The sequence below is a fragment of the Jaculus jaculus genome, chromosome 5 (genome assembly GCF_020740685.1).
Source record: "Jaculus jaculus isolate mJacJac1 chromosome 5, mJacJac1.mat.Y.cur, whole genome shotgun sequence".
In the NCBI taxonomy this organism is placed as follows: Eukaryota; Metazoa; Chordata; class Mammalia; order Rodentia; family Dipodidae; genus Jaculus; species Jaculus jaculus.
Window position 1 is genome coordinate 138,503,016 of NC_059106.1, and position 61,979 is coordinate 138,564,994.

The 61,979-nt window shown below is 47.5% G+C and overlaps 1 protein-coding gene across 5 annotated transcripts; it reads right to left on the minus strand.

Moving 5' to 3' along the window:
* Window positions 1-10,080: 10,080 nt before the first annotated feature.
* Window positions 10,081-52,902, minus strand: Tmem44 (transmembrane protein 44). 5 transcript variants are annotated; one of them, XM_045151179.1, is made up of 11 exons: window positions 52,643-52,902; window positions 49,763-49,889; window positions 46,677-46,770; window positions 44,603-44,769; window positions 44,263-44,349; window positions 41,397-41,567; window positions 37,746-37,892; window positions 35,513-35,617; window positions 23,604-23,762; window positions 14,105-14,137; window positions 10,081-10,486 (listed from the first exon to the last, which is right to left on the minus strand). In XM_045151179.1, exons 1-11 carry the CDS (start codon window positions 52,684-52,686, stop codon window positions 10,376-10,378), a joined length of 1,245 nt encoding a protein of 414 aa, XP_045007114.1. In that variant the 5' UTR covers window positions 52,687-52,902; the 3' UTR covers window positions 10,081-10,375. The 5 variants fall into 5 exon arrangements, with proteins under 5 accessions (XP_045007114.1, XP_045007112.1, XP_045007115.1 ...); XM_045151177.1 differs by lacking the exon at window positions 52,643-52,902 and adding an exon at window positions 52,191-52,331; XM_045151180.1 differs by lacking the exons at window positions 23,604-23,762; window positions 52,643-52,902 and adding an exon at window positions 52,191-52,331.
* Between the last annotated feature and the right edge of the window lie 9,077 nt (window positions 52,903-61,979).

Sequence of the window (61,979 nt, forward strand, 5' to 3'; positions counted from 1 at the left end):
GATAATTTCCTTTCTTTCTTTCCTTTTTTTTTTTTTTGAGGTATGGATTCATTCATTCTCACGTAGGCTAAAATGCTGGGGGTTAAGGGTGTACACACCATGCCTGTCCCAGCGCTCTTTATTTTTCTTGTAGTATTTCAGAAGTAGGGTCTCACTATAGGCCAGGCTAACCTGGAATTCATTATGTCAATCCTTTTAGGCCTTGGCCTGCCTCTTGAGTGCTGAGGTCAAAGGAATATGCCACCATGCCCAGCTTTCCTTTTTAAAAAATATTTTTATTTATGTATTTGAGACAGAACGAGGTATTGTTAGAGGTCGAGGTGGGGGAGAGGAGAGAGATGAAGAGAATGAGTATGTCAAGGCCTCTAGCGGCTTCAAATTAATTCCAGACACATCCACCACCTTGTACTTCTGGTTTATGTGAGTCCTGGGGAATCAAAATGAGATTCTTTGGCTTGCAGGCAAATGCTAAACCTTCTTTTTATATGTGTGTGTGTGTGTGTGTGTGTGTGTGTTTGCTTGCTTGCTTTTTCACTGGGTTTATTTTTTTAACTTTTGGGGGCTCATTTTTTAATTATTTATTTGAGAACGACAGAGCAAGAAAGGCAGGGAGAGAGAGAGAGAGAGAGAGAGAGAGAGAGAGAGAGAGAATGGGCATGCCAGGACCTCCAGCCATTGCAGACAAACTACAGACGCGGGCACCCCCTTGTGCATCTGGCTAACGTGGGTCCTGGGGAATCGAGCCTCGAACCAGTGTCCTTCGGCTTCACAGGCAAGCGCTCAACCGCTAAGCCATCTCTCCAGCCCTTGCTTGCTTTTTGAGGTAGAGCCTCACTCTCTAGCTCATCACTCTGTAGTCCCAGGCTGGCTTCAAACTCACAGTGATCCAGCGAACTCTAAGGCCTTTACTGTCACCTCTACCTCCTTTATGATGTTGTTTTTATGTCCAGATAATGATGTCATCTTCAATGCTAGGCTTAGGTAAGGCATCTCTAATGGTGAACACTAATCTTTGTCAGCTATATATATGTTTTCTTTTTTCTTTTTTAAATACAAGATCTCATGTATTCATGTGGAGATGCCATCACCTCTACAGTGAAGGCATTGCCAAACTTTAGACCCTGGCTATGATATCTCTAATGATGAGAGCCAGGCATTATCACTTAGTATTTTTCTTCTCCCTTTTATTTTGGCACAGTGTCTCATGTAATCTAGCTGATGGCATTTCCAAATGTTATACTCAGGCTGTAGTTTTGCTGATGGCAGGGGTAGGTGGTGGTTTATCAAACATGTTCAGGTGATGGCATGTTTCATGGTGGGTCCTGGTGAGGACATTTTCAATGGCTAGAACCAGTCTATGACATCACCTCAATCTGTGTCACTTTCACTTATTTACTCCTCCCCCCCCCCATGTAGGTTCTTGCTCTAGCCCAGGCTGACCTGGAATTAACTATGTAGTCTCAGGCTGTCCTCGAATTCATGGAGACCCTACCTCAGTCCCCAAGTGCTGTGATTAAAGGTGTGTGCCACCAAGCCTGGAAAGATTTTTTTGTTTGTTTTTGTTGTTTTGTTTTTCCAGAAATTCCTGAAATTCACTATGTAGTCTCAGGCAGGCCTTGAACTCAAGGTGATCATCCTAGGATTAAAGGTGTGTGTCACTAGACCAGGCTTCTCTTTTTTTTAATGTCATCTTTTCCTCCTATTATGATTGCCTTCTGTTGGTAGGACCAGGCACTATGAGATCATGGATACCCAGGCCATTTTGTGTCTGGGGGAGCACACTATAAGTAGTCCAACCCTTCCTTTGGCTCTTACATTCTTTCTGCTACCTCTTCCACAATGTAGTATGAGCTTTTGGAGTTATGATAGAGCTGTTTCAGTGTTGACCACCCCTCTGTCACTTCTGCTCAGAGCTATGGTCCTTTTTCAGTCATTCAACACGGCATCTTTTGTTGTGTGAGGTGAAGGCATCTTGCATGGTTAGGCCCAGTCATAGCTATAATGGTAGGAGACATGTAATGGCATCTCTAATGGTGGGTAGCTCTTACATTCTTTCCGACTTGGAGCTGCTTTTGTCAGGAAAATTCCTTCAAGAGCAGCTGGGTCCCTCTGCAGCCCTGGCTCACTTTGTCCCTTAGCTGCCGGCTTGTGCAGGCAGTGGGGCAGGGCACCAGGCTACCCCTGTGCTGACGCGGGCTTGAGGCACTTCTGGGCGGCTTGGCTTGTTGTTCCCAGCTGTCTCCTCCGGGAAGCTCCTCACAGGGGTCAAGCGGGGTCCCACTTGAACACCCTTCGGCACCATTTTTCTCCCCCAGCTCTCCAGTGAGTCCCTGTGGCCTGTGAATGGGATCGGTGGCATTTTGGACCCGGGATGGGAGCAGGTGAAAGAGGAGTTGAAAAGATGAAAGCTGGGCTGGAGAGATGGCTTAGCGGTTAAGCGCTTGCCTGTGAAGCCTAAGGACCCCAGTTCGAGGCTCGGTTCCCCAGGTCCCACGTTAGCCAGATGCACAAGGGGGAGCACGCGTCTGGAGTTCGTTTGCAGAGGCTGGAAGCCCTGGCGCGCCCATTCTCTCTCTCTCCCTCTATCTGTCCTTCTCTCTGTGTCTGTCACTCTCAAATAAATAAATAAAAATTTGAAGAAAAAAAAAGATGAAAGCTTGAAGGAACAGTGGGAAGCAACCAGAGGCTAGGTCTTTTATTTATTTATTTATTTTTAAAAAGCAATTTTTCGCTCACATTGGTTATGGAGTGCATCTCATATTTGCACATTTACAAGAAATACATCATGTGGTGTAACACAATTTTAATGTAGATTCAGAGATTTCCAAAGCAGTGTATTTAAAAGTGTTGGAGGAAGAATTAAAAAGTCGGTGTGAATCAAAACATGACAATTCAGCAAATTACCTGGGACCTAGTGGATGATTATCCTGAAAGCAAACTCATACTTTCCTTGGACATCATTTGTAGGCAGCTTTCAAACCACAGGGAGACTTGAAATGTTCACTACACTTTAAATTCTCCTTGCTGGGCTGGAGAGATGGCGTAGCAGTAAAACGCTTGCCTGTGAAGCCTAGGGAGCCCGGTTCGAGGCTCGGTTCCCCAGGTCCCACGTTAGCCAGATGCACAAGGGGGCGCACGCGTCTGGAGTTCATTTGCAGTGGCTGGAAGCCCTGGCGCGCCCATTCTCCCTCTGTATGTCTCTTTATCTGCCTTTCTCTCTCTCTCTGTCACTCTCAAATAAAAATGAACAAAAATATTTTTTAAAATATTTAAAAATTCTCCTTGCTTATGGCCAGGGGTGCCAATGGAATGGGAAAGTGCTTGGTTTCAATTTTTTTTTAAAGTAAACTCTCTTCCTGCCTCTTTTCTTCATCTGCCCTTTGACAGGTCTTTTGTTATTTAGCACCAGTCACGGAGTGGGTGTGTGAGTCTTTGAGGACTCTGTTTTACTTCAGGTGTGGGAAACCACCCTGTGAATGGCTGCCTTAGAATTCTTGCTTTTCCTGATAGTTTCTAGTTCAGGAAGGATGTTCTCCTTCCCCTTTACTCCCTAATGCCTGCGTGCTAGGGAGTTGGCCCACAGAAAGGGGTGTATGTTTAATTCTGAGATTTGAGGTTACATCTTTGCAAAATGAATTCTGTGAAAGTAACTTGTCCTTAAATTTCTGCAAGCATGAAGGAGTTTGTAGAATATTGTGTATGACCTATTTTTTCTACAATAATAAAAAATATTTTAAACATCATGTATATATATATATATTTTTCATTTGAGATCGACAGGCAGAGACAGAGGCAGAGAGAGAGAGAAAATGGGTGCATCTTAGGGCCTCCAGCCACTGCAAATGAAGTCTAGATGCATGCACTACCTTGTGCATCTGGTTTATGTGGGTCTTGGGGAATCAAGCCTCGAACCAGTGTTCTTAGGCTTCACAGGCAAGCGCTTAACCACAAAGCCATCACTCCAGACCTGTTTTTTGTTGTTTGTTTGTTTGGTAGGTGGCCCAGGCAAATAGTGTTTTCCATTAGCCTTTGTCGTTATGGTGGCGGGATTGACTGCTGCTAGGGTTGGGCTTGCCAGTCCTAGGGACAGTGTCAACGTGAGCATCAGGCCTGGGAACCACAGTGTTCTGGAAGGTGGATCTTTCCATCATGGGTCATGACTTCATGCAGCATATTCAAGGCCTTGTCCTCACTGAACGAGATTTAGCTGTGTTGACCAGACATAAGTTGTCTGATATAATCCCCCAACTCCTCATTACGCCCCTTTCCAAGCAACCACTGTGTTTAAGTGCCACATTTGTCAGTCACACACAGCTGTCCAACTGAGTCTTTGTTGCTACTGCCTCTTACTCCAGAGTTTCATCAGGCTGAGGCTCTCTCCTGTCTTTGCTTGAGGCTCTGAGATGGGTGTAAGAGAATGAGTCTACACGATATTTACACTAAATAAAAGTGTAACATTAGAGTACTTGTAAAATAAGTGGCCTGTTTGTAAATCTTTCCTTTTTCTTTTTTGTTTATTTTTATTTTATTTATTTGATAGTGACAGACAGAGAGAGAAAGAGGCAGAGAGTGAGAGAGAGAGAGAGAGAATGGGCATGGCAGGGCTTCCAGCCACTGCAAATGAACTCCAGACACGTGCGCCCCCTTGTGTATCTGGCTAATGTGGGTCCTGGGGAACCGAGCCTCGAACCCAGGTCCTTAGGTTTCACAGGCAAGTGCTTAATCGCTAAGCCATCTCTCCAGCCCTCCTTTTTCTTTTTTGAGGAGAAGTTGTAGTGCCAGCGCTCTACATGGGTCAACCTGTATAATCAGAGAAACCCTCTGGAAAAACATCATATGTAAGTTCTTTAATTAATGAAAGTCATGTAGTAAGTACCCAATCACGCTACTGATTTTGATTTTTCCATGATCAAAAAAGGTGATCTTAATGGCAGAATTGATAGCCATATCAGAAATGTATGAGGCATTTAAGAAATTTGTTCCCAAATTTTACCCTGTATCTGTATCTTAAAATTGTATCCCCCACTTTCCCAAGAAAGCATGCATCCCAAGTGATCAGAAGAAGCTCTGAGGCGTTATGGGTAGAGAACAGCACCTGATGGGAACTGAGCTGGGTGTTACTCCGGAGATCTGCTCTAGCACTGATAAGGAAGCAGCTTAGCCAATAAAAAATGAAATATTAAAAGATAATATTAGCACCCATTCCCTCTATGTGCCTCTCTCTCTCAAATCAATAAGTTAAAATATTTAAAACAAAATAAAATGACAAGAAAACTGATGAGTGTATCTTAATGTCATTAGGCAGAGGTAGGAGGATCACTGTGAGTTCCAGGCCACCTGAGACTATGTAGTGAATTCCAGGTCAGCCTGGGGTAGAGTTAACCTATCTTGAAAAACCAAAAAAAGAAGAAGAAGAAGTAGAAGGGCTGGACAGATGGCATAACAGTTAAGGCACTTGCCTGTAAAGCTAAAGGACTCAGGTTCGTTTCTTCAGTACCCATGGAAAGCCAGATGCATAAGGTGTCACATGTGTCTGGAATTTATTTGCAGTGGTTGGAGGCCTTGGCACACCCATTCTCTCTCCCTCTCTCAAATAAATAAATATTCTTAATCAAACAGGGGCTGGAGAGATGGCTCCATAGCTAAGGCGCTTGCCTGCAAAACCTAATGACGTGGATTCCTTTCCCCAGGTCCCATGTAAGCCAGATACATAAGGTGGCACATGCATCTGCAGTTTTTTTTTTTTTCCCCAGTGGCTAGAGGCTCTGGTGCACCCATAACCCATACTCACTCACTTTCTCTCTTTCTCTATCTATGTATATCTGCTTGCAAATAAATAAATATTTTAAAAATAAAAGCAAGCTGGAGGGATGGCTTAGCAGTTAAGGTGCTTGCCTGGAAAGCCAAAGGACCCAGGTTTGATTCCCCAGGACCAATGTAAGACAGATGCACAGGTGGTGCATGCATCTGGAATTCATTTGCAGCGCCATTCTCTCTCTCTCTCTCAAGTAAATACATAAATAAAAATAAAAACAGATGAGGAGGGCTGGAGAGATGGCGTAGCGGTTAAGCGCTTGCCTGTGAAGCCTAAGGACCCCGGTTCGAGGCTCGGTTCCCCAGGTCCCACGTTAGCCAGATGCACAAGGGGGCGCACGCGTCTGGAGTTCGTTTGCAGAGGCTGGAAGCCCTGGCGCGCCCATTCTCTCTCTCTCCCTCTATCTGTCTTTCTCTCTGTGTCTGTCGCTCTCAAATAAATAAATAAATAAATTTAAAAAAAAAAAAAAACAGATGAGGAAAACTAGGCCTAAAACTTACCAAACACACCAGACCAATGAAGAGTAACACACTCTCACCTGTAGCCCATAAAGAGGAAGACACCTAACAGGACGGTGATGGCCCCACTGACCTGCCATCTGATCCATCCGTGTTTGCTAGGACACACCAGTGGAGAGCTCCCTGCTGTCCCTGGTGCTTCAGCTCAGCTTAGTCCTCACTGCTTGAACTGCTGGCTGGCTGTCCATCTGGTCATCTGTCCAGGCTGGGTCCTCCATCTTGCCACTACAATCCTAAGGCTCTGCAGAGTGGCTAGATCCTGTGAGCCTGGGTTTTGGCTCAGTGGTTCCAGCAGCTCTCCAACTGTGTCCATTAAAGGAAGTCTACCCCTCTCTGCATCTGTATCTGCTTCTGCCTCCAAGGAAGGCCTCTCCTCCTTTGAACTTTTTAGCTCCGTGGGCCCTTATGTAGCCATTCTGTACTCTACGTAAGTACAGATGTAATAGATCAATGGTGGATAAAATTACCATGTGATGTGTAATGTGTGATTAGAGTTAATACTAGTACTTAAGATGGGGGGAAAAAAGAACCAGTTTTGCCAGATGTGGTGGGAGGCAGAGGTAGGAGGATGGCTGTGAGTTCAAAGCCAGTCTTGAACTACAGAGTGAATTCCAGGTCAGTCTACCTCTGAAAAATATACACAAGAAGAATTTGTATTTACTAATTGCATACTATCAAGGGAAATTGCATGCTTTCTCGGTCTACTTGAAAAATTGCAATGAAATCAATGTAACGTGTGGATTTATCCTTATTCAATCTAAACTGTGGAATCCAGACATAAACAGGTCTGTTTTTCTCATAGCAGGATTACAAAGCAAGGCCCCGTATTTCATGCCCCACACTCAGCCCTTTAAAACCAAAGAAATTAACCTAATGAAAGCCAGAAGTAGGACCTTTGGGACAGTGGGGCAAACAACTGTTGTTTTTCTTCATAAACTTTGATACAACCTGATTTTCTTTTTTATTATTCTAGCTTTTCAAGGTAGGGGTCTCTAGCCTAGGCTAACCTGATATTCACTATATAGTCTCATGCTGGCTTTGAACTCATGGTGATCCTCCTACCTCTGCCCCCCAAGTGCTGGGATTAAAGATATGTGCCACTACACCCTGCTCTGATTTTCTTTTGCCTAAACTGTGCACCTGAAATACCTTTTAAATTAAATTATATTCATTTCTTTATTTGAGAGAGAGAGGTAACGGGTGTGTCAAGGCTCCTAGCCAATGTGGATTCATGCACCACTTTTGGCATGTGGCTTTACGTGGGTGCCAGACAACTGAATGTGCAAGCAGGCTTTGCAAGTGAGTGCCCTTAACTGCTGAGCTCTCTCTCCAGCCACTGCCATACTTGAAATGCTTAGATAAAAAATAGTGGTTCCCTAAATAAGGATGTTGGTTTTAAAAACATACTCTAGAAACAATAAAATAGCCTTGTAATCATCTCTTTAAAACTCAGTGCAGGGATGGAGAGACGGCTTAGAGGTTTAAGGCATTTGCTTGCAAAGCCAAATGGCCCAGGTTCGATTCTCTAGGACCCACATAAGCCAAAAGGGCAAGGTGGCTCATGCATCTGGAGTTCATTTGCCATGGTTGGAGTCCCTGGTGAGCACATTCTGTATTGGTCTTTCTCCCAAATAAATAAAACAGAAATAATAATTATTATGATTGAGGGGGAGCAGATATGTATGATGGAGAGCGGAGCTTCAAAGGGGAAAGTGGGGGAAGGGCAGGAATTACCATGGGACATTGTTTATAATTATGGAAGTTGTCAATAAAAAATAACTAATAATTTTAAAAAACAGTGCAGAGACACTTGCGATCCTGTCCCAGAGGTCTCCCAGGGCTCGAGGCAGCAGCCAGCCCCCCCCCAGAGCCCCAGCTAGCTGAGTGCCCATGTGACTGTCCCTCCCTCCCACATTTTATTTCGGGGAAGTGGAGCTGTCTGCAGGCCTGGGGAGGGGGGGAACTGGATAGGGGCCCAGCGCCTGGGGTCTTAGCCCCTCTGCTGCCCACCCTGACACCTAGGAAGCCAGGCCAGGAGCCTCTGCCAACACCCACAACTGCTGGAGGTTTCTGATGAATAGAGAGCCCAGGAGAAGCTCGGGCTGTTTGCATCTGCCCAGCTCCAAGCAACCTGGATGCCCTACGTTTGTAGTCAAAAAAGAACACAGGCGCCGGGCATGGTGGCGCTAGCCTTTAATCCCAGCACTCAGGAGACAGAGGTAGTTGGATCACTGTGAGTTCGAGACTAGCCTGGGTTTTCAGAATGAATTCCAGGTCAGTTTGGACTAGAGTGAGACCCTATCTCGAAAAATCGAAAAACAACAATAAAACACACACACACACACCCGACTCAGGAGATGGGACCCTTTAAGCAAGCTCCACCACTGGGCTGTATCATCAGCCCATCTTTTAAAACTTCTGGGGGAGTTGGAGGGGAGGTAACATTATCAGAACCTTTTGAAATGTTCCATCAATTCTGGCCACATCAGATTTCATCTTGACAGAGCCCCCCCCTTCCCTGCTTCCAGCCCTCGACCAATTTACCTGCTGGAATACTCTTTTTGTATTTATTTATCTTTTTAGAATATTCTTTTCAAAAACTGAGTTATTTACTTTTCTGCACGTGCTGTGCGCGTGTGTGCGTCCACGTTTGCATGTATGTGGGTTCCCGCTATGTGCACGCATGTGGAGGACAGGGTGAGGCCAGGTGCCTGCGTCTGTTACTCTCCACTTCATCTACTGAAGCGGGGTCTGTCTCGAACCTAGAGCTCTCCCCATCCCAGTGCTGGGATTACAGGCAAGCCGCCAAGCTCCTCCTCAGGTGTGTGCAACAATGCCTTATCCTAGGGAGTCACCTGCCTAGGCTCCTGGAATGTTCTTTGCCTCTTCAGCTTTAGTCCTCCATTCAAATGTTCCTCGTCCATCAAAGTAGTACACTTTCAGTGGTTGAGACCACAGAGTGAAGCTGGCTTCAGCAAGTGTTCCCTTACAAGATAAACCAAGGACCCAAAGCGGATAAAGGGGCTTCAGACTGGCTCCGATTCAGAGTCGCCCCGGGGATAGGATCTCTGCAGGAGTCTCAGGTGCTGCAGCTGGCGCTTGCTCCGCCCCTTAGGCTGGGCACTTGTGACCAGCTGTAGCAGAGCCGTTCCTTGGCGTTTCTCCTCCTAGCAGACAGCTGTGAGTGCCTGGATTCAGACTTACCCTATTCCATAGCGAGATATTTTATAGTTCAGTCAATCAAAATTTATTCACTCCAGTGTTTTCTCCCAGCTCGCTCCCTTCACTCATGGTCACAGTAGCAAAATGACCCCCAAAACGGCACTGCTTAACACCACGCTGTTATCCTCTGCGGGCTTTCAGCCACTTCCTGAGCCGGGGGGTACACTGTGCCAGGCCAGCGGGTGTCGCATTACCTACAGGGGCTGGCTTTCCTTGTCCCTGCAATGGCTGCCACCTCACAAAACATTTCGTCAACCAGACAGGCCTGGACAGACCATGTGGCAGTTAAGTGAGTGACTGGAGGCGGAGACCAGGTCTGGAAAGGTCCTGCATATGTGCTCTGGTCCCCAACTCACAGACCCCCCCACTTTTTCACCCGGACTTAGCCAAGTCTTGCGGAGTGACTTCTGCTGAGATCCAAACCCAGCTATTAGCGAGTTCAGGCCTGGCATTCAGCAGATGCTGTTTCTGGTTGAACCACACAGGAGTAGACAGAAAGGGAAGATGGGAAAAGAGGGTCCAAGGTCCTTTGGAAGAAGGTTTATTGTGGCAAAGCAGGGTCCACCTGTGAATTCCTCATCGTCAGAATCAACTGAGCATGTGAGGATATGCCCACAGGCCCCAGAGCCTGCGCTCCATTCTGAACGCTGGTGTAGACCAGCCAAGCTCAGTGACAGCTCCAGGCTCCTCACTTCCCTGGGCAGCTTCGGCAGCAGCTCAAATTCCTGCTCCGTGTCACTGTAGGGTGATCCCCATTTGGTCAGTGATAAATGAATGCCTGACCTTGGGTTCTGAGCTGATGGACTAGTTCCTGAAGATGTTAATCATCAGAGGTCAATTTCACTGGGTCCAAGGAGGCCCTGTGCACCTGTGATCTAAACAGCTCGGTGTTGTCTTTGTTCCTTTCAAGATTCACATCTTCAGGATCCCACTGCGGAGAAAAGACAGGACAGCTTGGTGGAATAGATCCCTTCCCTCTATTGCAGCCCAGCCCACCCCCAAACAACAGCTGAATCCTGGATCTTATGACCCAAGGCAAACTGGCAAGGACAAGTTAGCCAGCCTTAAGAGAGTATAGCTTTCTCTCTTTTTCTTTCTTTCTCTTTATTTATTTATTTATTTTGGTTTTTCGAGGTAGGGTCTCACCCTAGCCCAGGCTGACCTGGAATTCACTATGGAGTCTCAGGGTGGCCTCAAATTCACGGTGATCCTCCTACCTCTGCCTTCCGAGTGCTGGGTCAAAGGCATGCGCCACCACGCCCGGCCTTTCTCTCTCTCTTTTTTTTTTTTTTTTGAGGCAGGGTCTCAGTCTAGCCCAGGCTGACCTGAAGCTCACTCTGTTGCTCAGGCTAGTCTTGAACTCATGGCGATCCTCCTCCCCAGTGCTGGCAACAAAGGAGGGGAGCACCACACCTGGCTTTACTTAGTGTTCTCAGTGGGGCTGTAGATCAAACCCAGGACTTTGAGCATGCTAGGCAGGTGTCTGCCACCAAGAGCCCCAGGGAATTCATCAAATCAGAGAATTAACTAGCAGCCACCCTGAACAGCGTAGCTCCATTTCCCTTCCCACTCCTTTCCCCACTATTCCCTGCCATTAGCAAATCCTTGGATGTCTTGTCTTCATGGAAGTTGTAAGCCCTGGAAGAGTTGGATCCACGTTTATCCTCACGTGGTCCTTCCTTCAGTGGGCTTGTCTAGAGCAAACACTTCCAAGCCAATTCTGAGCCAGGTGAGGTGGCACACGCCTTTCATTTGAGCACTTGGGAAGCTGAGATAGGGCGATCAACATGAATTTGAGGCCAGCCTGGGCTACAGAGTGAGTTCCAGGCCAGCCTGGGCATCAAACCGATTCTGAATGGTAGACACTGCCATCACTGACTCAAATAAGTATGGAAAGTTTAAAAGAGAAAGTAGGCCTATATGCATGGATAGAGCTGTTTGCAAAGTCTCTTGGTTCTAAGAAGACACAGCACAGAGAGAATTTTACACAGGGTTCAGGATCAAGCACCCTGCACCTAACTGGGTGTGGTGCTCCACGCCTGTAACCCCAGCTACTCAGGAGGCTGACACAGGATGAGCAGAGGATCAAACATTCTTGGCCTGCCGGCATGGTGGCTGCCATCTTTAATCACAGCACTCAGGAGGGTTGCCATGAGTTTAAAGCCAACTTGGGCTACAAAGTGAGTTCTAGGACAGCCTGGAAGAGAGTGCAATCCTGCCCCCCCCCCAAAAAAAAAACAGGGCTGGAGAGATTGCTCAGTGGTTAAGGGCACGTGTTTGCAAAGCCTGATGACCTGAGTTTGATTTCCCACATAAAACCAGATGCATAAAGTGGTACATGCATCTGGCATTCCTTTGCAATGGCAAGAGGACCTGGTGTACCCATTCTCATTCTGTTATTCTCTCTCTCAAATAAATAAATATATATATATTTTAAAAGATCCTGCCTCAAAAAAAATTTTTTTTTTCTTGGACTGGCTGCACAGCGAGACCTTGTCTCCAAAAACCAAACACAGCTCAACATCCTTCGGGCCATTTTAAAGTTCCAGAGGGGAGTGGAGATCGGGCCCAGCCCTGCTGCCGTTCCCTTGTTTTCTCTTTGTCTATCTGAGCATGGTTTTACCAGGCAAGCTGTGTTTCAAATCAGCAACTAGGCTCTTCCATTTCTGAGATTTTATACCTTATAATGTTGTCATGAGGTCACACTGGACAATATCAGGACTCCTAGAAACAGCCATGACAAAGGAGGCTGCGCCAGCCAGGCTGCCTGGCTGATCTATTTGGGCAACATCACAGACCCAGGCATGGGCACGTTACCAGCTGAATCAGACAGCCCAGTCCCGAGAGGAACCAGATAAAGTCTCCGAGGCTCTCAGACAATTAACATCTACGCTGCACGTTCTCCAAGACTGCGGGCTTGTCAGAACCAGTCAGTGATCCACTGAGTTCTTCTAGGAGGTGACTAGAGACCTCACCCTGCATCTCGGTGACCCGAGGACCACACCACTCAGGTTCACACCACTCAGCCCTGTCCCTGTTTGTGTGAACTCCTCCTTGACTCACAGATGCAGACTTGGCAGCCTTTTCTGACATTAGGAAAGATCCTTAGTAAAGGAGCTCACTGGCCCCTCAGCCTCTGACGCAGCGTCCGGAGCAGAGGTAGGAGACAATTCTTTTCACTTAGGATGGACAATGCTCATTACAAACACCATCATCAAGTGAGACCAGACTCCTACATCAGAGACCTCGGAATGGGCTCAGAACCAAACCTCTTCCGAAGTTCCCAGGTGGGTACTAGGGGCTGGTGCTGGGGTCGGCTGCGGCCCCTAGCTGTGCGTTTGGCCTATTGACATGCTCCTGCCACACGTAGATGCTCTGTTGTTGGAGAGCCACTGCTAAACACTTCAGAAGAGTTCTCGCTAATCCTCACCAACTGAGCCGCCGCAAACACAAGCTGGTAATCAGAGCATGTGGACGCTTTAAAGTCTTGGAAAATGTTCAAACTCTGTCTTCTGAGCCAGCGGAATAATGTATCTTAATGCTTCATTTTACATAATAAAAACGTGCTGGAAACCAGGCATAAGCCTGAGAGAGTGATGACGTATTCTCACGTCAGAAACATTTCTGGGAGATGACAGGCACAGGTGGTGGACACAAAGCATGGGCTGTTACTGGGAGCTGAGGGTGGCAAGGAGACACCACCAGCTGCCCAGGTCTCAGAGGGACAACAGACCTCCAGTGGGACTGTTTATCACAACAGCGGCAGCCACGCCCACCAGCACTGAGGCTGGGGCCTGCAGCGGCCTTCCTTCACAGGTCACACATCTCTGAGTCCCCACTAGGCTGGGCTTATCTGACTACTCAAAATAGAAAAGGTCTAGAACTAAGAGATCCCTGAAAATCCCACAGATCCTCAGACTTGCTCCTGTTTAACATTTTATTTATTTACTTGAGAGAGGGAGTATGGGCATGCCAGGGCCTCCTGCCACTGCAAAAACGAGCTCCAGATGCATGCACCTCTTTATGAGTCTGCCTTTATGTGAGTACTGGAGAATTGAACCTGGGTCTTTTGACTTTGCAGGCAAGTGCCTTAACCACTAACCCATCTCTCTAGCCCTGTTTTATGTTCTTTTTTTGTTGCTATTGTTCAGTGCTAAAATCAAACCCAAGGCCTTGTGTAACTAGGAAAGTGCTCCACCATTGAGTATACACATAGCCTGCATTGCTTTAAAAAATTATTTATTTGAGAGAGAGAGAAAAAAAAAAATAATGGGTATGCCAGGGCCTCTAGCCACTGCAAACAAACTCCAGACACATGCACCAACCTTGTGCATCTGCCTTTATGTGAGTACTGGGGAATCAAACCTGAGCTATTGGCTTTGCAAACAAGTGCCTTAACAGCTGAGCCATCTCTCCAGACTGTAAATTTTTTTTTTTTTTAACTAAAATAACCATGACTTTGTCATGGGCCCACTATCCAAGGGGGTCTAACAAAAGCCAACAGAAAATCAAGCCATGGAAGTCCTTCTAGGAAGAGGATTGTCCATACCTGCTCCAAGTTTAGGGCCTCCCAATACTTCTGCTGTGGGATAAAAAGAGACAGAGAAAGTGTTGGACAGATGCTGCCACCAGAGTGGAGCAGAGCTCAGTGCCAGCCCATCTGCTCAGTGCGCCAGGGGACAGACCCTCTGATGGTTGGGGCAAAAGGACAGCCGGTTACAGCAAGCAGCAAGGTAGCAGTTATTAGCAGTGTAATTTAGTTAAACAATAAAAAAAAAAAATCACACCTGAAAGGCTGAAGGTTCTGGGGAACGACATATAGAGATTTAAAAATTACTATTATTAGAAATGATTAGGGGTGGTAGTAGTTACAATAATAAGAAATCTCCCATTTATTAACAACATGGCTGAAATGATTCAGTGCAAAGCTTTAAAACTAAGAAAAAGCAATGCAAATAGAGTGTCCACCTTTGAAATATGGGGGTGTTTGCCAATAGCTAAGATTCGTTTCTACTCGGCATTTATTGCATGGTTGGTTTCACGCCAAGCCTCCAGCGAGCCTGACTCAAGTTCTTGGGGGCGATGCCGCCGTCCGCTCTAGTGCCTCCAGCCCTGCTGCAGAGCCTGGGAGACGGGACGGAGACCAGGAGTCTGCAGAGGCGCGCTCCCTGCCTGCAGATGTCTGCTGCACCGCCTGGCCGCCAGGATGAGCCACTCCAGGATATGAGATTACAGTCACGTGAGATAAAGCCTCCACTGTTCAGACTCCTCATTTATTTTGGGGTTTGGGGTTTTTTCTTTTGTTGTTTGTTTGCTGACTTTTGTTTTGTTTTCAAAGTAGGGTCTCATTCTAACCCAGGCTGACCTGGCATTCATTATGTAGTCTCAGGCTGGCCTTAAACTCAAAGTGGACCTCCTACCTTGCCTTCTGGGTGCTGGGATTAAAGGCGTGTGCCACCATGCCCAGCTATTTTTGTTATTGGTTTCTTTTTTAAGGTAGGGTCTCACTCTAGCCAAGGCTGACCTGAGGTTCACTATGTAGTCTGAGGTTGGCCCCGAACTCACAATGATCCTCCTACCTCTGCCTCCTGAGTGCTGGAATTAAAGGCTTGTGCTACCACGCCCAGCAAAGTATAGGATTTGTAATCATACACAAAATAATGAACACATCCTGCTTTGCCATGCATAGAGTTTGGTAAATTTTCTTAAGGTAAATCATTTCATTTGTAAACATTTCAGAATGTATCTTGTAGAGAAGGTCATTTCTTTAAGTCCAACACATAATGCCATGATTATACCTAACAATGTCGGTGTGAATTCCTTAAAATTCATCCTGGTTTTGGTGTGTGTGTGAGGGTGCAGTGTTCAGGACAAAATCAGGGCCTCACACATGCGAAGCATGAGGTTTTATTGAAGGGTTGGAGAAGGTGATGAGATCTCATAGAATAGCTCAGACTGGCCTTGAACTTGTGACAATCATCCTGTGTCAGCCTCCCAAGGGGCGGGATTTTAGGCATGAGCCACCACACCCCATGTAAGCATGAGTTGTACCACCAAGCTATGCCCCTACATAGCGTTCATCTTGTTTTGTTTTGTTTTGTTGAGACAGAGTCTCACTATGTAGCAGATCCTGCAGTCTTGGCCTCCTAAGAGCTGGGATTACAGGCACTTACCACCATGCCTACCTACCATCCTTTTTTTTTAAGTTAGCATATGTGGTAGTTTGAATAGATGGCCCCCAATATATCCAGTGTTTTATTAGTTTGTAGTTTGGATCTGTAGTCACCTGGCTGGAGGAGGTGTCACTGGGTGGATCTTGGGATACAACCATAAGGTGTGGTGTGGGGGAGCTACAAGTCCAGTCTAAAGATATGCAAAGTGGCTGGAGTTCCTGAAGTGTATGTTTTTTAAAAGTATTTTTATTTCTTTATTTTTAAATACTTAATTTTTCTTTTTTTAAGGTTTATTTCATTTTTTAAAAATTTATTTATTTGAGAGTAACAGACAGAGAAAGAGGGAGAGAGAGAGAGAGAATGGGCGCACCAGGGCCTCGAGCAACTGCAAACAAACTCCAGATACATGCAACACCTTGTACATCTGCTCATGTGGGTCCTGGGTAATCAAGCCTCGAACCAGAGTCTGTAGGCTTCACAGCAAGCGCTTAACCGCTAAGCCATCTCTCCAGCCCTATTTTATTTTTCCTTATTTGAGAGAAATAGGCAGGGGGGAGAGATTGAGAGAGAATGGATGTGCCAGAGCCTCCAGCCATGGCAATTGAACTCCAGATGTGTGTACCCCTTGTGCATTTGGCTTATGTGGGTTCTGGGGGATCAAACCTGGGTCCTTTGGCCTTGCAGGCAGGTGCCTTAACCACTGAGCCATTTCTCCAGCCCTAATACTTTATTTTTATTTATTTATTGAGAAAGCAAGAGAATGGCTGCACCAGGGCATGCACATGCTGGCACATGCATCTCAAGTTTGTTTGCAGCGGCTAGAGGCCCTGGCACACCCATTCTCACTGTCTCCCCCTCTCTCTTTCTTAAATGAATGAATGAATGAATGAATGAATAAATAAAATTTTTAAAAGTTTAATAACTTCTAAATATGATGGAACTAAAAGAAATTAAATCTAAAATCACTAACCTTTCCTTAGAAAATATATTGAGCTGGAGAGATGGCTTAGCTGTTAAGGTGCTTGCCTGCAAAGCCAAAGGAACCAGGTTCAATTCCCCAGCACCCACGTAAGTGAGATGCACAAGGTGGTGCATGCATCTGGAATTTATTTGCAGTGGCTAGAGTCCTGGTGTGCCAATTCTCTCTTTATCTATGTTCCTCTTTCTTTCTCTCTCTCTCAAATAAATAAAAATAAACTTTAAAAGAGAATAGAAAATATAGATATGTATGTAAAATGTAAATGGAAAATCATTACAACTAGCATGTATTTCTCTTTCTGGTAGAATTGTTTGAGTCCTGGTCAGTAACTGCAGTGCAGTCTGCACCCTGTATTTGTTGCTTCAAGAAACATTACTAAGTGCAGCGTGGTAGCCTGGATTGTAACCCGGAACAGAGGAAGAACATTAACAGAAGAGCTGGCGAACTCCAAATAGAGTCTACAGTTGAGTTGATAGCAATGGAACAGTGCTTATTTCTGAGTTTTTTAAATGTGGCATGGTTATGTAAGATGAGCATAGAAAATTGGGCAAAGGGCAGGCAGGAACCTTGCACTAATTTTGAAAATTTTTGTGCATCTAAAATTATTCCAAATGAAAAGTTTATTTAAAGCCAAGCCAACAAACAAACTGGAGCCTTCCAGCTGGGTAAAACTGAAAGCCTGCAACTTCTAAGTTTACGAGTGCCCCCTAGTGGAGGGAGAACATAAGTCATGTATGTATCTATGTATAGGTATTGCCCAGGCTGCTTCAAACTGACAATTCCTCTGCCTGTGTTTCTCAAGTGCTGGGACTACAGGCTGCCCACAACACCTGGCTCTTAAATTACTGTCTTAAACCAATGATAATGACCTAAGGAGCCCAGTTAGTTCAAATTTTTGTAGCTGAAGTGCCACCCCAAGTATGGAGGGGGGAACAAAAATGAATAAATATTTTAGAGCTGGAGAGGGTGCTCCGAAATTTAAGGTGTTTGCTTGCAAAGCCTTCAGGTCCAGATTCAGTTCCCAGTACCATGTAAAGATGCACAAAGTGGTGCATGTATCTGGAGTTTGTTGATAGCAGCAAGAGTCCCTGGCATGCTCATTCTCACTTTCTCTCTCTCTCTTGCAAATAAATAAAAATATTGAAAAAATAAAATGTTTTAGTCCTTTCCCAGTTTCAAGAGAAAAAAATTGTTCATCATAGATATCTTTCATCATAGAATTTTTGTTTGTTTGTTTGGTTTGGTTTGTCGACATAGGGTCTCACTCTAGCTCAGGATGACCTGGAATTCACTATGTAGTCCCATGATGGTTTCAAATTCATGACAATCCTCTGATCTCTGCCACCCAAGTGCTGGAATTAAAGGCATGTGCCACCACCCCTGGCAGCATTTTCTCTTTCTTAATATGTATATTTATAAGGAGAGAGAGAAAATAAATGGGTGTGCCAAGGTCTCCTGCCACTGCAAACAAACTCCCGACACATGCACCACATTGGGTATATGGCTTTATATGGAGTACTAGGGAACTGAACCCAGGTTGTCAGGCTTTGCAAGCAAGTGCCTTTAACCACTGAGCCATCTCTCCAGCCCAGGAAGTAGGAATTTTCAACAGTTGGTACATGACTGAGGAACAGCATCTTAGAGTTGTTAGGAAAATAAAGGGCTGTGGAGGTAGACATCACAATACTGGACAGTGGGGATCAGGAAGCAGACACCCTGGTGGTCACAAATAGGTTCAGGAGCACAGGTGTCGTAGAAGCCTGCCAAGAAAAGCCTGGGACACAGGGGCAGGGGAAGCCCAAAGGCGGGGAGAGATGCCATGGTGCTTGAGTTGAATGCCATGAGCTATGTGAATGATGCCATCTTGAGAGGTTAAAGAGCACAGAGTGTGATCCCTGATACCTGAAACCAGATGCTGACTCCCATCCTGGGTTTTTTTGGCTGACCTGGAATTCACTCTGTAGTCTCAGGCTGGCCTCGAACTCACAGCGATCCTCCTACCTCTGCCTCCTGAGTGCTGCGATTAAAGGCATGTGCCACCACGCCTTGCTTGACTCCTGTTCTTTTATCTTTTAGGAGGGTGCTCTGAAGGCATGTGGCAGAAAATCTGACTCACTGTGGTCAATATGCACTGCACCTGTGGCCTGTGGACAGGTTTGGGCCTTAGGCATTTTTCCTTCAAATTCCCATCCTCAGAAAATGTTTGCTGGAAGACTGACAAGATGGCCAGATGAAGTGTACTGGTAGACCAATCTACTAAAAGACAATTTCTGGTTCCTATTCTGCTGCAAATAAACCAAGATGTTTAAGAAACATAGCTTTGAGCTGGATGTGGTGGCGCACACTTTTAATCCCAGCACTTAGGAAGCCGAAGTTGGAAGACTGTCATGAGTTTGAAGCCAGCCTGGGATACAAAGTGAGTTCCAGGTCATCCTGGACTAGAATAAGATCCTGCTTTAAAAACAAACCAACAGGGCTGAAGGGATAGCTTAGCAGTTAAGGTGCTTGCCTGCAAAGTCTAAGGACCCAGGTTGGATTCTCCAGATCCCACATAAGCCAGATGCATCTGGAATTCCTTCGCAGTGGCTAGAGGCCCTGGTGCACCCATTCTCAATCTCTCTCCTTCTCTTTCTCCCTCTCTCTGTCTCTAAGAAATAAGTAAAAAATAAAATATAAACAAACAAACAAAAAAAATCAACCAGCCAGGTAAGATGTACCCAACAGTGTAGTAGTGACACATAAATTATGCAGATAATCAACTCCTCTGTGATTGGAAAAGCACAGATGGAGAGAATTCATGCCTGGTATTGAAAATAAAAACAAAACCTATGGCTTGGAAGTCATAGACCTCAGCTCTCTGTACACATGATGCCCATCAAATAGTCTTCTAAGTGTGTATGTTTAAGCCCTTTGATTAACGCTGTTCTCACTCTTGGTTAGAGAACCTTATTGCAGATGTGGCAAATACCAGAGGGGGGCTGGAGAGATGGCTTAGCGGTTAAGCGCTTGCCTGTGAAGCCTAAGGACCCCGGTTCGAGGCTCGGTTCCCCAGGTCCCACGTTAGCCAGATGCACAAGGGGGCGCACGCGTCTGGAGTTCGTTTGCAGAGGCTGGAAGCCCTGGCGCGCCCATTCTCTCTCTCTCCCTCTATCTGTCTTTCTCGCTGTGTCTGTCGCTCTCAAATAAATAAATTAAAAAAAAAAAATACCAGAGGGACCAAGACTCAGCGGCATGCCGAGGAGAGACGGCGCAGGGCTTAGGACTGGATGAGTCACCTCTATCACACACACCAAGGCTCAGGGAACCTTGCAGAGGTAGTCCCAGAAAGGGTATGCCTGTTGCTCTCACTGCCGGCCAGAGAATTGTCCTTACGGAGCTGGTGGCAGACACAGAAAAGGTATGTCTGTTGCTCTCACTGCCGGCCGGACAAGGACAACTGTCCCTACAGAGATGGTGGCAGCATGGAAAGGACTCAAAACCCATCAAAGTAGAAAATAAGAGGTTGTTGGATGCTCAGCACTCAAGGAGGTTCCTACCAGCCCCTCCCTAGGCTCAGGTGGGGAAGAATGTGAGAGCCTTGGGTTGTGAGGCTGTACTTTGAGGTGCTGTTCCTTTGTCACGCTGAAGTGGTTAAAATACTCCCACAAGACCAGCATGGTTCTGAGCCTATCCGCATCTTGACATGGAGGACTAAGGAGGACAAAAGGAAGGAGGGAACAACACAGAGGAAGGACAACCTTGAAAGAGGAGGGTCTATAGGACATGGAGGCCAGCAGGGTGGGAAGATCATCAAATTACAGTATGTTCATATATTAAAGCTCGTAAAAATAAATATATATATATTACTATTTTATTTATTTATTTGTGTGTGTGTGAGAGAGAAAGAAGTAGATAGAGAGAATGGATGTGCCAGGGCCTCCAAGTGTGGGCAAATGAACCCCAGACACATGTGCCACCTTGTGCATCTGGCTTTAAATTGGGTACTGGGGAATCAAACTCAGGTTGTTAGGCTTTACAAGCAAGTGTCTTAACCACTAAACCACCTCTACAGCCCATAAAGAACAGATTTTTCTTCTCTCCTTTTTTATTATGGGTTTTCAGGTAAGGTCTCCCTCTAGCCTACGCTGACCTGGAATTCACTATTTAATCTCAGGCTGGCCTCAAACTCATAGCAATCCTCTTACCTCTGTTTCCTCTGTGCTGGGATTAAAGGCATATGCCACCATATCTGGAAACCAGAAAAAAAAACCAGAAAAAATATATGCACAAGGTGGCACATGTGTCTGGAGTTTACTTGCAGCAACTGAGGTGCTGATGTGCCCATCCTCCCTCTTCTCTCTCTCAAATACATAAATAAATAATAAATTATTAATGAATAGATTTCTAAGAACAAAACATAGGGTAGGGGATGAATAAGGGCTTCAAATCAGAAATGGTACAAACCAACTACAAGGGCAGATTTCTTAATTTTTTTCTTTTCTTCTCCCCCCCACCAAGGTAAAGTCTCACTTTAGCCCCAGGCTACCTGGAACTTACTCTGTAGTCCCAGCTGGCCTTGAACTCACAGTGGTCCTCCTACCTCTGCCTCCTAAGTGCTGGGATTAAGGGCATGTGCCATCACGCCCAGCTAGGTTTCATAATCAAAACCTTAGTTGGAGAAGGGATAGCAAGTGAGGTGTACTGGTTTTCACAGAGTAGACAGATATTCCAACACCCTCTTCCAAGCCCTCTCGTCCCTGCTCCTCACTGAGCTCACTCTAAAGTGAAGCTCTTTCCCCTTTAGCCACAGACCTTGGCCAAGCCTGTTGTCTCTGGGCTTCCTAGTGTCCTGTACATACTAAGACTCCATCAGAGAAATACCTGAAGAACGACACAAAACTACAGGCTGACAGGTGCACAGTTCCTAAGTCCACGCCAGCTCCCCACCACCATCTGGGCTTCAGGATTGAGGGACACAGGAAGATCAGGGTGATGCACCTCTCATGCTCACCAGACCATGGCCAACTGTGGAGGGTAAGCCAGAGAGGGCTAGGAACAACAGAGGGAGGGAGCTGCTGAATGTGGAGGGGTTGAATTCACACAGGGGCCTTCTGGGTAGAATTGTGACCCATGGAAAGGTGGCTCCAGGGGACTCTCAGAGGAAGAGCCCAGAGGCCTGAGGACAGTTCAGGGAAGAGTGTTAAGTAAGGGCAGGAGATAGCATGAAGCTGTTCAGGCAGGGAAAGGTCTAGAACATCACACTAAGGAATCTGGGCTTTATCCTGCTGTCAGAAGGTTAAGTTTTAGATTTCAGGGTCCAGCACAAGTCTGACAAATTTGGGGACTAAGGAAGGACAACTGATTATTTTACCAAATAAGACTATTAAGAACCAAACCAAGCTGGGAATATTGGTGCACACCTTTAAACCCAGCACTCAGGAGACAGAGATAGGAGGACCGCTGTGCGTCCAATGCCACCCTGAGAATACATCGTGAATTACAGGTCAGCCTGGGCTAGAGTGAGAACTGACCTCGAGAAACCACACACACACACACACACACACACACACGCTCTAAACCCAAATCCGAAACACCACTTACCACTTCTTCTTAGCACTACTTCACGAATGGAATTAAAAGCTAAAAGCTTGGAAGAGCACAAGACTCAGGAAGACAGTCCTTCCCTCACAAAAGAGACGGATGGCCGCCACGTTGTCTTGTTCTTGCCAACCCTCAGGGGAATGGAGACTCTCGTGCTGAATGAAGCTGGGACCTCAGCTCTGGGACCCACAGTAACAGGACCAACCTGAGAGTTAGGCCTGTCCCTCCATCCAAACTGTCACTGCACTCTGTTCAGATGCCAGCCCAGCTGGGCAGCTCACAGCCAGCACCACAGGATGGAGCTGGTGTTCTGTTCCTTGGAGCAAAGAAACTCTTCCATGTCAAATGGGTTGGGGAACACTGAAACATTTTTTCTGGTTTTATTTCTTTTTTCTCTTTCTTTCTTTCTTTTTTTCTTTTTTCTTTTTCTTTTTCTTTTTTTTTTTTTTTTTTGAGGTAGGGTCTCACTCTAGCTCAGGCTGACCTGAAATTCACTATATAGTCTCAGGGTGGCCTCGAACTCACGGTGATCCTCTTACCTCTGCTTCCCGAGTGCTGGGATTAAAGGCGTGTGCCACCATGCCCAGCCTATAATTTTTTTTTTTTTTTGTTTAGGAAGGGACTCACTCTAGCCCAGGCTAACCTGGAATTCAGTATGTAATTCAGGCTGACTTGAACTCACAGGGATCCTCCTACCTCTGTCTCCAGAGTGCTGGGATTAAAGACGTGTACAATAATGCCCAGACTTTTCTGTTTTTTTTTTTTTTAAACATTTTATTTATTTGAGAGAGAAAAAGGTAGGGGGGAGAGAGAGAGAGAGAATGGGTGCACCAGGGCCTCTAACCACTAGAAGTGAACTCCAGATGCATGTGCCACCTTGTGCATCTGGCTTATGCAGGTACTGGGGAATTGAACCTAGGTCCTTAGGCTTTGCAGGCAAGAGCTTTTAACCACTAACCCATCTCTCCAGTTCCCTTTTTCTGTTCTTTAAACAAGTTCTCACTATGTAGCCCAGATTCCCTTGAACTCATGATTCTCCTGCCTCAGCCTTTAGGGTGCTGGGATGGTAGCCTGAGCATGCATCCTGGCTATAACACTGAGACTCTTAAATGTATCATTTATGTGTTCATTTCTGTAGGGCTTGAGTGTGGAAGAGATCCATGATGAGAACCCCCAGCCTTCTCATCATGGGAGGCTCCTTGGAGGATGGCGGCAGCCATGCTGAGCATCATGCAGGTTAGCAAGTGTGAGGTCAGCGAGGCAGGGGAGTGCTAGAGAGACACCTCTGGACACCCGCCCACCAGCCAGGCCTGTACCTCCAGATCAGAGTCAATGGAAGACACCTCGGAGGAGCTGCTTGAAGACACTCGGGCCCGGATGACCTGAACAGGAGGGTATGAGGGGGGCTCCTGCAGGGAGACATCGCCTGTGTTCATCTGTCCATCCCCAGGCAGCCTACTGGCACTGCAGCCTGTCTGCAAGGTGCATGGGAAAGGTCAGGCCAGGAAACCCGGTTGACTTCATGTTTGAACATTCCAAGAATTCACACGTTTATTATTCCAAGGTCACAAAGGGCTGTGTAGAGCAGCATCCACCTGCTCCTCACCCCTCAGCACCCAGAGGATCGTCCACACGCTCCTCAGAGATCACTGTCCACTCGCTCCTCATCCCTCAGTGCCCAGAGGGTCAGCGTCCACCTGCTCCTCATCCCTCAGCACCCAGAGGATCAGCGTCCACCCGCTCCTCACCCCTCAGCGCCCAGAGGGTCAGCGTCCACCCGCTCCTCACCCCTCAGTGCCCAGGGGATCAGCATCCACCCGCTCCTCACCCCTCAGTGCCCAGAGGGTCAGCGTCCACCCGCTCCTCACCCCTCAGCGCCCAGAGGATCAGCGTCCACCTGCTCCTCACCCCTCAGCACCCAGAGGGTCAGCGTCCACCCGCTCCTCACCCCTCAGTGCCCAGAGGATCAGCATCCACCCACTCCTCACCCCTCAACACCCAGAGGATCAACGTCTACCCGCTCCTCACCCCTCAGTGCCCAGAGGATCAGTGTCCACAAGCTCCTCATCCCTCAGCGCCCAGAGGATCAGCGTCCACCTGCTCCTCACCCCTCAGTGCCCAGAGGATCAGTGTCCACAAGCTCCTCATCCCTCAGCGCCCAGAGGATCAGTGTCCACCCGCTCCTCATCCCTCAGCGCCCAGAGGATCAGCGTCCACCTGCTCCTCACCCCTCAGCACCCACAGCCAGCCAGCACTCAGGTTCAATGCTCTCTTCCAGATATTCTATGCAAATGCACTAATGCACATCTATTTCCTTTCCCATACATCCACAAATGGTAGCACATTCTTAGACATTTTATTTTACCCAGCAACATGACTTAGAGGAAGATCCATATCAGAAGTGTGGAGGGCCTTTGAGAATAGCATAGATCTTGAAATCCTTTAACTGGCCATCTACTGAGGACTTTTCTAATCTCTTGCTTTTCTCATCATTGCTGAGTAGAGCAAGTTACACTGAACATCCAAGACTTCAGGGATCTTACAGGATCAAACAGAACTTCTGGATGGTACAGGATGTCCATTTGTAAGCTGGACAGCTATTGCTAAAGACAGTCCAGTGAGGTTTTACCAACTCATGCCACAGCAATGTTTGAAAGAGCAGAGGACGAGTCCAGACGTACAGGAGGAAGATGCTGCTCTATTTACCTGCCTCCCTAAGCTGTCTGTTCTCCAGCAGCAGTGCGGTGCGGTGGGGAACTTCCGTAGAGATCAGTGAAGTCTTACCAGCCGGATTTCCAGAGTCATGCAAGGTTCTGCCACTACAAAACACTTCCAGACACACATGCCACTTTGTGCATTTGGCTTTACATGGATACTGGGGAGCTGAACCCACGATGTCAGGTTTTGCAAGCAGAGGCCTTTAATCTCTGAGCCACCTCTTCAGCCCAACTTCTGGGCTTTTACTAGGTTTTGTGGTCCATACTTGCAACATATGGGAGGTGTAGGCAAGAGGATTAAGAGTTCAAGGTCAGGCTGGAGAGATGGCTTGCCTATGAAGCCTAAGGACTCTGGTTCGAGGCTCAGTTCCCCAGGACCCATGTTAGCTAGATGAACAAGGGGGCGCACACATTTGGAGTTCGTTTGCAGTGGCTGGAGGCCCTGGCGCGCCCATTCTCTCCCACCCCCTTTCTCTGTCGCTCTCAAATAAATAAAAATAAACACAAAATTAAAATAAAAAATATATTTAAAAGAGTTCAAGGTCATCCTCAGCTACATAATGTATTCCAGATCTGGGCTAGATGAGGCCCTGTCTTTAAAAAAAAAGTGGGGAAGGGGCTGGAGAAATGGCTTAATGGTTAAGCCACTTGTCTGTGAAGCCTAAGGACTCAGGTTTGTTACCCCAGGTCCCATGTAAGTCAGATTCACAAGATGGCACATGTATCTGTGGTGGCTGGAGAACCTGGCATGCCCACTCTCTCTCTCTCTCAATCTCTCTCTCTCTCTCTCTGTGTGTATGTGTATGTGTGTTTCTCTCATTCCCTCTCTCTCTGTCTCAAATAATTTTTTTTTTTAAAGTGGGGAGGTGGTGCTGGAGAGATGCTCAGTGGTTAAACATACTTGTTAAACAAGCCTGACAGCAGAGTTTTGTTCCTTGAACCAGCATAAAACCAGATGAAGTAGTTCACACCTCGGCAATCCCAAATGCCCCTATGGCAATGGGTGGTGGGATCAGGAGACTCCCGAAGCTCAGAGTCTGGCCAGCGCAGTAGAAAACAACAAAACAGAACATGGTGGTGCACACCTTTAATCCCAGAACCTGGGAGGCAGATGTAGCTCGATTGCCATGAGTTCAAGACCATGCTGAGACTACATAGTAATTCCAGGTTAGCTGGAGCTAGAGCAAAACCCTACCTCAAAACAACAACAACAAAAAAAAAAAAAAAAAAAAAAAACAAGAAGAAAAGAAACACAGGTGGAAGGTGAAGACCAACACCCTGATGTGTTCTGTCCCCCACACATGCACACACACACCAAAAACAAAACTAAAGACAAAGACGAAGAAAGAGCTGGCGACAAGGGTAGATACTTTCCAAATGCAAATGAAGCGCTGGGTTCAGTCCCTAGCACCACAGAAATGGGGTGTGGTGGCACATCCCTGTAATCTCAGTACTTGGGAGGTGGGAGCAGGAAGATCAGAAGTTCAAGGCTAAGGAGAGAGTCAGTCCCCAGACAGTCAGCGTGTCTAGTGCCAGAAGGTGCTACATAGGCGACTGGGGGAAATGACCAATATCTGTCCAAGCAACTCATGGTCGAACCTACTTAGCAGCAAATAACCTGTTGATGCCCACACAAGTGCAATAGTGGCACACAGCCATGGTGGGGAACCAACTGCTCTTGATTTGGCTAACTGATCCCCTCAGTGGTATGGGACCCATAGCTGGAGCTGGGACACAAGTCAGAACCATATCCAAACATAAGCCCACTCTCCAATATCAAGCTACCATCAATCATGGGCTACAAGAGGGCCTACACCTATTAAACTCTCTATAAAAAATGTAAGGGTTGGGCTGGAGAGATGGCTTAGTGGTTAAGCTCTTGCCTGTGAAGCCTAAGGACCCCAGTTCAAGGCTCGACTCTCCAGGACCCACATTAGCCAGATGCACAAGGGGACGCACGTGTCTGGAGTTCGTTTGCAATGGCCAGAGGCCCTGGCGTGCCCATTCTGTCTCTCTCTATCTGCCTCTTTCTCTCTCTCTGTCCATCTCTTTCAAGTAAATAAAAATAAACAAAAAAAATTTAAAAAAAAAATGTAAGGGTTATCTCATTTGTCCTGGTGCTAACTTACTCTCCGTTGGAGAATCTGCTTCTCTTTTTCAGATAGATGCAGATCCTAAGGAGAGAGCCACCCCATCATACCTCAAAGGGCCCCAGTTGAAACTAAGGAAAACTGGAGAAACAAGCAAGGGTGATGTTTTCCTGATGAACCGGATACCAGCACAAGGGGGAAGGGGACCAACACAGAGAAAAATCAACTCCTACCAAATCAGAGCGCCAGAGCCTCAGAGGCCCCCAACACCTCAGCACTGAAGCAGACCAAAAATGAACCCAACATGGCTTAGGGAAATTTTGTGGAAGAGGGGAAGGAAAGAATGTCAGAGCCACATGTTGGGTCATGACATGCAGAGACATTTATCCTACCCATAACTGGGCTAACTCCACAATGCATGACCCATTTACATCAACAAGGAGGGACCAGTGGGGAGGGGGTAGGCCATGGATGAGCCTAATAATGGTACCAAACTGCCTGTATTTGCTGAATACAAAACTAATTAAAAAAAGAAGAAGTTCAAGGCTATCCTCAACTACATAGTGAGTCTTTAAATGTTTTAAAAGAGAAGCCGGATGAGGTGGCACACACCTTTAACACCAGCACTCAGGAGGCAGAGGTAGGAGGATCAATGTGAGATCAAGGTCACCCAGAGACTATACAGTGAATCCCTACCTCAAGAAAATGAAACAAGGTTTGGAGAGATGGTTTAGCAGTTAAGGCATTTGCCTGCAAAAGCAAAGGACCCAGGTTCAATTCCCCAGTACCCATGCAAAACCAGATGCACAAGTGTCTGAAGTTCTTTTGCAGTGGCTAGAGGTCCTGGTGGATCCATTCTCTCTCTCTCAAATAAATCACTGAAAAATAAATAAATAAAAAATAAATTAAAACAACCACCACCACCACAACAACAACAAAAAAGCTGCATGCCTTTAATCCCGGCACTCGGGGCAAAGGCAGGAGGATGTCTATGAGTTGAGGCTAACCTGGGACTACAGTGAGTTCCAGGTCAGCCTGGGCTAGAGTGAGACCCTACCTGGAAAACACCAATAAATAAAGATAAAGAAGGCCCTGGACTTTCCACTGACCTACTGCACAGGACACATGGATGATTTCTGGAAAGACAACTTCTATGAATTCACCGGGTATGGTGGTTTGATTAAGGTATCCCCCATAAACTTAGGTGTTCTGAATGCTAGATTCCCAGGTGATGGAGATTTGGGAATTAATGCCTCCTGGAGGAAGTGTATTGTTGGGGGCGGGCTTATGGGTATTATAGCCAGTTTCCCCATGCCAGTGTTTGGAAGACTTTCCTGTTGCTATTGTCCACTTTATGTTGGCCAAGGAATGATGTCCACCCTCTGCTCATGCCATCGTTTTCCCCTGCCATCGTGGAGCTTCCCTTGAGCCTGTAAGCTAAAATAAATCTCTTTTTCTCAGAAGCTGCTCTTGGTTGGGTGATTTCTACCATCAATGTGAACCAGACTGCAACAGTAAAGTGGTACCAGGAGTGGGGTTGCTGCTAGACACCTTAACTGTGTGGCCTTGGCTTTTTGGAGCTGATTTTCAAGAGGAATGTGGGAGGACTTGAAACCTTGGCCTAAGCAGTGCTGTAAGTACAGCTTGATGGACTAATCTGGTCAGAGTTAAAAGACCTGAATGCAGTAAGAACTATGTACTGTGAGGTTTGGCTTATGAGGGTGAGAAAGCTTTGCCTGGACTAGGCTAGCAGTTTGTGTGAGAAGCTTGCTGTTATGCCTGGGTCCTGAGAAGTCTGTGCAGGGTTGCTTTGTGTAGCAATAAACTGGAGTGAGCAGAGGGATATGGCACAGAAAGAAAAATCTTTGGGTAAACTACTGCCCGTTCAGATGCAATTGAGAGATTATAACCTTTGAGATTGGGCCAGCTGACCTGCACGGGGGCAACAGGAAGAATGTAGACTCTTTTGAAGGGGCCTGAGTGCTCAAGGAGTAAACTGTTCTTCAAAGTCTACTTTATTTCCCCCCTGGATTAACAAATTGGCACCCTACCTGGTATTGAGGAGTATAAGAAATGCAGGAAAGAGAGGGTCATTGAGTTGGCAACATGGTCTTGTGTTTTGGAAATGGCCATGGGCAGTGTGAAGCAGGTTTGTTGGATGCCTGCATGGAGACCCCATGGGGCCATGAGGATGACCCATGGATTACAGTGGAGACCCAGTGGAGACGCTGGGACCACAAGAGCTTCCCCTCAAGCCTATAAGCCAAAATAAATCTCTTTTTCCCACAAGTGGCTCTTGGTTGGGTGATTTCTGTCAGCAGTGCGAACCTGACTGCAACACCGTGTAACCCTCAGAAGGAGATATGTCCCCCTGAGGGTCAGTGCCCTGTCCTGTCAGCTGGGGTAGTGTTCTGTGACATGGGAGGTAAGTGCCTTGGCTCCACATCAGCTGAGTGCAGAGTTCCCTGTGAGTCAGCAGGACACACAGATGGAGTCCACAAAGAACAAACTCAGGGTAGGTGTCACCCTACTGCCCTCAGGGGTGGGTGGGAACAGGAGCATGTGGGTGGGGTGGTGCAGCGGGTGGCTCCCGGGCCTGTAATCACCCAGGGCAGCCCACACCCTCGTCAACAGATGACAAGGAGCTTTCAACTCTTCCCAGTGAGAACGAGAGTGCCGGTCCACTGGCCCAGCCTCTGCCCCTCTCCTGGCTCAGGCTGAATGGGTGAGCTGTGCCCGGCAGCTCCTTCAGTCTCTAGGATCAGAGCTCAGCGGGGAGGATGCACTGGTCATCAGCTTCCAGATAACTGTCCAGGCAAGTCAACATCAGCACATGGGACCAACAGGGTACCTGTGTTCCCATGACCTTGCCCACCAGGACATGCCCTTTGATAATGGAAAACAAATAAAATTACTTTACCTCTCAGAGCCTCAGACCTGGAATTCATCATGTAGTCTCAGGGTGGCCTCAAACTCACAGTGATCCTCCTACCTCTGCCTCCCATGTGCTGGGATTAAATGCATGCACCACCATGCCTGGCTGAGATTTCCATTGTTTTTGATTTTGATTTGGTTTTGGTGTGATTTGCTTTTATTCTTCTAGAGCTAAGCAAATGCTCCACCACTGAATGTAACCTCAGTCCTCCAATGGCTGTTTTTTTAAATTATTTATTTATTTATGAGAGAGAGAATGGGTGCACCAGGGCCTCCAGCCACTGCAATGAATTTCAGATGCATGCATCACATTGTGCATCTGGCTTACACGGGTACTGGAGAATCAAACCTGGGTCATTGGCCTTCACAGGCAAGTGCCTTAAGGACCAAGCCATCTCTCCACCACCCCCTTTTTTGAGACAGGGTCTCTGTGTTGCCCAAGTTGGCCTCCAATTCCTGGGCTCAAGTGAACTTCATGCTTGAGCTTTCTCAGGTGTCAGGTGTGTACCTCAATTGAAAAGAAGCTCCAGGGACTTAGGTGATGCATGCATCTGGAGTTCATTGCAGTGGCTGGAGGCCCTGGTGTGCTAATTCCCTCTCTCTCTACCCAACTCTCTCCCCCCTCTCTCTCAAATTAATTAATTAAATTAAAAATAATAAAAGAGGCTCCAGCTGCTTTATTTGATAAACTAAAATAAAAAAATCCCGGCATGGTCTTGCATACCTGTAATCCCAGCACCCAGGAGGTGGCGGCAGGAGAGTCAGTTTAAGGTCATCCTCAGTCATCTATCACGTTTCAGACCAACCTGGGCCACATGAGATCCTGTCTCTAAATAAACAGGTGCTTAAAAATAGAAGCAAGTCTAAGCCTGGTGTGGTGGTGCATGCCTTTAGTCTCAGCATTCAGGAGGCTGAAGGAGGAGGATTTCCATGAGTTTGAGGCCAGCCTAGGACTACATACTGAATTCCAGCTTAGCCTGTGCAAGAGCCCTACGTCGAGAAAATAATAATAATAATAAGAGTGCCTACTTCAAAGAGTTGGGTGTTTTGTTTGTTTGGTTTGGTTTGGGTTTTGAAGGTAGGATCTCATTCTAGCCCAGGCTGACCTGGAATTCACTATGGAGTGTCAGGGTGGCCTTGAACTCACAGTGATCCTCGTACCTCTGCCTCCTGAGTGCTGGGATTAAAGGTATGTGCCACCATGTCCGGCTCAGAGAGGTTTTATGAGAATCTGTAGTTAATAAGTATAAAGAAACATTCAGCCGGGCGTGGTGGCGCACGCCTTTAATCCCAGCACTCGGGAGGCAGAGGTAGGAGGATCACTGTGAGTTCAAGGCCACCCTGACACTCCATAGTGAATTCCAGGTCAGCCTGAGCCAGAGTGAGACTGTACGTCGAAAAACCAAAAAAAAAAAAAAAAAAAGAAAGAAAGAAAGAAAGAAAGAAAAGAAAAGAAACATTCATGCAGTGTTTACTTACAGTAAGAAAATGCACACATAAGTACAGATCGAGGTCAAGATCTGAATCCTGCCTCTATTATGACCTTAGGCAAGTTGCTTACCTCCTCCTTGCCCACTTCCTTGTCTGTAAAATGAGAATAATCCCTCAAGGGTTGGCAAGGAGGGTAAAAGAATTAACGTCTGGGAAAGTTTTAGGCCAACAGCATCTCAGTGTTGGCTGTACTGCTCTCTGAAAGCCAGGCAAGTAGCAAGTCCAGCAAGCAGGCTGCTGGGGGAGAGGTGCTCTGAGGGAGCTGGCTTCTGGACCAGGTTAGCGGGGTCCCCCGCCTCACAGAGGTGTCTCCCCTCCTGGTGAAGTCAGGAGGAAGAGGACAGTTAGAAGCAGGTGGGCTTCAGCATTGGAGAAGGTGAGTGGACCACGTTCCTCATGTGGCGGCTTCCTGGAGGAAGCCCACACCACACTGAGGTATGAGGTTGGTAAAAGTCAACACAGTTTTGTACTGCCCTATTTTTTATTTGTTTTAAAGTACTGAAAATGGAATCTGGGGCCTCAACATGCAGGCTAACCATGTACTCTACTACTGAGTTACATCCTAGAGTCTACCCCAGCAAAGTTTCTGAAAGTTCTTTTTCACAAATTCTGTTTTGCTTTTTTAGAAACTGTTTAGTGCACAGAGCTGGGGAAATGGCTCAGGGGCTAAGGGTGCTTGTTCGTAAAGCCTTATGGCTGGGCTCAATTTCCCAGCACCCATGTGAAGCATACAGCATCTGTGAAAAAGTGGCATAGGCATCTGGTGTCCGTGTGCCATGGCAAGTGATCTGTGTATTGAAGGGTGAGGAGCATGTGTGTGTATGCAAGTGCACACACACACACACACACAAATAAATAGATACTATTTTTAAAAATTGTCAAATGTTGAGCCAGGCATGGTGGTGCACCTCTTTAATGCCAGCACTCAGGAGGCAGAGGTAGGAGGATCGCTGTGAGTTCGAGGCCACCATTAGACTACATAGTGAATTCCAGGTGAGTCTGGGCTAGAGTGAGAACCTACCTTGAAAAACCAAACAAACAAAAAATTGTCAAATGTAGCCAGACATGGTGGTGCATGCCTTCAGTCCCAGTACTGGGGAGGCAAGGTAGGAGGGCTGCTATGAATTCGAGGCCAACCTGAGACTGTCTAGTGAATTCCAGGTCATCCTGGGCTAGAGTGAGACCCTACCTCAGAAAAAAAAAAAAAAATGTCTGGTGCAAAACTCTGGCCAGATGCTGCCAAAGTACCCTCTGCCCAAAGACTTCCCTTCCTCCCGCTCTTCTTCTTGCCCTTCTGTTAGAAGAGCAGCTCTGTGGACTTCGTGAACACAGGCTCTGCCTCTGTTTCATTTCATCACATGCACAGAGAGTCACTCAACCCCCGAGGAACACAACAAACGTAAGACTCAAAGCTGCCATGTAGTACATATTGTTAATCCCAGATCTCTGGGAGTTTGAGACCAGCTTGAGGCCACAGAATGAGTTCCAGGCCAGCCAGGGATAGAGAGTGAGACCCTGCCTCAGAAAAAAACAAACAAAAAAGAAACAAAAACAAAACTAAACCTTAGTCCTCTGGCCCATCCAAAATCTTTCAAACACCAGGGTCCTCTGTACAGCTGAGCAAGGGCCACACCACTGCCATTTAAATTGCAGCTCTGCTAAGGGCCCAGACCTCCCTTGTCATGGGTTCCAGGAGAAATCTGGATAGAAAGGGACAGTGCACAGAAGTGAAACAGGGGCTGGAGAGATGGCTCAGCAGCTAAAGGTGCTGGCTTGCAAAGCCTGACTGTCTGAGTTCAATGCTCCACCACTCATGTAAAGCCAGATACACAAAGTGGTGTGTGTGTCTGCTGTGTGTTTGCGGTGGCAGGAGGTTCTGGGCGCCTACTCTTTCTTTCTGTCTCAACTACATAAATAACAGAAGAGAGACTAGAAGGGATTAAATGGATTTGATGGGGAAGGAAGGGTGGTGGGAAGAAATTATGATTGTGGTATATTGTCTGTATGGATAGAGGTTGCCAATAAAAAGTTTTAAAGCCAGGAGGGGTAGCACACACCTTTAATCTCAGCCCTCAGGAGGAGGATCGCTATGAGTTCGAGGCCACCCTGAGACTACATAGTGAATTCCAGGTCAGCCTTGGCTAGAGTGAGACCCTACCTTGGAAAAAAAAAAAAGCATTATTTTATTTTAATATTTTTAAATTTTTTGTTAATTTTTATTTATTTATTTGAGAGTGACCCAGAGAGAGAACGAGACAGATAGAGAGAGAGAGACAGAGAAAGAGAATGGGATGCCAGGGCTTCCAGCCATTGCAAATGAACTCCAGACACGTGCATTCCCCTTGTGCATTTGGCTAACGTGGTTCCTGGGGAATCGAGCCTCGAACCGGGGTCCTTAGGCTTCACAGGCAAGTGCTTAACTGCTATGCCATCTCTCCAGGCCCCTAAAAACATTTTTTAAAGTGCCAGCCAGGGCTGGAGCGATGGCTTAGTGGCTAAGGCATTTGCCTGCAAAGCCTAAGGACCCAGGTTTGATTCCCCAGGACACATATACGCCAGATGCATAAGTTGGCACATACACCTGGAGTTTGTTTATAGTGGCTAGAGGCCCTGATGTGCCCACTCTCTCTCTTTTTTTCTATCTCTCTGCCTCTTTCTCTCTCTCAAATAAATAAAATATACATTTTTTTTAAGTGCCAACTAGGGGCTAGAAAGATGGCTTAGTGGTTAAGATATTTTCCTGCAAAGCCAAAGGATCCCAGTTCGATTCTCTAGGACCCACATAAGCCAGATGCACAAGGTGGCACATGTATCTAGAGTTCATTTGCAGTGGCTGGAGGCCCTGGAGCACCCATTCTCTCTCTCCCCCTCTCTCTCTTTCTCTCAAATAAATAAATAATAAATTTTTTTTAAAGTGCCAACTATGTACACTTTTCTGTGTAATGGCAATTCACATTTATACACAGGAGGTTGGTCCCAAGCCAAGTATTACAACAATTTAAAGCACTATTTATTCATAACATGAACTTCACCTTTATAAATGAGATGTCCATGAGTGCATCAGGAAGGGACACTTGGTCTCTCCCTCTCTCTGTTTTTATTCATTTATTTTTACTGTATTTATTCATCTGAAATCAAAGAGTGTGAGAAAGGAAAAGAGAGCATGGATGCACCAAGGCCTGATGCCATTGCAAATGAACTCCAGATGCAGGTGCCACTTTGTGCATTTGGCTTTATGTGGGCACTGGAGACCTGAGCCCAGGCTGGCAAGCTTTGCAAACAAGTGCCTTGAAGCATGAGCCATCTCCCTAGCTGACTCTCAGTGTATGAAAGATACACTGAGCATGTTGTCCTTCCCCCTTCCCTAACTCGCCTCTTCATGCCCCATGCCCCAGACCCATCCCGTGTTCAGCCTGAAATGGTTTAGAATACTCGGCCGTCTGGTTACCTTCTTGAGCCACACTTTCCTTGTGTGCGTTTCTGAGGCAGGGTCTCACTCTGGCCCAGGCTGACCTGGAATTCACTATGTAATCTCAGGCTGGCCTCGAGCTCACAGTGATTCTCCTACCTCTCTGCTGAAATTAAAGGCATGTGCCATCACACCTAGCAAGCCACACTTTTTGTGTGAGAACTTCCATGTACAAGTAAGAGTTACCTTTTTTTTCTTTTTCTTTTCAATTTTTTTTAATTCACAACTTCCATGATTAGAAAAAATATCCCATGGTGATGCCCTCCCTCTCCATCCTTTCTTCTCTGAAACTCCATTCTCCATCACAACCCTTCTTTTGTTACTTTTCTATCAGTTTGACCCATAGTCATCAGCCTCAGCACCCAAAAGGGTAGGAGGAAAAGATTTTATTTCCTCCTCTGTGGGCCCATACTGCAGCTTTGGAGATCTCTTTACAAGGTAGCTAAAGGATCACCTCCTCCAGGAAGCCTCCAAGGACTGCTTCCCGCCCTCTGGACACCGAGCTGTGTCCCAGAACCACTCACCTGCTGCACAGGCTCAATGGTCAGCTCCAGGTACCGACTGACTGCCGTCATTGACCTCAGTGGCCTGCAGTGTGACCAACTGGTGAGAGGCACCCAGTCTGAGTTCTTCCAAAGACAGACAAGGAGATAAAAAGGAAATTTAAAGTGAGGAGGTGTTTTCTAAAAACAAGGTCTCATTTTATTTCAAAGAACCCATGGGCATTTTGCCTGGTGTCTTTGTTTCTTAGGACACATCTTTCTGCTTCCTATGAGATGTGCCTTTTCTCTCTTTAAGATCAGTGGTTCTCAAACTCAATAGTGTGGTGGAATCAACTGAAGACTTTCTATAAATAACAGAAGCTTGGTCCCTCCACCCATGTGTTGGGCTTTCACTGGCATACAGACTGGGCACTGGCTAGCTTAAGAGCTTACCAGGAAACTCCAAGATGCTCCAGGCTTGGGAGCTGTTGCCAAGCAGTGGGGGTGAGACTGAGGATGCCAGTTTCTGGGATCCACACTGAGTTTTAGAGTGGAGATGCCAGGGCCAAGGCATAGATGTATATGCCCATAAGGTTCCTAGATGGGGCCCCACACTGTAGGATTAGGGCAGGCAGAGATCCACAGGCTCTGACTTCCCAGGGCACAGCCAGAAGACACCCAGAACTCTACACTGAGCTTCCCACTGAGGCACAATGTCACCACAGTGTGAATGGGAGGAAGTAAATTCCCCCTGGGAACTTCCTGGAATCCCCTTCCTTTGTTATATGCAATAGTCTGAGTTTGTCAACCCTGACTGCATTGCTAAGCTTAGAACATTCAGAGAAGCAGTGTCACTTTGCCTGTCCATACCCATCCCTTCCCCAGTTCACACCTCCATTCCCACTCTCCACAGAGGATCCCAAAATTAGTAAGGGGAGAGGCAGCTTCTATCTCCAAGTCCTCACTTGCTTGCTTCCTTGTGTTGTGAAGCACATTCTCAGTGTTTGGGAATCAAGATCTTCTGGTGAGGACAAATTGGTTGGGTCAGAATAAGTTCTTATTACGTGTAGCTGTCACCTGACTGAATCAAGCTCAAAGGAGACAAGGCACCGGAGATACAGAAAACTTGTTTAGGGGACAACCCGAACTGCAGAAATAGAGACAAACACTTGCCTCAACATACTGACTTCTACTCCTGGCATGACACAATGTAAAGGTTGGACATTATTGTTACAGTTGAGTTGTGACCAAACACTGACCATTATTGTCATAGTTAAGCTGCAGTGGCCACAAACAGCGAATGGGTCCTTGGGACACAAAATGAACATCCAGATTCACAAAGGCCAAAACATGATGTCACCACAGCTCTGTCAGGAGGTGACATAACACTGACGTCAAAGACACTAGTGAAAGTAGGAATGCAGACTTTATGAACTACGAGTGGGAAAAAAAAAATCACATTGTTTTAAAATGAAGGAATCTGGTTTGTGTACTATGGGGATGCAAGTCTGCAAGTAGATTTGTCACACAGCGAGTATGTCACTCTTCTGTCTACTCTGCTGAAAATACGTCAAGTGTTTTAAGTGATTTAAAAATACCCAAAACAAGTTGAGCATGGTGGCTCACACCTTTAATGCCAGCATTCAGGAGGCCGTGGTAGGAGGCTTGCCTTAAGTTCAAGGCCACCCTGAGACTACATAGTGAATTCCAGGTTAGCCTGGGCTAGATAGGGCAAGACCCTACCTCAAAAAACAAAAAAAAAAAACCAAACAACAACAAAAAAAAACAACCCAAAACTTTAAACAAAATCTTGAATTCTAGGTCAGTCTGAGCTAGAGTGAAGCCCTACCTTGAAAAACAAAAATTGGACCTGAGAAAATGGAGGAAGCCATTGCATTCAGGGTCCCTTTAACTTTGGACATAAAAAGAGTTTGGGGCTGGAGACATGGCTTGTTAAGGCACTTGCCTGTGAAGCCTAAGGACCCAGGTTTGATCCCCCAGGACCCACATAAGCCAGATGCTCATTGTGGTGTATGCACCTGGAGTTTGTTTGCAGTGGCTAGAGGCCCTGGCACACCCATTCTCTCTCTCTCTGCCTCTCAAACAAGGAAACACATAAATAAAATATTATTTTTTAAAAAGTAGTTTTAAGGGTATAAGCCTGAAAAGACTTCCAGAATTCCCAGTCCCTATTTCTTGTCAAAGCTTCCTGCCTCTGTCCACCCATGCAGTAAACACATTGGAAGGACCCCAGAAGGTTTCTAGCCATACAGACCTTATACTCGGACATAGCCTCCCAAGTTTCTTCCTCTTTTTCTGCACAGGTCAGAAGGGATTGGGTGTCAAGGCTCTCCCTGGCTTCAGAGGCAAATCCGAAGGCTCGCCTCATCCTGCTTTTCATCACACATGACAGGAAAATGATCTGAGATGCGGAAGTTAAGGTCCAAGGAAGTGGAGAATAGCAGCCTCCCAGGGCTTCCCGTCACACCCCACTGGCCTAAGCAGCCTACCCCTGGGTTCTTGATCCTCTGCCCAGTGAGTCTGCCTGGATCTGGGCCCAGCTTACATAGCATATCTGAGCACAGGGCCTGGTCAGCCTTTACATTTCTGACCCCTGATAAATGCATCTTTTCCTAAGTCCCTGGCTTTAGTGTTCCCAAAACTCATGTCCACCTGGAACCTCAGACTGTGACCTTCTTTGAAAAGATGGTGTTTTGCTGATGCATCATAGTGGGGTAGACTACATCTAATGACTGGAGTCCTTATAAGAGGAGGGAGCAGAGATACACAAAGGGAAGACAGAGGAAGAGCTGAAACTATGAGGCCATGCAGGCGAGGTGGTGCACATTTGTAATCCTAGAACTCCAGAGGCTGAGGCAGGGATCTCGAGTTCAAGGCCAGTCTCAGCTACATAATTAGACCATGTTTAAAAAAAAAAATGACTGGAGTTTGCAGTGGCTGGAGGCCTGGCTTGTCCATTCGCTCTCTGTCTGTTTCTCACTCGCAAAAAAAAGGGGGGCTGGGAAAATGGCCTAGCAGTAAAGGCATTTGCCTACAAAGCCAAAAGACCTAGGATCGATTCCTCAAGACCTTCATAAGCCAGATGCACAAGGTGACATGTTCATCTGGAGTTCTTTTGCAGTGGCTGGGGTCTCTGGCATACCCATTCTCTCTCTCTATCTCTGCTTCTCTCTCTCTCTCTCTCTCTTTCAAATAAATAAAATAAAATAATTTTTAAAAAATAAAATAAAAATAAGGGGCTGGAGAGATGGCTTAGTGATTAAGGTGCTTTGCCTGTGAAGCCTAAGTCCCCAGGCTTGATTCCCCAGAACCCACATTAGCCAGATGCACATAGCGGTGCAGGCATCTGCAGTTCATTTGCAGTGGCCAGAAGCCCTGGTGTGCCCATTTTCTCTTTCTCAATAAATAAGATTTTTTTAAATTTAAAAATAATAAAAAAAATAAACAGTAATAAGGCCACAAGCTAAAGCACTCTTGGAGCCACAGGAAGCCTGATAGGAGGGACATTTTTTTTGTTTGTTTGGTTTTTTGAGGTAGGGTTTCACTCTAGCTCAGGCTGACCTTGAATTAACTATGTAATCTCAGGGTGGCCTCAAACTCACGGTGATCCTGCTACCTCTGCCTCCCAAGTACTGGGATTAAAGGCATGTGCCACCACGCCCAGCTTGTTTTTTTTTTTAAATTTTAATTTATTTGTTTATTTATTTGATGGAGAAAGAGGGAGACAGAATGGGCACATCAGGCCCTCCAGCCACTGCAGATGCATCCCAGACACATGCACTCCCTTGTGCATTTTGCTAACTTGGGCTCTGGGGAATCGAACCTGGGTCCTTTGGCTTTGCAGGCAAACACCTTAACCACTAAGCCATCCCTCCAGCCCCCATTTTTTTTTTGTCGCACTTCCAGGCACTTTACACCCACACACCCACCACCACTACAGCGGCGCTGCCGACACCCTCCTCCAGCTCGCTGGCAGAGCTTGGCCTGCCCTTGCAAAGCTCACCCAAGGTCACTGAGGGGTGACAGCACATCAGCAGCACCCCAGGCGCCTCAGGAGCTGGTCAGGATCAGCAGCCACGACCAAGGGCAGCGCTTGGCCAGCTTTGGTCTCCACACCCGCAGCAGAGCAGCAGGGAGGGTGGGAAAGAGCCTGTGTGGAAGGTCAGCCTGCAGAGCCCTCTCTAGCTCTGGGAGGAAACCCCGCCAGGGAGGAGGATCAAGCGCTCCCAAGGGCAAGATCCACAGGGAGGTGATTCTTGGGAGGAAGCAGAACCGATCCTGGGGCTGGGGCCTTTCCAACTCACTCCCACTTCTTTGTTTCAGAGAATGCTGGGCAAGAGCCTTTTTTGTTTGTTTGCTTGTTTGTTGTTTTGTTTTTCAAGGTAGGGGCTGAGGCTGGCCTTGAACTCACAACAATCCTCCTGCCTCAGCCTCCTGAGTGCTGGGATTAAAGGCATGTACCACCACGCCTGGCTTTCTAAATAATATTTTATGGAGGCTGGAGGGATGGCTTAGCGGTTAAGGCACATGCCTATAAAGCCTAAGAACCCTGTTCGATTCTTCAGGTCCTACATAAGCCAGATGACATGGTGGTACATACATCTGGAGTTCGTTTGCAGTGGCTTGAGGCCCTGGCACGTCCACACTCGCTCTCTCTCACTCCCTCTCTCTGTCTTTAATAAATAAATAATATTTTAGGGCCGGGCATGGTGGCACAAGCCTTTAATCCCAGCACTTGGGAGGCAGAGGTAGGAGGATTGCCGTGAGTTCGAGGCCACCCTGTGAATACATAGTGAATTCCAGGTCAGCCTGGGCTAGAGTGAGACCCTACCTCAAAAAACCAAAAAAAAAAAAAATTAATAATAATATTTTATGGGGCCTGAAGTGATGGCTTAGTGGTTAAAGCACTTGCCTAGGAAGTCTAAGGACACAGATTTGATATGCTAGTACCCACGTAAGCCATATGCACAAGGTGGTGCATGTTGTCTGGAGTTTGATTGCAGTGGCAGGAGCCCTGGCATGCCCATTCTCTCTCTTTCTCTCTCTGTCTGCTTGTTTTTCTCTCTTTTCAATTAAAATATTTAAGAAAATATTTTATGGAGTTAGAGAGATGGCTTAGTGGTTAAAGCATTTGACTGCCAAGCTTAGAGACCCAGGTTTAATTTCCCAGTACCCATGTAAGCCAGATGCCCAAGGTGGCACATGTATCTGGAGTTCATTTTCAGTAGCTGGATGCCCTGGTATGCCCATCCTCTCTCTGCCTTTTCCCCTCTCTCAAATAAATTATATATATATATGTGTGTGTGTGTGTGTGTGTGTGTGTGTGTGTGTGTGTATAATAATTTATTCAAGCCGGGTCTGGTGGTGCACACCTTTAATCCCAGCACTCAGGAGGCAGAGGTAAAAAGATTGTTGTGAGTTTGAGGCCATCCTGAGACTACATAGTGAATTCCAGGTCAGCCTGAGCTAGAGTGAGACCCTACCACGAAAAACAAAAACAAAAAAGTTTATTTATTTGTTTGAGAGAGAGAGAGAGAGAAAGAAATAGGCAAATAGGGAGAGAGAATGGGCACAACAAGGCCTTGAGCCACTGCGAACTCCAGCTGCATGTGCCACTTTGTGCATGCATGGGCACTGGGGAATCGAACCTGCGTCCTTACACAGTGCCTTAACCACTAGGCCATCTCTCCAGCCTGTGAGTCATCTTTTGAAAGGGAAAACACCAAGCTGTAAGTAACTGCATTGGTGTTTGCTTGCCTCAGGCTTAGCCCACCCCTCTGGACTAGATAGAGGGCTGCCTAGCAAGAAGCAAAGACATCATGAGCACGGGGGAGGGGCTGGGTAGGCCAGAACCTCTGACTTCAGGGCTCCAGCCTCTGTCACTCTCTGGGCCTGGCAGGGATACAGCGAGATCCAGCGCAGCTCCACCAAGGGAAGTCAGGAACCAGGGTGTGGCCCGCAGCAGGTACTCGGGCTGCCTGTCATGGGCCACAATGGCCGAGGCATAGAGGAGGCCAGCCAGAGCTGATAGGAACCGCGTCCACAGGAGGATGTAGAAGAAGGACTTCCCCTGGCACTGTGGAGAGAGGAGATGCTGAACCGAAAGCCACTGGATCCCCAACCCAGTGGCATAGCTAACTGGTGCACAAGTCCTCTGTCCCAGCCGCTCCCCAAGGCACTGCTCCTGTTAGGTGTTCAGCTGTTCTTCGAGTATCTGCTTTCACCCAGAGAACTCCTTACTCATCCCTCAGAACCTGTCCTGTCCCTCTTCCATGGTCCCTTTTACTGAGTAAGCAAGGCTTTTCTCTTTACACATAAAGCAGGCTCTGAGGACAGGACAGGATCCCCACCATCTCAGTGCAAAGCTCCTGACCCCACTCAGGGCTCAAGAACGGCAGCTGGGGGAAAGTGGGGGAGCCTGAGTCATGAAGGGCTGCTGCCCTCTGGGACCTTTGGCACCAGGCCAAACAGGGCTGGTTAAGGAAGTGTGAGATCATATTCTGGTAAGTTTGAAGCCAAGGGGACATTCTGTGAGAACAAGTAATGGAGATGCTGGCTCAAAAAAAGAAGCATGCAGTATTTATATGTAAATTGTCTTTATAAGCATAAAGCCACTAACATACATGTATACGTATAATGTATACAAAACTATATTCTCTTTCTTTCTAGCTTTCTTTTTTTCTTTTCTTTTCTTTTTTTTTGAGGTAGGGTCTCATTCTGGCTCAGACTGACCTGGAATTCACTCTGTAGTCTCAGGGTGGCCTCGAACACACAGCGATCCTCCCACCCCCACCTCCCGGGTGCTGGGATTAAGGGCATGTGCCACCACACCCTGAAAGACTATATTTTAATTACATACTACATTTAGACTAATATATATGCAAGTATATCATACATCTAACTTGTTTTGCTCATTAGGAATATTTGTCTATAAATTAATATGTAGTACGTATGTATTTATAGATATATAGGCCTTTGCTAAGGAATGGAAAAAATTTAGGAAAAATGTGTATTTTGGTTGATTTTCCCCTATTTTTAAAAAAATACTTTTATTTATTAGCAAGGAGAGAGAGAGAAAGAGAGAGAGAGAGAGAGAATACGGGGCATGCCAAGACCTCTTGTCCCTGCAAACAAACTCCAGACACATGAGACACTCTGTGCATCTGACTTTATGTGGGTTCTGGGAACGCAAACCCAGGCCATCAGGCTTTGCAAGCCAGCAACTTAACTGCTAAGCTATCTCTCTTGCCCCATGATTTTCTCCTATTTTTTATTTATTTTTGAGGTAGGGTCTCACTTTAGCACAGGTTAACCTGGAATTCACTATGTAATCTTAGGGTGGCCTTGAACTCATGGCCATCTTCTTACCTCTGCCTCCTGAATGCTGGGATTGAAGGCATGTACCACCATGCCCGGCTTCCTATTTTTATTTTAAATCTCAAAAGCATCCTAAGGCAAGCTGGGAATGTAGCCCAGTGGTAGAGCACTTGCGTAGTACTACTGAGGCCTTGGACTTAATCCCTAGTAACACACACACACACACACACACACACACACACACCCTCCTTCTCCTCAGGAATGTGGTATTTCCCTCTGCATTTGAGACCCAGAAGCTGAGCACAGAGCCAAAAGCCTTTCCCACTTCTCACAGGAACGATCTCAGTGCAGCTGAAGCCCTGGAGGGGGCGGGTCCCCTGCCTGAACACCCCACCACCAGCCTTAGAAAACTAACACAGGTGTTGGGGCACCATCCTGGCACTGCCACGTAGCTGCCAACCCCTTCCTAGCCTACCCAAGGGCTGCGATAGAGCCCAGGCTTCCCAGTTTTCTCCCTGAGTCTGGAGAGAGGGTTCCAACATGGGAGGCTCAGGTCCTGGGACACTTCAGTCACCACCACAGCCCGGAGCATCCCTAGCCAGCTGCCTCCCCAGATCTGGCTACCCTGCTAGACTGTATGGCTTTGGGGCAGGCAGCTCTGGGCAGGTCTAGGACAGGCCCACTTCACTTCCTGGTGTCAGGGCTGGTGCTCACCCTGCGAGGCAGAAGCAGCATGGCAGAGTCCTCTGTGGCAAAAAGCCAGCAGAGCAGTTCCACAGGTGCCCTGCAGTTTGCTCAGACACTGGTCTGCACAGTGGCTTTCCTGTGCCCTCGCCTGTGATCAGACAGCCCTTCCCTGGCCTTTGCCTCTTTGTGCCCCATCTTCCAGTCCAAGACCATGACATGTGGCTGGTTTCCACCCTGGTTCACTTGGGTAATGCAGGAGCCTTCTCTCCTTTTTGCCATATCCCAAAGTTCCTTCCCTCCTTTCTGAGAGTACCACCCTCTGATGCACAGCTGAGTGAGTCTGGGAGTGTCCCAAAGGCAACTCCCACTTGTGCCCCAGGTTTGAGAGTACAACTTGTCTCATGCTAGAGGCTTGGCAATATCTGTCAGTAAGAGCCCAGGTAGCTGATGGCTCCTGGTCGCTGCATCCTTCTTGCTGTCTAGTGGAGCCCTTACTTATCCCATCCCAGAGGCCTTTTCCTTGCTGGACTTTTCTTGGCTACAGGAACTGAGAAAGAATTCAATGGTCTTTCCTGAAAAGCATTTGCAGGTGTCAGGACTCTGCTGGTTCTCTGTCTGTTCTTCACATACACCCCTTGCAACCACCACACACTGGCTCCTCAGAAAAATGTCCCTGCATGTGTGCCCGCACACAGTGGCATCACATCTTTAGGATGATCCTAAGACCTGCCACATGACCCACAGTCCCAGCCCCATCCCAGCCTCACGATTCTGGAGAATGGAGGGATCCGAGATGCCCAGGAGCCGACGGCAGCGATGCCACCCAGCACATAGCCAAAGACTTCAGGGTTTTCCTATAAGAGAAGATGTGCAGAGCCTGTATGTATGTTCTATTTTATTTATTTATTTGATAAAGCAAGAGAGAGGGAGAGACCCCCATATGTTCTAAGAAGTAGCCAGAACTGAGTCCTCTTCTACTTTTACAAGGTTTCTTCTGCCAATGGCAAGGACTGACCCCCTCCTACTTCCTCCCAAAGCAAAGGGTAGACCCATCGGATGGAAGTGACCCGAACCACCCATGCCCTCCCAACGGTGGCTCAGGCTCACCTGCAGCGGACTACCCAGCAGCCTCCGCTGAGCTCCTCGGACTGGGCCAGAAGCCTTGGGGACAGCGGTCCAGAGAGTCCAGCCTGAACCCAGGCTTAGCGGCAGAGCCAGGACAAACATGCTGGTTCTGAGCCGCTTGCTCCTCTTCCTCTCCCGGGGGGCCCGCTCTGCAAGAGACACCAGATTCCCACATGCATCCTGGAAGCTAGATCTCTCCAAATAGCTAGTATGTGAAGAGCTAGTGTGGACTCCAGACTCAGCTCCCGATTCCTGTTATGGAAAGGTCCTGACCCTCCAAGGCCCTGGGGTTATATTCCTCTTCATTCTTTATTTCTCTCTTTCTTTTCTTTTCTTTTTTTTTTTTTTTTTTTTTTGAGGTAGGGTCTCACTCTAGCCCGGGCTGACCTGGAATTCACTATGTAGTCTCAGGCTGGCCTCAAACTCACAGCGATCCTTCTACCTCTGCCGCCCAAGTGCTGAGATTAAAGGTGTGCACCACCACGCCCAGCTACGTTCCTCTTCTTGCAACTCTGCCTGCTTGCCTCCGACCCACTCTCCCAGTTGAGGCTACTCTCCTTCTTTGTGTAGGAGAGACATTAACTTTATTTTTATTTATTTATTTGAGAGAGAGAGAGAGAGAATGGGTGTGCCAAGGCCTCTAGCTGTTGCAAATGAACCTCAGACGCATACATGACTGTGCGTCTGGTCCTTTGGCTTTGCAGGCAAGTGCCTTAACCGCTAAGCCATCTCTCCAGCCCGACATTAACTTTTATTATCAGTACTGTGCAGACAGCAGTGCCACTCTTAGACTCTTAGACTCGAACCACCAAGGGTATGCATGATGCCCTCGCCATTCCTGTCATCTGCACAGAGCTGGGTGAACACATCTACTGTTTATGCCGAGGTCCCTACACCACGCACAGGATACACAGCACTGAGAACATCTTGAACATTTCCTTGGAACAACACTATTTTGAGCAGCATGGAGTGACACAGGGCATGTGTGGTGGTTTGATTTAGGTGTCTCCCGTAAACTTACGATGTGCTCTGAACAATAGGGCCCCAGCTGGTGGCAGTTTGGGAGTTAAAGCCTCCTGGAGGTGATCTATTATTGGGGATGGGTTTCTGGCTATCACAGCCAGCTCCCCCTTGCCAATGTCTGGCACACTCTCCTGCTGTTGTCCAGGAGGTGATGTCCACCCTCTGCTCCTACCATCATTTCCCCTGCCATCATAGAGCTTCCCCTCAAGGCTGTAAGCCACAGTAAACCCTTTCCTCCCGCAAGCTGCTCTTGGCCTGGTGTTTTCTGTCAGCACCACGAAGCTGTCAGCAACAGCAGGCTACATGACTCACTGATCAAGCACCCCCTCTCTTGGGTGGGAGTCTACGCACTCTTCTTCCCTTTCTTGGGAACCCCTAGTCACATGTCCTCACCATTACTCATCCCATCTCAGTCACTCCTAGACCTACCCTGCCAGTGATGATCTCTGTGTGTTTCTGCCTCCCGTTTCCCTTAGCTTGGCCATCCACACTCGCGCACTATGGTAACACCAATAGTCTTGGCCTTGGCCTATGCTGTTCTGCTTTTTTTCTTTTAATTTTACTTGAGAGAGAGAGAGAGAGAGAGAGAGAGAGAGAGGGAGAGAATGGACATGCCAGGGCATCCAAATGTTACAAAAGTCCAGACACACGTACCACCTTGTGCATCTGGCTTACATGGGTCCTGGGGAATTGAACCTGGGTCGTTTGTTTTTACAGGTAAGTAACTTAGCCACTAAGCCATCCCTCCAGCCCAATGTTGTTATGTTTGACTGTGCTGCCAATCAGGAGCCATGTTCTTCCCAATACCTGCAGCCCATTCCCTCTCTGTGGTTGTCTGTGGCGCACACACCTCCCAGGCTGCCTGCTCTGGTGACTGTTTCAGGCCCCATCGTGTCATCTGTCTAAGGTCAAGGGCCTCGTGGAGATATCTGTGCCTAGAGAGGCCTAGCTCAGGGTGTGACTAGGCGTGAGCACTCAGCATACGGATGGCTGAGAGAAGGGATGGAGACAGGAAGGCATGGCACACGCTCACCTGGCTTGGCCTTGGTCTTGGATCCACAGACTGGGAAGAGGATGAACATGAAGTTCACGATGTCAACAGCTGCTAGGTAGGCACCGGTGAAAACCTGGAAGCAAATGAGACAGAGACTGGGGCTTACCAAGACTGGCCTGTCACCCAGGATTCCCTGAGACACACGGGTTACTCTGGGACACCACTTACACTTATGTCATGTAGTCCAGTGACACTTCCCACCAACACAGAGAAAGGCCCCTTTGACTGGTGAAGAGATGAATGTTCAAATGACTATGCCAAGTGACACAGATGCTAGCCAGTAGAATTGGGGTGACGACCCCCTCTCTGCTTCCTTCTCTACCTTCTTTCCACAGCATGGGTGGCCCTCGCTGTGCAACTGTGGCACACCCCCTGAACCAATCTGAGCCTCAGTTTCCCCATCTGTAGAAGAGGCACAGAACAGGATCTCCCTCAAAGGCTGTCATGTACATTTCTGGAGATACTTTGTGAATTGTGCTTAACCCAGGGCCTGGGAAAAATCAACAGCCTATACAGGCAGCCAGAGCAACAGGAGAGTTAGTGTTAAGAGTACACGTTGTAGGGTTTGCATCCTAGCCCTGTTATTAACTGCAGGGTGACTTAAGAGAAGCCTTTCTAAAGAAATGATCATAAATGTTGGCAGGGATGTGGAAAAAGAGGAACCGTTCTACACTGCTGGTGGGAATGCAATCTGGTCCAGCTATTGTGGAAATCAGTGTGGAGGTTCCTGAAACAGCTAAAGATGGATCTACCATATGACCCAGCTATAGCACTCCTAGGCATATATCCTAAGGACTCATCTCATTTCCTTATGTTTATTGCTGCTCAATTTATAATAGCTGGGAAATGGAACCAGCCTAGATGTCCCTCAACTGATGAGTGGATAATGAAGAAGTGGCACATTTATACAATGGAGTTCTACTCAGCGGTAAAGAAAAATGAAGTTACGAAATTTGCAGAAAAATGGATGGACCTGGAAAGGATTATACTAAGTGAGGTAACCCAGGTGAGAAAGCCAAGCGCCACATGTTCTCCCTCATATGTGGATCCTAGCTACAGATGATTGGGCTTCTGCGTGAGAAGGAAAATATTTAGTAGCAGAGCCAGTAAGTTAAAAAGGAGATATAAAGGGAAGAGAAAGGAAGGAAGGAGGGTACTTAATAGGTTGGTATTGTATATATGTAAGTAGAATGATTGAGATGGGGAGGTAATATGATGAAGAATGGAATTTCAAAGGGGAAAGTGTGGGGGGAAGAGGGAGGGTATTACCATGGGATTTTTTTTTATAATCATGGAAAATGCTAATAAAAATTAAATTAAAAAATTTTAAAAAAGAGAAGCCTTTCTATGCCTATTTCCACATCTATAACAGAGGAATGATGACAGCAGAGCACCCATGTCACAGGACCATCTGTGGAGTGAACGAATGATCCTTAGTGCCAACAATGTACATAAATATTTACCAAACACCAGCTATTGTTACTGGACTTGAACCAAGCCTCATTCTATCCTGTTAGTGACTCTGAAAAGGGATTGGCTTTGGAGACAACATTGCTCAAAGCAGGCCTGGGACTGGCCAAAACTGTGTTTTAACCATGAAGCCTCCTTCCTTCATCCCTACCTGGGTGGGCACAAGACTAGGACCAGCCCCATGAGGACCCTTGGCATACATGGGTGAGGATAGGACTCCTTGTTTGAGGGTCTAGACTGTAGGGAAATTATGAAGTGCTTGCTTCTCTCTTGCTCCAAAAAGCATACCACCACCTGAGGAAGGACTTGGCTGCTCTTAACAAGCCTGAGCTCTAAAATCAATAGGACTAGAGAGATTGCTTAGTGGTTAAGACACTTGCCTGCACAGTCAAAGGACCCAGGTTCAATTCCTCCAGACCCACATAAGCCAGATGCACAAGATAGCTCACACATGTGGAGTTTGTTTACAGTGACGGAAGGCCCTGGTGTGCCCATTCTCTCTCTCTATCTGCCTGTATTTTTCTTTCTATTTCTCAAGTAAAAATAAATAAAACCAATAATAGTGCTAAAAACTTCTTGCTGAGAGCTGTAGCCAGATGCACAAGGTGGAGCATGCATCTGGAGTTCATTGGCAGTGGCTAGAGGCGCTGGTGCCCTAGTGCTCTGTCTGTCTGTCTGCATATCTGCCTCTCCCTCTCTCCAATAAATAAATAAAATTTAAGAAATATTTTAAAAAACAAAACTATTTGCTGAGCATCTACTGTGAGCTGGGTGGGGTGACAGTCGTGGCAGTGAATAAATCCTTGTCTTTGTAAATTGCATCTTCCAGCACGGATTATCCTACAATAAGCTATGGGACAAATAGAATAGGTCAGGAGATCTTGACTGCTGGGAGAAGAAACAGGTTACAGTTATTCTCAAGAAAGCCTTTAATTTTTTGCGGGGGGTGTTTTTTTTTTTGTTTTTGCTTTTTTGAGGTAGGGTTTCACTCTAGCCCAGGCCGAACTGACCTGGAACTCACTATGTAGTCTCAGGTTGGCCTCGAACTCACAGTGATCTTCCTCCCCTGCCTCAAAAGCATGTGCCACCATGCTTGGCTAGGAAAACCTCATTTTTAAATTTGAAGGAGGCGAGTGAATCAAGAACATCTGAGGGGCGGAAAGAGCAGAAGGACATGGGCACTGAGGGACGCTGTGCCTTGTAGGCTGGAGGAACGCCACCAAAGCCACCCTAGCCAGGCGCAGTGGTGCACCCTTTAATCCCAGCGCTTGGTAGGCAGAGGTAGGAGGATCGCTGTGAGTCTGAGGCCAGCCTGGGACTACAGAGTGAGTTCTAGGTCAGCCTGGGCTAAAGTGAGACCCCGCCTCAAAAAAACCAAGGGCTGGAGAGATGGCTCAGCAGTTAACGGTGCTTGTTGGCAAAGCTTGACTACATAGTGAAATCCAGGTCAGCCTGAGCTAGAGCAAGATCCTACCTCGAAAAACCCCAAAATAAATAAATAAACAAATGAAAGCCACCATGGCTGCAGTAGAGGAAGGAAAGCCAGACTTGTGGTAGATGGACCACTACCGCCTGTGTGCGGAACTCGGGCATACCTGAATGGTGAGCTGTCTGGCCAGGATGGCTCCCACGGTGTCGCAAAGACTGGTCAGCAGGCAGCAGCCTGCACACAGTGCGGACTGATCCTGTTCACATTTCTTTGCACATCTCAGGTATAGAATCCTGCGGGTGGGGGGAGAGGGGGTGACATGGGTGTGGGCAGAACACAGGAGCTGTGATTCTGAGGACCGGCCAGAGCAGACAGAGGTCTTGAAGACAGCTGACTGCATCCCAGGAAGCACTTTCTCCCCCAGGCATGGACACGAGTTTCTAAACTTAGTTTACAAACAGGAAGAAAAGACCAGAAGAACCGGGAGACTAGTTTAGAAGCCCCCGCCAGGAGTCCGAGCTCACTGATGTGGAGGCAGTATCTCCCTTCTCCACAAGACTGTGATTAGCTGGGCAAGGGTACATATACTTAGAATCCCAGAAGTTGGGAGGCCGAGCAGGATCACAAATTTGCGGTCAGCTTGCACTACATAGTGAGACCCTATGTGTTTGTTAGTTTGTTTTGTTTTGTAGCCCAAACTGACCTCTGTAGCTCACTCTGTAGCCCAGGCTGGCCTCGAACCCACAGCCATCTTCCTACCTTAGCCTCCTGAGTGCTAGGATTAATGGTATGTGCCACCAGGCTCATGAGACCCTCTCTTTTAAAAAAACAAAAAAAGTGACTTTCCTCCTCCAAATCAGGCTAGGTCAATATAATGGCCCCTCTCCACCCTGATAAGCTTGTTGCTATTGCTGTATTTTATTTTCTGGAAGGGAAACTAGAAGTTTCTAAAAGTAACCTAAGCATTGCTGAGCTAATCACCACAATTCAAAAGACAACTTGTTTCTTTGAAATTAAAGTGGAATCCTTTGAATCTATCTGTGCAGGAAGTGGTTGGCATTTGCCAGCCCCTGGCCAAACCTTATCATACCAAATTAACAACCTTAATTCACATAGCAAACCTTAACACCACACAGAGAGCAGGGCAGGCTGGAAGGAGCCAGAGGCCTTTCTGGCAAGATCAGCCATCCCATCTGGGACACACTGAGGTTTGGATGGCTCCCTGTTGGGTTCCTGGACACTCCCCCCAAGCCTGCCAGCCCCAAGCCCTAAGCTCTCCGTGGGACCATCAACTGTGGATGTGGGTTCTGGGGTCTTAGGGCCAATTTACGGTTAAGGAATAAACACTTCAGTTAGAGACTTGGGCCCAAATCATCAATAATTTATTTCACCCTTCGCATTTGAGACAAGAGAAAAAAAAATGGCTTAGGGTGGGGAGCTGGGGGTGGTGGTGTGTTAAGAACAATAGGGTTCACCCAGCTCCAAGGCAAGGTCTTGTTCTCAGCGGGCTCAGCTGGGGCATTCTGAGATGTTCCCTCACCTCTGCAAGCCCTGAGAGGGGTGGGGCGCTAGCGTGCCTAATAGTTCTGGTACCCGAAAGTGGCTGAGGAACAAGAGACAGTGTGACAGCAGAGGAGGTGACAAGTGCAGTGCCCTCTTAGTTTAAGCCCTAGGACACAGGGGCCTGCCCACGTCTGCATCTTCAGTAACCCAGGCTCCTCATGTGAAGGGGCGATAACAGACCTACTCGGGGGCCAGAGGCAGCTCCCTAGTAAGTGCAACCTGGGCCTGTGGCGTCTTTCCTCCAGTCACTGGGTGGTGAGGCTGCAAACCCTCTGCCAAGGTACGGGAGAGGCTGAGTGGAGTGTGAGTGGAGTAAGGTCAGCCAGTTCCAGCAGGGGGATGGGCAGTGGCTCCTGGTCCTTCCCCTCCCCTCCCCCCACGGGGAGTAACTGGGCGGCACCATGCTAGACCGTGTCCCTGGAGAAAGCTGAAGACCTGGAGGTCTTACCCTTCCAACCCAGGCTACAGGGACCACCTGGCTAAACCACTGCAGGTGCTGGACAGGCAAGGGCAAAGGCTGTCTGATCGTCAGCACTGCACCCCTTCCCAGCTAAGATGGCTTTGAAGGGTACCCTAAAATCACAAACACGGGGCTCGGGGGCTTGCCAAAGTCCCTAAGGGTCGTTGGCAGCGTGAGAGCGATAGTGGCGTGTAATGAGCACTTACTAAGGCTTTGACTGTCTTGCCTCATTTAACCCTCCCACCCACCTTAACTGGGATTCACATGAGGTCCAAAGACGGGCACAGCGCGAGCGGGCAGGAAAGGGCTGACAAAGAACCCACATGGAGGCTGCAGCCACTGCACCGCCCGGCCTCCTGCGCGCTGGCTCACCGCCCAGCCTTTCCCAAGCGTGGAATCTCAGGGAAGGACTCCGCTTCAGTGCACGGAGAGATGTTCGATTTGCCCTGGCACTTGTGCTGCCTCCTCCCTGGTCCCCTTTCCCGCCCCTTTCCTCTAGGTTTCCTTCCAGGCGGGAGCAGCAGGGTAGCGCCCCATGTCCCCCTTGGCCAGGCCGGCCACCCCTCATTACAGCGTATGGGCGGCGATCCAGCAGCAGGAGGCGCAGATCCACAGGCCGAAGGAGATGCAGACGCGGTGGCGGGCGAAGCAGCGGCCCAGGTAGTCCCAGTCCCCGGGCGCGGAGCCGGGCGCGGGCGCCTCCATGGCCCGAGGCTCCCTCCGGCAGCCGAAGACCGCGCGCGCCTCCTGCGGGGCTCGGAGCCGCGAGCGCTCGGCCTCGGCGGAGGTGACCGCGCCCCCTCCGGCTCGGGTGCGGGCGGCGGCGGCGACACCCGGGAAAAGTTTCCGGGACCGCGCGACTCCCCACCCTCGCGCTATTGTCGGGGGTCGGCGGGGCGCAGGCCGCCCCCCAGCGGCCGAGCCGGGATCAGCCTCTGCACAAAGGCTGCATAGGCGTCCGCGGGCCCCCTTGCTGTCACCCAGCCCCGCTCAGCTACCCTGTCCGGGAGGGCTGGAGCTCACCGTCCCGGTGAGGCGCACCCTGTCTGTTCACGAATCTTCCGCATGTCTCCGGCCAGACATCACACGCACGCACGCACGCACACACACTGCACTGCGAAGCGCTTGGGTGCTGGGGACCCCGGGACGCACGGATGCTGGCTCGGAGCTTTAAGTGGGATGCAGCACAAAAGGGTGGGAGGACGGGAAGAAAGACGCAAACACGCCGAACTCCTCCTCTCTACATCCTCCTTTTTCTCCCCCACAGCTGCCGACGGTACCCTCGCCCCCACTCAGTCCCCCAAGCCCGAGGGAAGAGGGACCACAACCTACATCCCAGCTGGAAGCCTCCTCCCCGGGTTGTCTTGGGAATGCGCCCCTCCCATCCAACCACACTGCCACACAAGACCGGCACACCGGGCCGCTTTTCTTTAAAACAAGCTATTAATTAGCATGTGTTTTGTTTAAAGCACGGCATAACCGTCATTTCTCTATGTATGTAACGTATTTATTTTGAGACACGGTTTTGCCGCGTAGCCCAGGAGCTCACTAGGTAGCCCAGGTGACTTTCAACTCCTAATCTAGTCTCAGCCTTCTGAGCGCTGGGATTACAGTCGTGGGCCGCCATGTCCCACTGCATTCATTCTTGAAATTATGACCACTCAGGAAACACTTTGTCATGCATTGCCACGGGCTGAAATGCTTGTGTCCCCTCGTACTCTATAGTCACCAATGTGAAGGCAAACCTTTGGGTGGTGATAAGGTTGTGCGGGTGGAGGACACAAGATACTCATGACTCGGGAAACAGGCTGTAACCAGACAACAAACCTGCTAGTACCCTGATCTTGCACTTCCAGTGGAGAAACATACTTACATAGTTTATAGCTTATACTTTACTCAGTCTAGGTATTTTGTTATAGCATAATACAAATGTGCCTGGGAGCTAGGGACATATTGTTAAGACTAACAAACATGGTCCTTTTCCTGCGTGAGTTTACAGCCCAGGTACCAGAGAGACATGGAAGTTTGACACTATTTAAAGTTTGGGGCCAAACTTAAAATAATCAAACGATCAAGATGAAGTGATATAAAATGGATACACACATGAAGGCACGGTAAAAGGGTTAAGTTAAAAAAGAAAAATGCACTCCTCAAATTTCTCATAGGCTGTATAATGATTGGAAGTGCCCGGTGTCTCCCTAGGTGCCACTGCAAATGAATGCCCATCTGGCTTTACATGTATGGCTGGAGAATTGAACCTAGGCTGGCAGACTTCACAAACATACGCCTGTGACATCTCCCCAACCCCAATAATTTGGCTTTTTGACAAGTTCAATTAGACATACAGGTAGAAATGTTAAATAGTTGCATATGCAACTCTAACTTTGAGAGGCTGACAGTCTAGAAGGAAGAAATGAATTCATATAAATATACAGTACACCATCAAGAAGAAACAGAAAAACATCCTCCATGTAGACCAGCTGTGTTGTTTTGAATAGAATAGATGGCCCCCAATATATTTAGTTCTTTATTGTTTGTAGTTTGCATCTGCTGGCTACCTGGCTGGAGGCAATGTTACTGGGTGATCTTAAGGTGTGGTGGTGGGTTTCTGATTTCAATCTAAAGATATGCAAAGTGAGCCTAGCTGGAGTTCCTGAAGTGTGCTGTGGCTTTTGGCTTTTAGGCTTGTACTTCTCTCTGTCTGCTTGGGCCGGTGAAGATAGGCCAGCCATTATGGAACTTCACCTGGATCTGTAAGCTTCAATAGATCCCTTCCTTCCTTCCTCCCTTCCACTTGGCTGCCGGAACTGCTTGCTACCTTCCAGCGTGGATTGAAGACCAGTGTGGACTGAAGACCAGCATCAACTGAAGACCCATGTGGATCGAAACCCAGCGGCTCCTCAGGAACCCGCCAGGCTTCCCTGCACCATGAGGCTTCTGGAAACGAGGACTGAGCAGCTACCAGGTTCAGTGATTCTCGGGCCTGCAACTGCTATTGGACTACTGTAAGCTTATCCAATAAATCCCCTTTTAAAATAATTCATTCTAGCAGTTCTGTTCCTCTAGAGAACCCTGACTAATACACCAGCTGACAGCAAACTGGAAGAAGCCATTCTACATGTAGTTCAATGGGAGAAAGAGATTCCGCCAGTGAAGATACTCAACAGTGGACAGTGCAAGCCTTATAATTGGTCAGCCAGGCCCAATGAGCCAATGGGTGCAATCGTGGCAGATCTGTCATGGTGGAAACCAACTGTCCTCCAATTGGACTGGAGGCCTGCTCCATGGGAGGGAACACATCCCTGATACTGAAAACTTAAAATAGGGGTAGTCATGAGCCCTACGGGTGTAACATCTGCTGATGTCTGTAAAAATGTATATACTATGCTTATCAAACTGCCCAGTAAGCACTTCTCTTAATATTTATACTTATATTAATGCTATTCTCACTTTGGGTAGAGAATCTTCTCTTTTTAGATGGCAGTGACCTTGGGAGAACTCAGAAGGTGTCATAGTGCTGGAAAGAAGTGACTGGAGTACTGAGTAACATCTCCATCACACCTTCCAAGGCTCAAGGTCTAATGCAGAAGAGGTTGCGGAAAGAATGTAAAAGCCAAAGGAAGGGTAGGACTCCTTACAATGTGCTCCCTCCAGACATAAAATGGCCTGGATATCCATGACTCATAGTGCATGACACTACCTACACAAGACCATTATAAGAGGAGGAAAAGATCATGACATTAAAATAAACAAGAGACTGATTAGATGGGGAGGGGATATGATGGAGAATGGAATTTCAAAAGGGAAAGTGGGGGGGAGGGTATTACCATGGGATATGTTTTATAATCATGGAAAATGTCAATAAAAATTGAGAGAAAAAGAAGAAACAGAAAGTTCAAGTAACCAATAACAAAGAGATTGACTAGTAATTTAACATTTCCACACAAAGAAAAGCCTAGGACCACAGTGCTTTCCGCCCTTAAAGAAGAGTCATGCCTGGTGGCTCACCTCTGTAATCCCAACACTTGGGAGGGCTGAGGCAAGAAACCACTGTGCATGTGAGGACAGCCTGAGCTGTGTGAGGGATTTCAGGCAAGTCTGGCTTACAGAGTAAAACTGCGTCAAAACAACAGTAAACCTTCAAGGAGGATTCTAGCTGTTTAGACAATTGAGGCAGGAGGATCATTTGACCCCAAGAGTTTGTGGTCACCATAGGCAACACACTGAGAATTAGTCTCAAAAACAGACAGATGGGCTGGAAAGATGGCTTAGCGGATAAGGTGCTCATCTGTAAAGCTTAAGGACCAGAGTTTGATTCCCCAATACCCATGCCAAGCATGCATCTGGAGTTCATTTGCAGTGGCAGGAAGCCCTGGCATGGCCATATCCACTCTGTGTCTTTTTCTCTCTGAAATAAATAAATAAATAGATAAAAATTTTAAAAAACAGATGATAGTTAGAAAAACAGATACACTGTTGGTAAGAATAAACATTCGGGGCTGGAGAGATGACTTTGTGGTTAAGGTGCTTGCTTGCAAAGCCAAAGTACCCGGGTTCAATTCCCCAGGACCTCCGTAAAGCCAAGTGCACAAGGCGACACATGTGTTTGGAGTTCATTTGAAGTGGCTAGAGGCCCTGGTGTGCCCATTCTCTCTATATATCTGCCTCTCTCTCTCTCTCAAATAAATAAATTAATAAAACATTTCAAAAAGAATATAGATTTATGCAGCTGTTTGGGAAAATAGTATGAAAAGTTCCAAATTCATTAAAAGTGCTGAGATTGCAGGCCTACACAACACCTAGCTCAGAGTGGTGCTCATATTAATGATCTGTGCCCAACACTGGCTCTGAATGCAGTTGACAAATTTTGTCAACTTGTAGGTCCATGGGAGTGTTTCTAAGGATGGTGGCTTGAATCAGATGTCCCCCTTTATCTCATGTGTTGTGAATACTTGGTCTCTAACTGTTGACGGTTTGGAAGGTGGAGCCTTGCTGGAGGAGGTGTGTTACTGGGGGTGGGCTTAGGGGTGATACAGACAGCTTCCCCTTGCCAGAGATCGGCTTACTCTCTTCCTGCTATTTGCCATGGGTTACGGCAGAGGTGATGTCCATTTCCCTGCCATCATGAAGCTTCCCCAGGACTTGCTTGGTTTGTTTGTTTGCTTGCTTTTTTGTTGTGGGGGTTTTGAGATAGGGTCTCACTCTAGCCCAGGCTGACCTGGAATTTACTATGTAATCTCTGGCTGGCCTCGAACTCAGTGTGATTGTACCTCTGCCTCCCAATTGCTGGGACGAAAGGTATGTCCCACATGTCTGGCTCCATCATATGCTTTTGGTAAGTGCTTCATCCCAGCAATGAAAATGTAATTGAAACAAGGGAAAACCTTCTCCCCGAGTGGGCAGTCCTTCCAGTGGCAGCCTATATGTGAAGAGGTTCCAGGAAAATGGGGCTCTCTGCCTGGCTGCCCTTGCTCCTTGCTGATGAGTCTCTCTGCCCCGTTGTCGTCACCCTTCACAGACATTAGAGCCCAGCTTCCTCAGCTGTCCATCCTGAAGACCAGAGGCTCTGCAAAAATCCTCTTGTCAGTATCAGATTGGGACTGCTGAGGCATCCAGCCTCATGAACAGAGCAGCTACCTGATTTTCAGATGTTCCAGACTGTGGGCAGCTACTGTTGGACGGTGTAACCTATATCCTGAGAAACAATCTGGTAAGTCTTTTATACAGTCCATAGTCATTCCATCAGTTCTCCTAGAACTAGAGAATCCTCACTGATACACTGGCCCAACTGTTCAAGCAGGGGCACAGCAGAAAGGATTTACACCCTTGCACCGGGCTCCTTTCCATCATGGGATCTGTGGTTCAGTTTCAGAGTCCATATGTTGCTGGAGATTGTGTGAGAAACTGCTTGTGGGTTATGCACATACATTCACTTTTCAAAGGTGAGGTTTCTTTCAGCATCTCAAAAGGGTCATCACATCAGGTAAAGAACTGTTAGGTTTGTCTGTGTAGCTTAGGATGGATGGGGGAAAGTAAAACAACTTCAAATTTGGGCTGGAGAGAGGTGACTTCGTAGGTAAAGCACTTGCTATGCAAACCCGATGACCCGAGTGGGGCTCCACAGCACCCATGTAAACCTGGCGCAGCAGTGAGCATCCCCACCCTCAGCCTCCCGTTGACATACAGGGCTCACACCCTGTAAAGGCCATCCTGGAGGCAGGGAAAGAATGTCCCCCTGAGAAGGGCAAACAGCAGAGGCAGAGCAACCTGGCCAGCCAGGAGGATCAGGATTCCACCCTGGGGAGCCAGCACTCTGAGGATGGCATACCTCACTACCTCCCTCCCGGGGAGCCCCTCCCAGGCGGTCCACTTCCCTTTCCGGGCTCCTCAGAGGCCCTGCCGCTGCCCAGGAGCTGAAGAACTTGTTTTTGGCCACAGTTTAAAGCCTGCTGAAAAGAAAAACCAAGGGCTTGAAGCACTTGTCCCCCTGGGCAGTGGGCCAGGTCACTACTCACAGGCATTTCCTGCTGGCAGTGGCATCGTGGCCTTGGGTGTTGTCTTGTCAAGAAGGAAGGACTGAGCGACCTGGGCCACCCGCAGGAGCTTTCCCTTTGGGGAGGGCACAGTGCTAGGTACACTGCCTCTGGCAAAATGCAGTCCAGAGAGGAAGGGCTGTGGCTGCAAACAGCGCTACACAAACAGTAACAAGAAACACAGAATAGAAGCTGTATTAGTCTTTGTTTCTGCAATAGACAAATGAGTTTTGAGAGAATGCATTTTGAAGCAATATACTCTCGAATCATCTATCTATCTATCTATCTATCTATCTATCTATCTATCTATCTATCTATCTATCATATCTATCTCTCTATCTGCCTATCTGTCTTCTCTCCCTCTTTCCTTCCTTCCTTCCTTTTTCTTTTTTTTTGTTCATTATTTATTTATTTATTTGAGAGCGACAGACACAGGGAGAAAGAAAGACAGATAGAGGGAGAGAGAGAATGGGCGCGCCAGGGCTTCCAGCCACTGCAAACGAACTCCAGACACGTGCGCCCCCTTGTGCATCTGGCTAACGTGGGACCTGGGGAACTGAGCCTCGAACCGGGGTCCTTAGGCTTCACAGGCAAGCGCTTAACCGCTAAGCCACCTCTCCAGCCCCCTTCCTTTTTCTTTTTTGAGTTAGGGTCTCGCTGTAGCCCAGGCTGACCTGGAATTCACTCTGGAGCCTCAGGGTGGCCTTGAACTCATGGCAATCGTCCTACTTCTGCCTCCCAGATGCTGGGATTGAAGGCGTGCACCCCCACTTGTCTTTTTCTTTCTTTCTTTCTTTTTTTTTTTTTTTCTTCAAGGTTGGGTCTCACTCTAGTTCAGGCTGACCTGGAATTCACTGTGTAGTCTCAAAGTGGCCTTGAGCTCATGGTGATCCTCCCACCTCTACCTCCCTAGTGCTGGGATTAAAGGAGTGCACCAGCATGTTTTTGTCCCCCCACCCCAAATTATTAATTTGCAAGCAGAGAGATATGAGAAGACCAAGAGAGAAAGAAAGAGAGGGAGAATGGGCATGCCAGGGCCTCCAGCTGCAAATGAACTCCTGATGCAGGTACCTGCATTTGGCTTTACATGGGTACTGGGGAACTGAACCTGGATTGTTAGGTTTTGCAGGTAAGTGCCGTAACCAGTAAGCCATCTCTCCTGCCCTCTTCCTTATTTACTAATTTTGATTTTTTTGAGGTAGGGTCTCACTCTAGCCCAGGCTGACCTGGAACTCATTCTGTAGTCCTAGGCTGGCTTCAAACTCATGGTGATCCTATTTTTGCCTCCAGAGTACTAGGATTAGAGTGTGACACAGTCTCATCCTTTTTTTTTTTTTTAAAGATACTTATTTTAGAGACAAGGAAAGCAACAGAATGGACACGCCAAGGCCTCCTTCCTACAAATGAACTCCAGACGTATGTGTCACTTTGCTCATTTGGCTTTAGGTGGGTATTAGAAAAACCAAACCCAGGCTGGAAAACTTTGCAAGCAAGTACCTTTAGCTGCTGAGTCATCTCTCCAGCCCTCCCCCACTCTATCCCAGACTGACCTAGAACTCACTTTGTAGCCCCAGGCTGGCCTCAAACTCATGGAGAACCTTCAACCTCAGTCTCCCTAGTACTACGATTTATAGGCACGGACCACTGTACCCCACTTTTAAAAACAATTTTTAACTTTTTTTCAAGGTAGGGTCTCACTTTAGCCCAAGCTGACCTGGAATTTACTGTGCGGTCTCAGGGTGGCCTCGAACTCTTGGCAATCCTCCTACCTCCGCCTCCTGAGTGCTGGGATTAAAGGCGTGAACCACCATGCCCAGCATTAAATTTTAATTTATTTGCACATATGTGTGTGTGGATGTGCATGGGTATGCCAGGGCCTCTTGCCACTGCAAACAACTGCTGAGTCCAGCTTTACATGGATGGCTTTGAAATTAAACCTGTGCCAAAAGGCTTTGCAAGCAAGCACCTTTAACCCCTTAGCCATCAGCCTAGTTCCCACCCTTCTTTTTGAGATGGACTCTCCCTGTGTAACCCTTGTTAGCCTTGAATGTGCTGGTAACCACAGGTATGAGCCACCGTGCTTTGTGATTCAACCCTCGTTAGCCTTGAATGTGTGATCCTTCTGCCTTAGCAACTTGGTACCGAGTAAAAAATCCTGAATGATTTTCCTCACTTCAAAACTGAACAGGAGAGACACCTGTTAAAACAAGGTAATACTTAATAGATTTCTAGTTTGCTAATAATTTTTCCATTTTATCCATCAAAAAAAAATGGTGATTGGCTTCTTGGCAAGAACCTTCACTTTCTTCTAATTTCCTGAAAGTAAACATGACACATGTATGGCATGTTCTATTTCAAAAGGAAGGATTGTGCATTTCTGGCAATAAAGTGCTGAAGAAAACAGTAATGTGACTTTCTAAGGGTAGAGTACAAACCTCTACAAGGATGGGAGCAAAACTTCTTGCAAAGAATGCTTAGTGAAGCGGGGCGTCTTGGCACACACCTTTAATCCCAACACTCTGGCAGGTAGGAGGATCACCTTGAGTTCGAAGGCATCCTGAGACTACAGTGAATTCCAGATCAGCCTGGGCTAGAGTGAGAACCTACCTTGAAAACTAACCCCCGCCCCCCCAAAAAAGAAACGAATGCTTAGTGAGATACATGGGGCATTTATTTCTGCACAGGTGAAAATATGAACGCCCACCCAAGATGTCTTCAGGTCCAAGCTTAGGTTGTGTCTTTACTAGGGGCTCAAGTCCAGGAAGCAAAAGAAAGATTGGAGTCACAGAAGGGAAAGAGCCAAGTAAAGAAGGGTGATTAGAAGCCAGGCGTGGTGGTGCATGCCTTTAATCCCAGCACTTGGGAGGCAGAGGTAGGAGGATTGCCAAGAGTTTGAGGCCACCCTGAGAATACAGTGAACTCCAGGTCAGCCTAGAGTGAAGCCCTACCCCGAAGAACCAACAGAAGAGTGATTATTGAGAATGCCATAGAATGTGGACTTTTTTCCCAGGTAAGGTTCCACTCTAGGCCAGGCTGACCTGGAATTCACTATGGAGTCTCAGGGTGGCCTCGAACTCATAGCAATTCTCCTACTTCTGCCTCCCAAGTGCTGGGATTCAAGGCGTGTTCCACACCTGGCCAGTGGGATTTTTTTTGGGGGGATTGATGGATATACAACTGAATGAATCGTATGCTCTGTACTGGTGAATTTTATGGGCTATAAATCTGCATCAGTACATGCTTTATCCACGTAGCAAGCACACATTACCGTCATGTGCTTGCTCATTAGTAAATGTTCCATGTTTTCTGACCTTTCCACCCCCTTCCTTTTTTTTTTTTTTCCCTTTCCTTTGAGGAAAGGTCTCACTCTAGCCCAGGCTGACCTAGAATTCACTATGTAGTCTCAGGGTGGCTTCGAACTCACAGTGATCCTACCTCTGTCTCCCGAGTGCTGGGATTAAAGGCGTGTGCCACCACGTCTGGCCCCACCCCTTTCTTGGTGTTGGACTTTAAACCCTGACTCTGGCTCATGCTAACCATCTGTTTGACTATGGAACTCCAGCTGGTTTTCATCATCTGATACTTATATCCCTTGTTGTACGGCCTCTTTACGTTGTTTCTGAGACATAAGGGAATGTACTGGCCAGGTGTGATGGCTCACACCAATATCCCAGCACTCAGGAGGCTAAGAACAGCCAGCCTGGGCTACACAGTGAGTTCTATGCTAGGTCACACTGATTACAGTGTGAGTGTGTCTCAAAAAAACCAAAATTAGGGGTTACAGAAATGGCTCAGTGGTTAAAGGCATTTGCCTGCAAAGCCTGAAG

What these genes read in the sequence shown, in the direction of transcription:
- Tmem44 (XM_045151177.1), bottom strand. Translation starts at nt 52,324, where the DNA reads ATGGAGGCGCCCGCGCCCGGCTCCGCGCCCGGGGACTGGGACTACCTG. An exon ending in AGGCTATGTCCGAGTATAAG is followed by an intron (nt 35,618 to 37,745) that starts GTCTGTATGGCT and finishes TGTCTTTGGAAG; the next exon opens with AACTCAGACTGGGTGCCTCT. An exon ending in CCATTGAGCCTGTGCAGCAG is followed by an intron (nt 23,763 to 35,512) that starts GTGAGTGGTTCT and finishes TGCACCTTGCAG; the next exon opens with ACAGGCTGCAGTGCCAGTAG.